This window comes from Pleuronectes platessa, chromosome 14 (genome assembly GCF_947347685.1).
Source record: "Pleuronectes platessa chromosome 14, fPlePla1.1, whole genome shotgun sequence".
In the NCBI taxonomy this organism is placed as follows: domain Eukaryota; kingdom Metazoa; phylum Chordata; class Actinopteri; order Pleuronectiformes; family Pleuronectidae; genus Pleuronectes; species Pleuronectes platessa.
The window spans coordinates 9,183,012-9,253,024 of NC_070639.1; the positions used below are offsets into that span (position 1 = coordinate 9,183,012).

At 41.2% G+C, this 70,013-nt stretch overlaps 5 protein-coding genes and 1 long non-coding RNA gene across 6 annotated transcripts; 5 read left to right on the plus strand and 1 right to left on the minus strand.

The window, feature by feature from the left end:
• Positions 1–12,988: 12,988 nt before the first annotated feature.
• pou3f3a (POU class 3 homeobox 3a) lies at positions 12,989–14,260 on the plus strand. The gene has a single exon (XM_053440165.1). It carries the CDS (start codon positions 12,989–12,991, stop codon positions 14,258–14,260), a length of 1,272 nt encoding a protein of 423 aa, XP_053296140.1.
• Positions 14,261–27,732: 13,472 nt separating this feature from the next.
• gpr45 (G protein-coupled receptor 45) lies at positions 27,733–28,881 on the plus strand. The gene has a single exon (XM_053440537.1). The coding sequence runs from the start codon at positions 27,739–27,741 to the stop codon at positions 28,879–28,881; it is 1,143 nt and encodes a 380-aa protein (XP_053296512.1). The 5' UTR covers positions 27,733–27,738.
• Positions 28,882–42,390: 13,509 nt separating this feature from the next.
• Positions 42,391–44,870, plus strand: LOC128456274 (uncharacterized). Its single transcript, XR_008341812.1, has 4 exons — positions 42,391–42,729; positions 43,497–43,557; positions 44,499–44,607; positions 44,764–44,870. It is a non-coding gene; the product is annotated as an uncharacterized LOC128456274 (long non-coding RNA).
• Positions 44,871–45,255: 385 nt separating this feature from the next.
• On the plus strand, positions 45,256–50,586 carry LOC128456233 (bromodomain adjacent to zinc finger domain protein 2B). The gene is made up of 13 exons (XM_053440325.1): positions 45,256–45,261; positions 45,532–45,576; positions 46,612–46,677; positions 46,919–46,984; positions 47,145–47,316; positions 47,786–47,830; positions 47,991–48,145; positions 48,300–48,436; positions 48,670–48,805; positions 49,283–49,429; positions 49,630–49,778; positions 50,141–50,284; positions 50,389–50,586. The coding sequence occupies exons 1-12, from the start codon at positions 45,256–45,258 to the stop codon at positions 50,154–50,156; spliced, it is 1,140 nt and encodes a 379-aa protein (XP_053296300.1). The 3' UTR covers positions 50,157–50,284; positions 50,389–50,586.
• A 534-nt stretch (positions 50,587–51,120) lies between these two features.
• On the plus strand, positions 51,121–54,255 carry c14h2orf49 (chromosome 14 C2orf49 homolog). Its single transcript, XM_053439852.1, has 4 exons — positions 51,121–51,257; positions 51,416–51,564; positions 52,030–52,276; positions 52,770–54,255. The coding sequence occupies exons 1-4, from the start codon at positions 51,147–51,149 to the stop codon at positions 52,824–52,826; spliced, it is 564 nt and encodes a 187-aa protein (XP_053295827.1). The 5' UTR covers positions 51,121–51,146; the 3' UTR covers positions 52,827–54,255.
• On the minus strand, positions 54,120–58,888 carry fhl2a (four and a half LIM domains 2a). Its single transcript, XM_053439851.1, has 6 exons — positions 58,677–58,888; positions 56,333–56,510; positions 56,069–56,243; positions 55,548–55,717; positions 55,260–55,446; positions 54,120–55,177 (listed from the first exon to the last, which is right to left on the minus strand). Exons 2-6 carry the CDS (start codon positions 56,486–56,488, stop codon positions 55,026–55,028), a joined length of 840 nt encoding a protein of 279 aa, XP_053295826.1. The 5' UTR covers positions 56,489–56,510; positions 58,677–58,888; the 3' UTR covers positions 54,120–55,025.
• Between the last annotated feature and the right edge of the window lie 11,125 nt (positions 58,889–70,013).

The window sequence follows — 70,013 nt, forward strand, 5'->3', positions numbered from 1 at the left end:
CGGGGGGCTCAATCACATGTTTTTTCCAGAGTAAATCAAGGAACAATTTCCATACTGCTAATTGTCTTGTTATGTGGTCCTGTCTTTTTACTGTAAGTGCACAGCCTCGTCCCATCTCCAGTCGCTCCGGCATCGTGTGCCTCTTGCCTTTATCAATCTAATGCAGCCTGGAACAAAGACCTTCGTGTTCAAACAGCAATTACTCTCTCATCTTCTGAGGCATCGGCGAAGGCCTAATTGGATTTAAATGAACCCCCGATTTCCCCTTTGTTTCAGCAAATAATATGCACAGCTTTTTAATTAAGATCCGATACAAGCCTGATGTGTGGAGGGTCCAGAGTTGCTTTCATGTCCTTCTCTGCAAGTACAGGTTTGGTCCTGTGTGGCGGACAGCAGAGTTGGCCTCAGTGGAACATTACACATTGGTAGTGTGTGTGTGTGTGTATGTGTGTGTGTGTGTTTGTGTGTTTGTGTGTGTGTGTGTGTGTGTGTGTGTATGTGTGCTTACGTGTGTGTGTGTGTGTGTACGTGTGTGGTGGGGGTTTGCCGACTAAGAGAGGTGAATCAGTTAACTAGAGCAGCTTAAATGTGATTGATCAACTTCTTTTAGAAATTTGAGGCCGCAAGAGGTTTTGGTCTTTTTTGCTTTTTGTGTTGCTTGACCTCCTCCCAAATATTTTTTTTTAAAGATATCAATCAACTTTTATAATTGTCATTTACTATTGTTACGTCTATTCTGTAGACTAAATGATGCATATGCTGCAGGACTTTTCAATCCCTGTAAGAGGGATCTGGCCTCTGTTGCTCTTTCTGAGGTTTATTCCTTTTTCCCATCTTAAAGGCTCTTTTTATGCTCTTTTATTACCTCCACCAAGGCTACACCAAGGTGGATTTGTTTTCGCAGTCTGTCCATTTCTTTTGTCGGTTGCTTGGCTTGTTTGTCAGCAGGATTACGCAAAAAGAGAACCCATCCAGTCAAATTGGCAGATACATAATTTTTGTACCTATGTGTTTTTGACATTATTTCCCAAATAATAATTCATGGATCTTGAAGAAAAAAAACGAATTACTGTGGTAACTGTATCTCTTCTTCCGTAGGAGTAGTTGGAGGAGTGTTCAGTCCCACCAGCCTGTGTAACATGTGTTAAACAGATGCTCGAGCATTGAAAAGAATGTTTTGCCTTTGGCATAGGACATAGGTGGTACAGACAGAGAGAAATGTGCTGAGTCTGGGAGCAGAGGTGTCAACCTATAAACTTGGACTCCACAATGACAGTCTGGATCGTTCGATTTCAGCTGGCCAACGTTCCCTCAATGGCTCAGTATTGTTTGATTGACTAATTGATTGATCTGCCGCTCACGTAGAGCACACAGGAAGTCATCAGTCAGCCGTGTGTCGTCACAAATCATTCAACCTTTGACTCCATTTCTTTGAGTCACCTTTTGCTGATCGCATTGAAAAATTCAGGAGCAGACAAATGATGCACCAATTTTCAAATTACATTTTGGGATTTTTCCTTTGTTATTATTATTGCATTCCCTCCCGTTTGTCTGTAAAAGTTAAATGCTGTTTATAAAACCACTATAGTATTAACTTTAAAGTATGTATCGAATTTTCCCATGCTTCAGGGAATTAGCCGAGGAAATAATGGAGGATGATTGAAGAGCAGGGAAATCATCTTTTCATTTGCTGATAGCAGAACCTTCTCTTTCTGTCACTTCGCTTGCAGTTTAGGTCATTTCCATTACTGCGCCTGAGACTTTGGAAGATAATTAGAAAGTGCCGAATGGAATATGTGTTCACACTCCTCTCTTCTAATATGTAATTTTCTTTTTTGAGAAAGGAGGAGGAAATATTAAGTTGTAGTAGGAAGATATTAGCCAGACTGCACATGGTGACCAGCGTCAAAATTAGCTGTTTTATATCATTGGAGTGTTTTTGTATTCAAAGGTCAAACCTCCACTAACATTATGGATTTAAAGAGCAAGTACAAAAACAAGTTCCATCATATACCATCCTCATGTGTATATAATTGCATGTGGTGAAGTGGAAGGAGCTTTTGGTTTGTTGTTGCAATGATGGTGTGTGGAGCTCCAGGTGAAACTGTGTATATCGAGAGACTGATGGAGAGTGAATGGAGCTGAGACTTTTCAATCCTCCTTGTTCCCTCTTCTTTTCAAGTCCACAGAATTTGGCTCTTATTCCATAAGGTAAAGTCAAACAGTTCCATGCGGTTTGTGAGTGAATTAATCATGATGATTAATTGGCTTTCAAGTTAAATATCCAGTGAGCGATGTCAGGCTGCCAGACATCAGGTCCAAATTGACAGGCCTTTAAGGAGAAGCAGATTGATTTACACAGCAGCTAATGAATCCCCCACTACTCAGAAGGGGAGGAAAGGTAAACAAGTCTTTTCTTTTTCTTCCCCCCATCTGCCTTGTTCTAGTACACTTTGCTCTTGGTAATGAACTCTAACCGGGTTTTCAGACTCCGAGACTATTGATACGTTTCTCTTCTAATGCTTTCCCCCCCGCAATAATAGCTGAGAGGAAATGCATCTGTAAAAGCTGCTCTAAGTGAAACTAATTTACATCAGTTGCATAGCTTTCAGAAAATACACTCACGCTGTACAGTTGGTCTGGGGACATGTGGTCTTTCACTTATATTTCAACAGTTATTGGAAACTTGGCAAACATCCATGATCCCAAGATGATGGACCTTCTTAAATGTGTGGATTTCTGACTTTTCCTTCCGTGCCACAATGAGCTTCATATCTGTGGTTTTGAGTGCAATACCTTCAGAGATATTGTTTGGAATATCTTGAGATCCGACACTACCAGGTCAAAGTTTTCCATTTGTCAGTTGAATATCTCCAGCATCTACTGGATGGAGAGCCACCAACGTTTGCACATTCTTGGTTGTCAGCGGATGAATCCTTCTTGAGGATGCGGTCGACTTGGTATAGATAAGATTGATCGCCATAAAGTTTCATACTGTCATTCACGTCCCTTATGATGATCAGTGATTCTCTGAAGTTTCATTCACCATCATCATTATTAGATCAACATTTGACTTATCCTAGTACCTGCAGAACAGCCAACAACCCTGTGTATTTATAATTAACAAATGATGCTTATCTAACTCAGATGTAGACCATGGTGACCATTACACCTGCTAATTATCACTATGAATATATCAGAACCTGAGAGACATTTCAAGCTGTTGGACACAAATATTTGTACTTTATTAGGCTTAAATAGAGTTCTGAAAATTACAAGCTTTGCATTTTGATATTGTTGCATCACAGATTATGATGCAGAATGTTTTGTGCACAGTATATTTCTATATAATAATACTTATCTATAATTAATCTGGAGATGATCCGCTTCCTATGTGCAGATTTCACGGTGGCAGCTGAAGACTTGCAGCAGCCTCTCAGGGTCAAAGTAGTTGACTTTAGCGTAACTTAATAGATTCTAATGTTTGCTGTCTTACTAGTAAGTAATCTGAATAAACCAGTAAAGCCTTTAAATGAACTGTTCATTAATGGCTTTTTTACATAATTATAGTACAAGAATAAAAACGTTGTGTAGAGGTTTGAGGGGTTTGCCATAAAGTCATTGTTTTAATCAATTGTTGTGAAAAGTCCTAATAAATGTTACTGGTCTGTATGTTACATTTTAATATTGAATTATTATTTGTCTCCTGATGAGGTTCATAAATCAGATTCAGAACTAACCAGCTCGGTCTTCAACTGTTAGACGTTAAATATAAACTCATCATCTTTACATTAAATACATGTCATCGAAGTTGTTTTAACAGATTCCTCTGTAAACCAATGCAGCCAGGTGTTGCAGCATCGATTCCTCACAATGAACTATTTTATGGAGATAGACAAGACAAAGGTTCCTTCTCAGCGCTGGTAGGTGTTTGTTTTTTATAATCTCATTATCGAAGCACTGAAGATGCTGAAAAACTTCCATCACAGCAGGAGCTCAGACAACAGGATCAGTCTGCAGCAGAGTGAGGGTCACGTCTGGCTGATGTAAGGACAGACTTACAGACAGTAATCTGATGTATATGTATGCTTCATATGACGACAACAGATAAGAGCTGGAGCATGCTGACAGAAGCATATTGTGTTTTGTATCTATAAGTAAATAATTGTTGGCTGAATCCAATTTATAAAGCAGCTGTCTGAAATAACAGTCAGTCTTTAAAAAACACAGGAACAATAAAATGTTCAGACGGTTCAGATTTACCTTTTGTTATTTCTTTCAAAGCTTTTTCCCATCGATCACGGTCTGTGCAGACAGTGTGAGTCAGGTCTGGTGTCTTATTGTCTAAGACTTTAGTAGAAGTTTTGTCTTAGTTTTTGCGATAACTTATGGATATTTCTGTTCTTGTGGGAGCAGCTTAATTCTTATGAGAGGGGTAAATGCTTCCTGTTTACTTTATATATGCCATTTAGGAATATACTTACATATATTACAGCGTAGGCCATGTTACACTGTGGTCAATGCAAGATTTGATTCTCAAACCCTGTCTCACAACTGCGCACGTTTTTGGAGCTCCATTTACTGACAGAAGGATAAAACATTGACTAAAAGCTCAAAACCTTCATTTCGGACTCTGTCTGTAACACTGCAGTCGCTAAAAGGTCTGAAAGGTTCAAAGTGACAATGCTGAGAAGTTGTGTTGATTTTGAACGTGACACATACGTTTCTGCAGATTTACTTTCTCTGTCTCTGTCATCTGTTCTTGGTGGGAACAGTTATCGATTGGATTAATGGTGGCAAAAGTAATGGATGTCCTCCCCTGTGTTGTTTTCTTTAATATTGTGTCGTTCAAATTCACAATATCCATGTTGCAGCTCCTCGCTGGTGTTGAAAGGTCATGGCTGGTGAAAAAGACAAGTACTAGATGTGTTTTGATGTTCAGTGCTACCTATTCCCTCTCTGTAACCCCCACGAGCCCCTCTGATCTACTCTTCGGCTCATTAAAACACCCTCTCCACCTCCACATTAGCATCAGAGTCATGGTCAGACTGCTTTGTGTTATAAGGGGGGAAACAATATCAATAACAACAACAAAAACAATAGTAGCCTTTGGTCCAGGGAGGAGAGGAGAGAAAAAAGGTCTTTGATAATGTACATCAAAGTGAGATGCTGAAGTGGGCTGTGTTTTCACTGCGTGCATGCCAAGGTCGTCTCTGATCCTGCTCACGCGGTGTTAGCGCTCAGGTCTGATGATGCAAGGTGAGTCGCTGGGTCTGCAGGACATTTCCTCAAGGATGAGAATTCAAACCTTGCAACCAACAAAGCCTTGTCATAGGTTAAAGATGCGCTCCTTTATTGACGTTGAATTCTTCTATCTGCCTCCATGTGCATAGTGTTTACGTGAGTTTAAAAGCCTTGGGAATGTAGACGGGTTTGCGGTTAGGTAATATAAACTTTGAGAGCTCAGATGCTATGAATGTCTGTACAATGTAAAACTAGCACCTGTGTACAAGTACAAGAGGCCCTAGAGACTTTGGTGGATTCATACAAACACAGATGCAAGATCACTGGTCTCCATCTGGCCTCGTGCGGGTCTGGGGGTGACACGTGCTTAGGGTTGACAGTTGTTTTCTACTCTCTTTGTACAAATTGGAGGGAATTTGGAAGTTAGAGACAAGCTTTTATTTTTAAATCCTCTGAGTAAAGTGTGGAGTAATTCCAATATAAACTGGAATCGAGATTATAATGCCTGGCTGTCATTTGGCCGTAGTGTTTGCACCTCCATTTGGCAACCCTGTCTCCTAGTAATGACATTGATGTAAAACAACTGTTTCCCGATTTTGTAATGGTAATGTAATCATTGTCTGGATTATGTTCAGAGGATTTGGTAGAATGAATGAATGAAACTCTATATTTATAAATGGCAGCAGTACAGAGAACATGAATGTCATACTCGAGACTGGGGTTCCCATCCAGAGGCCTGTCAGGGTGAGGCAACAAAAGCACTTTGGTTAGAGTCAGGGGAAGATTAATGGTTGTTTCTGGTTAAATGTGAATGAACCGTTGAGTCTGAAGTCACTGTGAACTTTTTAAGAAAACCATAATCCTTCCCTAACGATAAGCATAGCTTGCCAATGCCTAAACATGTCCGTCACAGGTTTAATATGGCTGTATTTGTAACAAGTGGACAGAGATTTGTGTGATTGTACATTTTTGGCAGATATACATTGTCCATAAAGAATTTATTCTTACATTCATAATCAAATTTTTGCAATTTAAGATACATGTAAATGATCAAATATGTTTACAATTTGGTTTCCCTCAAAACAAATTTGCCTTTACAAATTAGTTGCATATAAACAGAATTTGTAATAGTCAAGATTGTAAATGATAAAATAACTGCTCTCCTTTCTAATATGAATTCTTTATTTGGTAATTATAATTTATATCAGTATTGACTAATGTATATAAACATGTTATTAGTTCTCAATAACAATTGATTGGTTAAGACTCATTGTCGTGGGTTGCCAGGTTGGAAAAATCCATAACATAGTATTCATCAGTGGGTAATTTACTCAGTTTGTTTTCGCTGATTTAACGTAAAGAATGAATGTTCCTTCCTGTCCTTTGAACTAGCAGTTTGATCAAACGATCTCAAATCAACCTCCACTTTCTAGGATTTCCAGCTATTAGCCATATTTCACATATATTTAAACAACATTACCCTTTTCTCAATGATTTGAAATTGATCTGTCGACAAAAAATTTACGTTTAAAACATAACTTGTTAATGGTCTATGGAATCGTAATAACATATTTTGTATACATAAATAAAGACATAGGGCACTGCTTGCCCCTTTGTACAGATAAGCATGGCTCATAGAAAGTGGTGCTAAACTTAACTAAAGAAAAACAGTTAATAGCGCAAAGGGTTAATGGCACATTTGCTTCCATGCATTTGTGAACTTTGCAGTAACACATCCGGAAAACGATAAGTGATATTATCTTTCATCCAATATTCCATGGTTTCCTTCATTAAAAAGCAAAATGTGTAACTTTAACAAGAATTAGAAATGACTCAAACCATAAATATCCTTCTTTCTCTCCTCCCTCTGGGAGCGTGTGGTGGGAGTTGTAGCTCATGAAGTGTGCAGTGTCGATGTGAAACTCTTCTCACTGTGCAGTCAATAAGTGTTAATTTCCAAAGCTGCACGACATTATTAACCTGCTGTGCTTAAAGGTATTCACTGTATTTATTTAATTAGACGTCAGTGTAAGGTGTCTTGATTGACGTCTCGGTTGATCCACACAGTCCTACTCTGTGCCGAAACCTTTTTGGTAACAGCGACATGTTCTTTTGTTACGCTGTTCTCAAATTGCTCAAACAACTCATTATAAATTCCGGCACTTCTTATCACCCTGCTGAATAATCGCAGGTTTGTTTTTATTTATAACTGGAGTAAACACTGTGTGTACAAGGTCGTTAATGGAAATACAACAGACAAAAAATGTAATGATAACGTGATTATCCATGATTGGATATTTCTAATACATTCCAACGCTGTATTATACCTGCTATGCAATTATAATCCATGATCTCCAGGAACAACAGTGTAACGGGACCACAGGATCATGAATCAAAATGCCACAACCCATTCTGCCACTTGTATCAGGGGTCACTTAATATTTCAGTATCTGATACTTCCTTCTTTTCCTCCAAACCCACCTGAGAAATCATCGTAACTACAGAGAGCCTTTATGAGCATGTGGACCTCAGAGAAATCTGTCCATTCATGAAAGGCTCAGGGCCAGCCAGACCGAGCCAGACCAGCCCTTCAGGGACACCCGCTGTTTGACTTGGCTCGTGACTGCGCGCGGGTACAGGGCTACAGTTGTCCGTAGCCACAGGCTGCAGAGCTGCAGGTATTTCCTGACTAAATTTCTCTGTCATACTGTTTGCAGTCGTGGACTAAGGACGGCAGGGGAACTTGAGAGAGAGAACGTGGATGAAATGCCAGTGTGGGAGGACACAAATACAAAAACAAACCTAGTCACAATGTATTTTTCTTAAATTTCTCTTTCAGTTCATGAGCTTTGGTCGAAGCTAAGAGGAAATTAATAGCTCAAAGACTTCCTTTCCTTTAATCCAACATCCATATCTTTTTTTTTGCAGCTATAACAATGTTTTTTTGGTGGTATAGGCCTAGAGTTTATCTGAATGCACTGAAGCCCAAGAGTCTAATCTTTTCTGAATTTCCTCTGTTTTTCCAACATGATGACCCAGATGTTGCTCTCCCATGTTTGGTTTTGGAATAAATATTCATAATAGACTCTATGCCACCGTTTCAAGAACATCTTTCACCATTATGTAAATGCATATAGACACTCGGAAAATGTCTGTGGGTGCACACCTGCAAGCACCTGGACACAAACACACATGCACACACATGCACTGAAGAAGAGATGAGCGATGTCTTTGTAGAATTTCCCCGCTGTATTTTCTCTATGTGCTTTTCCTTGTCACTTTGGACCCTCTCAAATTATCCGTTGGGATTAATGAATGTAATTTTCACACATTAACTTCCCCAATCTTATACTGGGCCGGCCCACAGCAGTGTTTAACCAGTGCATCTGTCCATTAGGTACCATCGGTAAAGTCGCAGCAGGGGTTTGTAAATGACAGTTGTTCCAGTGCTGTAAACACAACGGCCCTCTTCCTCTCCACTCCTGGCTGCGAGCATCCTTCTGCTGAGTAATTCCACCACATCAAGTGCAGTTGAGAAATGGGCTGTTGTCTCGGAGAACTTCTCATGCGCGATGAATCATCTTTAAACTCAGTCACTGACAGAAATCTCACATCAAAGTGCAATAAGACACATGTTGGAACCTCAGCGATGTCGTCTGCCTTTAAATTTGAATAGAATTGGTCATGTTTGTCTCATACTTTTCAGTGCGTGTGAATGGGGGGATTTTGGGAGTGGATACATTTTGATCATTTCCCCTGCGTATCCTCTGTTTTCCCACTCTCTGTAGCCCGACTACCACCGCACTTTGTCTCTCCCCATTCTCTCGCTCTCATCTCTGTGGCCGCCTCTGCTTCTGATTTAAACACGCAGCGGGGGGTTGTGGGTAGAGGCTCACGCTGCGAAGGATCCCTCTGACTCAGGGAGAGCTGAAGGTCAAACACACTCATGATCAGAACCACGAGATGACACGGAAGAGGTGGAATAGATAGAGTGCGGGATGGAATCCGGGGAGATGTGTTCTGTTCTCTCAGCGGTGGGCAGTTCATTCTGTAAACACCACAACGTATGGCCTCACAGTGGAGGAAGCTTCTGCAGCACAACAGATCTATCGAACAATAAGCAAGTTTCAGATGTTCAGCCATCACCCAATAACAACTAAAACACATATAGACTAAGATCTTTTCTCGTCTCTGCAGAGAATATTGATAAAATACTTAGCTATGGCGATACCAGCAAGAACACTGTCATCTTTTCAAGTTAATTTAGTTTTGTCTGCCTGTTTTTTTTTTTTTCTCGCTTCTTAATTAGTGAGACCCTTGACTGACAAAGCAAACAGAGCTGCAACAAGAGAATGAACACGAGGAAAATCATCTGTTTCTTTGAATGGAAAAACTCCTGGAGCCCAGATGAAGCTTTTCCTTTTTCTCCTTTGCAATTTTTTTTTTTTTGGAAGCATTTGCATATTTCAAAAGTCTACCAAAGAAAATAGCCCAGGGGCAGAAATGGCCGATCTGCATATTGAAGACTCAACAGAGGGCGAGGAGTGGGATACGGAGAGAGAGAGAGGGAGGGAGGGAAAGAGGGAAAGAGTATAGAGTTGAGGACATCTAAATTACTTGAAAAAGATCTAAAAGAAATAATAATGTCAATCAGCCAATGGTGTCATTGTGCTGGATTAATTGCTGTGTTCACTACAACGAAAACAGCTTATTTGCTCAGTTGTAGAGCGTCGGTGTGCAGAGAGAGAGAGCGAGAGAGGGGGAGAGGGAGAGCAGAGAGAAAAAATGTGCATCATAAGAAGGCCTCTTCACCCAGCTTCCTTCATGAATAACAAATAGTGGACCCAGTGCTGTGACCAGCCAGCACAACACATGAAAAACATTACTGCATTCCCTGAGTCGTCTGGTTTTCTCTACATCGCGCTGGTCGGCTGGAAACATGAGAAACACGGCGTCGCTTTTGAACAGCTACGCTTCATGTTTTTTACTTTGTTTGACCGAATGCAGCTAAACAACATACAGGTTTGCACTAGCTGTGGAATTAATAATCACTTAATCAAATCATTGCATAATGTAAGAAGAGTGTTGAAGTACCCAAGTTGGATCAAGTTGTTATCTTGGCTTGATTATTGATTAATCAACATTAATACTTTAAAGGCCAATTCAATTTTGTTAAACAGAATAATAGTTGGGTTGCCAGGCATGAATAATCCCTCTGCCTGGTGAACCTCCTCCTCCCACTAAACACTTATATATATTATTACACTTTAATAAGGTTTTTTATTACAATCACATGTCTCCAGTTATAAATGTAGTGTTTGTAAATTAAATTTTAATAGTGATACCAGTTGATTAATTTGACTTATTCCTTACCCCTTTTATAAGCCAATTATAAAATGCTTTTATATTATGTATTCTATACAGTAATATGATGCAGATTCCTGGCTTAACTTTGTGTAAGGAATCTTATTTGTTATGTATTGACATATGTATGTGTAACTTTTTAATATTGTAATGTTAAAACCACAGAGTCAAGGAATACCTCAAAGAATGTGGATGAAAAAATATATATTTTGATGTTTCATCATTCAATAGTGCACTGGTTTGTGTGGTGTGTGTCCTTTGTGTTTTTATGTATCATCTGGAGCGAAATCAAAGCGATAACAAATTAATATGAAACATTACTGGACCTTTTATATTAAGATCGTATTCTCAAAACGTTTCCTTTAATTGCCCTTTAACATTTACAGCCAAGTGTCATGCTGGTGGAGGATAAACATTAGAAGAGATTTTTCAAAAACATCCAGTCCAAAGGTTTTTTCTTATAAATGGCTAACAAAAACTTTGTAAATTGAATGTTTTTAATTAATAATTTATAAAGTCAACAGCTTCAATTTATCAAACTTTTACAAATTGTTTTTTTATCAGAAAGTTTCACCTCTTTGTTTATTCTTGCTGATATGAAAGGTTTTTCGAATTTTCTGGACTCATACAGGTTAGAAGTTTATGCAGCTTTTTTCAAACACAACATATTATTTAAACATGGCCAATTATTCACTGTCCTGCAAACATTTAGTGGAGAATTGAATGTGTTTTAAACATCCTGTGCTTCTACCATTTACTGAGTGAGATTGACATTATGCTCTCAGGAGTTGAACCCCTGAGTGTCATTCTGCCTAAAACATTCTCTGGACTGGACACACGGACACGTTGAGTTATTAAGGAGACGAAAACAAACCAAATGTAAAAAGTACTTCACTTTAAAACTCCTGAATAGATCCTATAATATTTGTGCCTTACTATGATTTTTCCCCCCAATCTTTATAGTCAAACCAATTTATCAGTTATATAATTTAACATCGGGGGATAAAAGGGGATTTATGACAAAAGGGTTCAGCTTAAGCTGTAGATTTATGGGAAAACGTAATTCATGCGTATTTATCTTTGACCTTTTTGGCCACGAATCAACTCCGCTGAAAAGCATCAATTGGCACATTCACTGGGCTGCACCTGGCTCTTTCCTCCGCTCACAAAACTTCGGTCGAACATTCTCCTCTGCGTGTTTATTCAGCGCAAAGTAACGGAGCAAGGAAACATCATCCCAGCAGAACTGGATTTGTGTTTTGGTGTCGGGGACGGTATGTGTGAAAATAACGGTCCAGTTTGTTTGTGTGTGTGTGTGTGTGTGTGTGTGTGTGTGTGTGTGTGTGTGTGTGTGTGTGTGTGTGTGTGTGTGTACCTTCAGCGCGCACCAGAGCGGCGCGTCACGCCACTGTGGCCTTTTCTCCTTTACCATATGAAAAGGAGAGCGCATTAAGATGCAGGAGGCGTATGAACCCCCTGTTTACCCAAAGCTGACTGGAGTATCCTTGACACGGGCCTTGCTGCCTCTGTGCTGTTCCAAAGGAGATCATTCACCACTGTACAGAGTTATTCAGTCTGGTACACGCAGCTTTAGTGACTTCATAACCTCAGGGAGAAGCATAATAATTCTTTTTTATATATATATAATATAATCATAAACCTTGTTTTTATAGTTTGGAAGACTTTTTGTTGCCGGTATTTCTTCTTCAACGTTATTCGTGCACATGCTGCTCAAAAACACACAGTGTCTTTCCCCCCTTATTGCAATAGATCATTTTTCGTTTGCATTGTTGCGTTTTCCTGCTACAAGAACTTTGTGCACCCGAGGTTTGACTCTGAGATGCACCAACTCCTTTCTCTGGCTGCGCGTCCAATCAGCGGGAGCTCTGCAGACTCTTCCAGTTGTAATTGGACGGAGGTGGAAGAGGAATCCGCAGCCCTGGCCCAACGTAAACACATGCACGTCTCCCTCGCTGCGCAGAGGACGCACCGGTTAGAGCAGCTGGAGTGACCTGAGAGGACCACATCGCTTTAGAGGCTTTAAAGTTTCTTCTTTTTTTGTCGCTATCATTAGCTTGCATCCAGATTGTAAATATAGAGAGAATCGAACAGCTCTTCTGTTTGGCCGTAGAGAAGGTCTTCTGCCATATCGTCGGGTCTGTGGATTACGCACGGCGCAGCTCACGGGACAGAAAAGTTTTGTCGCACAGGACTGCGTAACGAAGCGCCTTTTCCACCAAGAAGTCATCAACTAAAATAACGATCTAAGCCTCAATGGAGTGATTTTAATTTGCGAGTTGCACAAAGATAACCAATGGTGATCTAGACTGAATTTATGGATTAGGAACAGTGGGACTTTGATCAACACATATCCAGATTTATGCTTTGTGGGATGGCAACAGCCACCTCCAGTCCCTATCTAGCCAGCAGCAGGATTTTATCCGGCCCGGTCCTTCACTCTGACCGGAGGGGTGGTGGCATGCAGCCGGGCAGCACCGCTGTGACCACGGTTTCCAGTGGCTACAGAGGGGACCCGTCAGTTAAGATGGTGCAGAGTGACTTCATGCAGGGAGCCATGGTGGCAAGCAACGGGGGCCACATGCTCAGCCACGCTCACCAGTGGGTCACGTCGTTGCCGCACGCCGCAGCCGCAGCAGCCGCAGCCGCGGTGGCAGCAGTCGAGGCCGGCTCCCCGTGGCCGCCCAGCTCCCAGCAGCAAGAGGTGAAGAGAAACGGCGGCAGGGAGGACCTCCACTCGGGCTCCGTTCTGCACCACAGGTCCCCACATCTGGGTCCTCATCAGACGCACCCGGGAAGTTGGGGAGGCTCCTCCGCGGCGCACATCGGCATCTCCGAGGGGCAGCAGCAGCAGCAGCAGTCCCTCATCTACTCCCAGCCAGGCGGGTTTACTGTCAACGGGATGCTCAGCTCACACGCCGGACAGAGCCTCATGCACCCGGGGCTGGTGCGCGGCCAGTCCCCGGAGCTGGACCACGGCAGCCAGCATCACCACCAGCATCACCACCACAATCACCACACACACCATCACCAGCATCACGGTGTGAACCATGAGCCGCACTCCGACGAGGACACGCCGACGTCTGACGACTTGGAGCATTTCGCCAAACAGTTCAAGCAGCGACGGATCAAGCTCGGTTTTACGCAGGCGGACGTGGGCTTGGCGTTGGGCACCCTGTACGGCAACGTGTTCTCACAGACCACCATCTGCAGGTTCGAGGCGCTGCAGCTGAGCTTTAAGAACATGTGCAAGCTGAAGCCTCTGCTCAACAAATGGCTGGAGGAGGCCGACTCCACGACCGGGAGCCCGACCAGCATCGATAAGATCGCCACACAGGGCAGGAAGAGGAAAAAGCGCACGTCCATCGAGGTGAGCGTAAAAGGCGCGCTGGAGAGCCACTTCCTCAAGTGTTCCAAACCCTCCGCGCAGGAGATCACCTCTCTGGCGGACACTCTGCAGCTGGAGAAGGAGGTGGTCCGGGTCTGGTTCTGCAACCGCAGGCAGAAAGAGAAGCGCATGACGCCACCCGGACTCCCGCGCACCCCGGAGGACGCGTACTCGCAGGTGGGCAGCATGGGTCCTGACACTCCGTCGCCCTCCATAGACTGCAAGAGGATGTACAGCGACACGTGAAAATAACTGTTTGATTAGATATTTAGAGAAACGTTTCCCCCGAAAGACTCAAGTATCTGCTTAACTTTTCGTACACTAAATATGTTCAGTTATTATCAAGTCTGCGTTCATTTCAGAGCCGGACAGATGTCCTTTAACCCTTCGTCGAGTATTTTCCTGCACAATGGATCATCCTTTGGGATAGAAAACCAAAAGTTAAACGGAAATCTGAGAAGAAAACTAGTTTTAAGTCTTTTACATTCAAGTTTCCAGAGACTTTAAGGCTCAAGTTCAGAAAAAAAAGCTCTTTGTGCAGTTAATAATAAAAAGAAGTTCCCTTGTAATGCTGCAGATTTCAATGCCCCACTCTTACCTATATGGTTTTTGAATTGAAAGGCATTTAATCAGCTTTTTGTTGTGTTTATGATAAGCAATAATTTATCAGGTGTTAAAAGGTGTTTCTCACTTTTGTGTTGTGTCAGTGGTTTTATGTTGTGCCACAGTTTAAAATGGACAAAAAGTAGAAATTATTCCAGTTTCTCCTTCATAGGAAACTTTTTTCTTTCTTTCTGGAAACATGCCCTTAAGTTAATGTACAAGTACGTCTGTTGTGCATTTCTTGTGATTATTTATTTCTTCCACTTGTGTTTACTTTCACTGAACAGACAAATAATTTAATAAATCTTACATTAGGGAAATTGTGTTAAAATACTTGAGGTGGCCCAAACGCACGCACACACACACACACACACACACACACACACACACACACACACACACACACACACACACACACACACACACACACACACAGGGTTAAATATTAAACATGCTTCAGCTTTTATAAGGTTTTATAAGTATATCTACCTGTCAAAAAGGTTAATTCATACTTATTGTGTCGTTCATGAGAGTCAAAGACAAACTCAAAGACAATATACAAACATTATCTCATGAATTGTATAAGTCATAACATATAAGTCTAATATTTATATTCATGTGAGCTGAAAGCAGTTTGAAATTCCTCTGTAAAAATTCCAATAATCGATCAATTATTGCATTAAAAATTTCAAACTTTTGCTTGTTGCATTTCCAGATTAGAAGTTTTTCTTTAACTCAACATTTTATAGGTTATCAAGAGAGCTGGAATAGAAAAATATAGTTTTTGTATCTCGGAAAATTCTGTAATTTCACAGTTTCTGTTATTTTATGGAGAAAACATCTCGTGGACAAAATAACTCTCCGATTTGTTGATGTTTAACATATTCACTGTAGTTGCAGCAGTGGGAGTTTCGTTATGTTGTCAGCTCCGTAAGATAAACCAAAAGTATTTGTCCTTAGCCTACACCATTTTGTATGATGCCATGTTGGCTCTATTGAAGCTGACTGGACACATCACGTAACCCCGTTCTGGAAATCAAATTATACCTTGTTGTGTGATACTGTATATCAGTGCAGCCACATATACGTCCTGTGGCAGCGCTGTGGACTGCAGCTCTGTGGAACGCAGCCAAGAGAGGTCGGCCATCCCAGCCGGCAGTTCACCTCGGCAGCGGTTGCCAAGGTGACGGCGAGCCGGAGTGACACAAGGCAGCAGATCTTTTGCCACAGATGATGGGTTTGGATAATAGAGGCAACGAGAAGCTCGGGAAGCCGGAAAAAAAAAAAGAATCAGCGTTTCTTCTTTCTGTTTCTAATTCATGCACACAAACACACAGCAACATACGATAAAAAAAAAACACATGCAGAAACATACACACACATGTGCTGATGGTACAGGTCAAAACTCTCATTGATAACAATGCCAGGTGTCAGAGAACGAGTCGAGGAGGAGTTGCTGTTAAATTGAAGGTGGGAGGGAGGTCAAAGGTCGGCTGGTCGGCTACAGTAGCCGCACAGCAAACCAGACGGAAAGTGAATAAACACAAACTCGGAAGTTAATACATAACTGGAAATGTAACTCTTTAAATCAGAATCTGCTTGTGTCTTTTTTTGCATCGGATCTAATGAAAATACATTGATGAGCGGCACACACACATTTTTTGGTTACTTTGAATGTGATTCAGGTTTCTTATGGTTTCATTAAAAAACAGGTACGCCTTCACGCAAACATGTCAAGATGTGTGTGAGGTGTGTATACGCCCCTGTGTGTGTTTTGTGTGCGTCTCTTAGCTGAACATTGGCAGGATTTAGGGGAAACTTGGGCCTGTGGTTATAAATAGCAGTCGTCCTGTATGAATGGGCAGTTTCAATTGGTCTTTTACACATAAGCCCGAACAGCCGTCGTCACTGCAGGTCAATTTTTAATCTGTGAAGAGGCTCCGAGGAAACCAGTATGATGTGGACATGTTGCTGTGTGAAGTTTCTGAGGATTCAGCTGTTGTCAGATGAAAAGTTTAGATTCATTTCGTGGCTTTGGAAAAATTTAGGTTTTTACAGAAACAATGTTTTAAACAAGACAACGATGAGATTGCAAAATAAAATAAAAAGAACTTGTACTAACTTTTGTTGACTTACTATTATTATTATGAACTGGTGCTGCCATAATTTAAAACATTTTATCTGTCTCTCTCTTACTCTCTCTTTCTCTCTCTCTCTCTCTCTCTCTCTCTTTCTCTCTCTCTCTCTCTCTTTCTCTCTCTCACGCTCTCTCTCTCTCCTCCCCCATGCTCGTGTTGGCTTGTTGTGGGAACTATAGGGTTGCTCTATAATATTGTTAGTTTGCGATCTTACCATGTAAAGTGGCTTGATATTATTTGTGTTGGGATTTGGGGCTTTACAAATAAAATTAATTGAATTATTTGACACAAGATAAAAGACCGACGCTGTATTATGTCATGAACTCGGAATCCCAATCTCAAACAAACAATGTTAATGAAGTCTTCTGCATGCTCTTGCAGTTGTATCACACAGAGATGGACAGGTAGCTCCACTGCTCACAGTCATCCATGGCTCTTAACATGATGTATTCCCATCGAGCTGCAGAAGTTGAAGCTCGCCGATAAAAAAAAAGAAAGGAGGACGACAAAATCTAAGCCTCTAGGATTGCACTGTGATCCCCTCAAAGCTTAGTGATGTAAAGATTGGAGATAAGGCTGGAATTGAGGGGAGATAAAAAGCCCTTAAAGGGGTTTTGTCCTCACATGATGCCGGAATTCGTGTCTGAATATCAATGCTGGGATCTGGAGGGTGTACCAGCCGGTGATGTCACAGTACTCAAAGTATCTGAATCTGAACCTCCACAGCACCCGGGCCAAAGTTTTATTATTTTTTCAGACAAATTCTTCACAAATGTAAAATCACAAGAGATGCATCAAATTGACCTGGAATAGTGAAGAACGAATAATAAGACCCAAACCTAGAAAAGGACAAACAAATAGCAGAAAAAAACATTAAAACATGTACATATAAATTTACACATCCATACATAGACAGAGAAAAGAAAATTTACATTTACATAAACACAGTGTTGCATCAAACGTTCAGAAGTTCACAGCCATACGACCAGACAAACAAAGTACATCTCATGAGTAGATGCATGTCAGATAATAATTGAATATGTAATAGGACAGTACAACTCCTCAACTCTGTGAACTTTCAAAACCAGGAGCCCTATAGTTTCTGTCCACACCAAAACTCTCTGATTACTCCTGCAATAACTGTGCATTTGGAACATCTTGTATTCATATTCATATGTGACTCAGTCCTTATATACATATATTTATGTATTTTAGTCATGTTCCTTCCTTTATCTTTGCAAACAACTGCTGCACTTTGGCCCGCTTGTCTCTTTTTTGTCATCGTTATTCTCTTGACATGTAGCTGTAGCACAATAATTTCCCAATTTGGTATCCATTAGGTTTATCTATCCGTCCATTTATCTATTAATTAAAGGTTACTCTTATGAGGTGAAGGTTCCATAATTGCCGGATATAGAAGAGTGATACAGCCCCTATGTCAAGTCACAGTCCTCCAGTCCTTATCAGGTAGCCTATATGATAATAGTTCTACGGCAGCCAGGTGACCAAGAGAGATCTGCAGCACTGATGCTGACTGTGTGAAGATTTCCAATCTTTGACCAGAAGCTCTCTCCCTAACATAAGGGCGGTCTGGGTCCATTCAGCAAGCGGCACCTCACGTGTCCATTATGCATCTGTTCTTGTCATGACATCAAATGTAGCCTCTGCTCGTGCATGTACAGTAAGAATGCACGATTCATTTTAGCGCTAATTGTTTCTTGCATCACTGGAACAGTGGCTGTTTGCAGCTTACACACTAAAGATGTCATTATACCTCCTCCCATAACAACTGCTAATATATTTGTTCGTAATTGCTCTTAAAGCCTTCTACATAAGTACTTTAAGCAAAGCAATTACTGCTCGATAATCCCTTCCTTAATGATTTCTGTTTGTGTCTCAAAGTTCAGACGCAGTGACGTGCACACACAGACTCACACCTGCACCTGTTCCACAAATTATTCAACAACGGCAAAGTTTTCACCTGCAACTCTTTTCATTGTGGTTTGGATATGGTCAGTTCCCAGTTTCTGGTGTTAATTATTTTCTATGTTGGTTAATGGCTAAAGTCTAACACTGATTAACACATCATGGCTTCCGCAGTGTGACTCAGTGTGACTCTTACCTGAAGACAGAAGCAGCGTAATGCACAAGGTTCAGTGCGTTTAAGTAGATTTTTATGTTTTATTTGCATGGGAGTGTATTAAGACAGTTGTATGCACATGGCTCAGTTATTATTCTTACACGTGTGGGTTCTCTCCTCTCCTCTCATCTGAATATTATGATTTAGTGGTTAACATGTTTCACTTTGCCAGTGTTTGCTCTTTTTTTCGGTGAAGGATGGAGTTCCAAAAGTCTCTCCATTAGGAGGAAATTAAAGCAAACATCTGTGGAATAATGGAGAGGGAAATGAATTCTCTCACCAGCGAGCCTTTTTTCGTGTGTGGGTGCCACTGAACGTGACGAGCATGCATGTGCCAGACCGGCGGAGTGGAACTGTTTTGATGGGCATGTTCAACACATGGGCATGATGCCAATTTAGACAAGCATGCCCACGAAAAGGAGCTCCGGCTGCATACTAAGTGTGAACGAGTTGTAAGGGTGTCAAGACTCAGTATATACAGGTGATAACAGATTTTCTTTACAAATTCATTACAATTGAATTAACTGAAGAAAAAAAATAGGTTGGCATGTTATTTTGATTTTGCCGACTTAGAATGTGATACTTTATTATATATTCCTGATTATCTCATCATTTAAAAAAGGAGCCATATCAACTTTAGAAAGTCTAACTTAAATTAGAAATAAATCTATATAAGAAAAAGAAAATACTTAAACATATATATAAAAACACAGAAATACCCAAACATAGAAATGTGGCTCACCAAATAGAGGCTAGGTGGATCTAAGGTATAATGCTGCCATCTCCTGGATACAATATTGAATGCATATTTGCCAACCATATGTCAATTCAAAAAGTTTTAGATTTTTTTTAAATAATATATATATATATATATATATATATATATATATATATATATATAATACACAAATGGGACTGTGAGACGAGGTTGTTATTTGTTTTGCTCCAAATATAGTAAATTGAGCTGTTGCTGGTGAAATATATCAGCATCCAAAACCTACGATTAACGACACGTACAGTAAGTTTCTTCTAAATGTGCATCCTCAATCAAAGTAATAGTAATAGTGCAGTTTGTATGTTAATGATCCTTTTCACTTAGATATATGGCAACTTTGAAATTACTACAAGATATTGCATAAGTCATCATTGTTAATATTTGTTATGTTGTCATTATTGAGTCACATAGTTTCCGTTTATTTTTTTTGGGGGGGGGGGGGGGGGGGGGGGGTTACGCAGAAGATATTTTGGCATATTTTTTTGCATCACATGAAGTATCTCATGACTTTTTATTTCTGAGTCACACTGCTCCTTTAAATCAGTGACCAACCTGCTGCTGTGGCGTCAGCATCTTCCGCAGGCGGCCCGATGGCGATTGATCCGCCAGTGAAACCTTTAAACTGGGATATTTTGGGTAAAGCTCGGCTGGGAGAAAGCGCTCCGACCGTCTCGACGGAAGACGCAGAACCTAAAACCCGCTCTCGGATGAAACCGTTCAGGTAGGCAGGCCTCCTCGTGTCTGGTGAATGCTCAGATGTGCATTGATTTATTCCTCTAATCCCCTCCTCGGTGCTTACAGAGAAATCTGGCTTTTTGCGTTTTTTTTGTGTTTCCGGTTTTTCGTGCAGAGCGCAGAGCAAACACAGGTGTGGGAGAGAAACAGGCTCATTTGATGCAGATGTGAGAACAGACCGTGTTCATCCTTTGTGCTGAGGCTGTGTCAAATTCCTCACTGAATTTAAACCCTCAATTATCCATACATGAGAACAGGTTATGGCATTATACATATGGATCACAGTGAAAAAGTAGGGACCTGCATTCAGGAGCTGTGAGGCTACAATTATAAATTTCTAAATCTCTAAAATGATACAGGCCTGTTTAAATGAATCCTATTTTGATATTGTATTTCCATATTTGTATTGTCACAGTTTCTTATCACCTGATCAGTCCCTCAGCCGAGCTGCAGCTAAGCCGCCTGAAGCCACTGGTTTCCGTTGAAAGAATCATCTAAGAACCAAACATTGTATTATCTAATTGTTTTATTAACACGTAGACTACATGAACCCTTGGATTTTGGATTTATGTCAAATTTATTTGTCTTCATTTTATTTTTGTTGATTTATTCTGACATTTACTCTTAGTTTTATTGTTTATTCCAGATTAAAATGACATGAAAGGAGAAACAGGCACTTCCCCATGTTTATCCCCTTATGTCCGACGAGTCATCTTCACTCTGATAAAAAACATTCTTAAGTCCTGTTCTAAATAAGTTTGATTCCTCTGTCGAGTCGTGCGTGTTAAAATCATACGATATGGGAAATATTTTGGTATAGACACTTCTTCAGGAGATGAGAGCGTATGATGCTTGTTACCATGGTGCTGGTGACCTTGTTACCTTGGCAACAACCAGCAATGCTATCCAGTGGCCTGGATTTTGTGCAAGAATTTAACAACGATCACCGGAGAGAAAAGCATTTAATGGCAGACATTTTGACTTCAGAGTAAGAAAACCTTGGGTGCCTGGATTTTTGTTTTCCCGTTACATTCTGAGGAACTTCATGTCGGCTCAGGCTCACTCTGTCATGGTCCATTGAAAAGAACTGAGCAATTTGTGATGTCTTTGCCTTGGCTGTTTATCTTCTTTCTGCAAAAAGTCAAAATGTCTGCCCACTACACCCAGCTGGCGACACGACGATCTGAGACCTCAACAACACAACCACCTCAACACATTGTCAACATTTGCACTGTCCCGCCGCATTGTAGGAGCCGCAGGTGGAAACCATAGCAACAGACGTGTCCTGTGTTTGTGTCCTGAAGATGCCGCTCCGCTTAATCCAGGTTGCATCAGAGTCTGAAGTGAAGAAAAGACAGGCAGCTGTACCATGGGTGTGTACTCATACTCCACTGTACGTGTGTTGTGCAAATGTGTGTGTGTCTGTTCATGTGTGAAACATCACAGCTCGGCTGTTAATTATTAATCTCATGCTGGTTGGTGAGCAGCACATCATTGTCCTTTGTTATTATATATATATAAATATATATATAACTAGGGCTACGTTGTAGCACTGACGGGCCCGAGCACCCTCACGTTGAAGCCTGTTGCGGTCGGTGGAGAGCGATCGATGAACAAGCGCACATCTCCGCGTTGCATGCATGTTGTGCACTGTGGCAAGGATAAACGCTTCACTTCCAGCCAGTTGGATAAGGCAGAGTGGATTAACAAAGTACTTTCTGTTTCATGGCGAATCAGTAGGTGGCGCTATGACTAATGAGGGAATATTGACACAAAGAGCTGTTCAGGCTTGGACTCTGATCAAGAGACAGAGTTTGGTAGTGAAAGGACAATGCAGAGTGAAGTAATGAAAACATCATGTCCTTTGGCAAAGGACTATCATTCGCCGCACATCAATGTTAACACGGTTTGAGGAAATGTTACAATTCTGACCATGATCCAATGATTTGCCTGAGTTCTTTTGAGCTGTATATCGTAAAGCAGCCAGGAGCAGTTCATCAAAATATAAAACAGGTCACTTCCTGTAGCCACCAGGGGGCGCTTTGTTTTCAAGTCATAATTTCTGTGTAAATGTCATCAAGTCAACTCTTGTGTTACATGTCTAGTTTGGACTCGATTGGACCATCTAGGTCTAAGATACAGAACCTCACGTTTTGATGGCGTGTAATCAAACTTTGACTCAACACCACGGAGCGACGACAAAGGATCTTTAAATCAGTTTTTATCTCCACCTTGTTGTGATGACACTCATCTCAATTTGAAGTTGATCAGATGAAAGCCCTGGGACAAGTATGTTAAAGTAAAAATGGTGAATATGGTCAAAATGGCCACTATATGAAAAATGGCCAGCTTCCTGTGGTGTTTTTCATAATGTCCCTTGAGACTTTTTTTTATGACTGGTCGCGATACACCTGTGTTCCGATTTTGGTGAAGATCGGTCATAGGGAAACCTAGGGGCTGGTTCCAGGGGGCGCTGCTGAGCCATTTAGCCACGCCCAATTTAAATTACTCATGAATACTAAACTATCCATAGACCTTGAATTTCCTGAAAAGTTTTATTACTTTTTGAGCATGTCTAAATCTTTAAATTTCAATAGAGCCTCCCACCATTCTGCGCTCGGTCCCTAATCATAATATTTCCGTTTATCATCCTCTGCTTTTATCACGGTGAGAATTGGTGTAGAAAGTGCTCGTCTTGATTTCCGTGCTGGCCCTTTTTGCGTGGAATCTGCTATCGGGGAAGTTAGGAGACAAGGATCAAAAGCAGCAAGGATGGACAGAAAATATGAGGATAGAGATAAGATGGAGATAAAAGTCCCGTCTCCCTTTAGTCGTCATGGGGTATGACTCAATAACAAGATGTACAAACAATAACTGTAGTTTTTTTATTTGTAGTTACTGTCACCTCCCCCAGTCTGTCCCCCACCACGCCCCAAACTACCCCCAAAAACTCAAGACCAGCCAGGTGAGATGACAGCTCACCAAAACCAGGATGAAAAAGCCTAGAGGTCCGGACAACATGGACCCCAAGGTCTTCAAGGTGTGTGTGGAGCAGCGGTCAGGTGTGTTTCTACATCTATACAACCTCTCGCTGAGACTGCCCAAGATCAGGAAGATATCCTGCATCGTCCCTGTGCCCAAGACGGAGCGTCCCAGTGCTGCAGACGACTTCGGACCGGTGTCCTTAATGTCACCTTTAAGAGGATCGTCCCACCGCACCTCGGGCCCATAGAGTGGAAAAACTCTGATCCCATCTCTATTTTTTTTTTTTTTTTAAATAGCCTTGTGTATAGATGTATTTATCCCTACTTTGAATACATTTCTATATTTACACATATTTTTTGTCATACTATATTTTTCACTTGAGCTGCTACTTTCTTTATTAACATCGACCTGCAGGGATGGAGCGCCCCTGTTCTCCATAATTTAAGACCTAAGCATGCACGAGTTTCAAACCCACTAACAGAAGTAAACTGAACATCTAGTATTCATTCTAACATCATCAGAGGCAGAATATTAATTCCAGCACTCTATAACAGACAAATAAATATACTGGTGGCATAGTGAACAGCTTTAAGGAGCACTCTATATCTTCACTCAGATTTCCATGGCTGTGCCCAAACAAAGGTCAACAAAGATTCTTCAAGTTTATGTTTCCTTGAAAAACCCCAAAATCTGTATGAATTAAAAAAAACACTATCGATACCAGTGTCTGTATATTTGTATTTGCATGTGTGCAGGCATACAGCTGATTAATGTATTGTATGTAGGGATATGGCTGTGTACACTTAATAAATGTTTAAATTGATAAAAAAATGTCTGTATCCACAAACATTTTATAGAAGAGAATAAATGTGATATATATAGAGTCTGACACATGCATACCTGGAAAACCATGAGAACCAAACTGGTGGTGCATGCACCGGCCTAAACTGTGGTTCCATGACTCTTGCATGTGTACATGAGGAACCGTTCTCCGGTTCTGCAGGAGGATGTATCTGATACACTTTCTTGTGCTGCTGTGTCATTTGTGAATTTCCTCCATGGAGGATAAATTAAGGTACATCTTATCTTACCTTATCTTAAGTACATCAACATGTGCAAGACATTTAGTTTTTTATCGTTTTATTTGGTGAAATACTATCATTGTGAGGACATTATTTTTTTTTAGGATGTTTTGAAATGAAATTGTAAATCCCTCCATTAACCTTGACAGTCCTCACAGCAGGTGAAGAAGGTAAAGTCAGCTCAGTTGCTGGGGGATGTTGGTGGCAGACTCTCTTACACAATGAAGCCTTCTTAGGTTTCTCTGTCTTCTCAGGCAGCCCTGTCTCCTTGGGTTTGGGATCAGGGAGAACATTGGAGAGAACCTCTTCCTCAGTGAGCTCAGTTGTGGAAGCATAAGGTTTATATCTTTGGAAAACCTCATCAGAAGTAACCCTGAACTTCTCCAGATTTTTTAGGAGAACATTCTTCTTCTTCTTCTCCTCCTGCAGCTCGGTTTTCAACTTCTCCTGGTTGGTTGCATGACTTTGCCAGACCTTGTGATAAGAAGCTTTGAGCTTCTCCAGCTGTTCTTGGAGATTCTTCTTCTTGTTCTTCTCGTCCTGGAGCTCGGTGTCTAACTTCTCCTTGGTGATTGTATGACTTTGGCAGACTTTGTGATGAGAAGCTTTGAGCTTTTCCACCTTCTCTTCGAGATCGTTCTTCATCCTCTTTTCCTCCTGGAGCTCGTTGTTGAACTTCTCCTGATTGGTTGCATGACTTTGGCAGACCTCGTGGTAAGAAGTTTTGAGCTTCTCCATCTCTTCTTGGAGATCGTTCTTCTTCTTTTTCTCCTCCTGGAGCTCAGTGTTTAATGTCTCCTGGTTGTTTGCAAAACTTTGCCAGACCTCGTGGTGAGAAGCTTTGAGATTCTCAAGCTCTTCTTGGAGATCGTTCTTCATCGTCTTCTCCTCCTGGAGCTCGGTGTTGAACTTCTCCTGGTTGGTTGCATGACTTTGCCAGACCTCGTGATGAGAAGCTTGGAGCTTCTCCAGCTCTTCTTGGAGATCACTCTTCTTCTTCTTCTCGTCCTGGAGCTCGGTGTCTAACTTCTCCAGGGTGGTTGTATGACTTTGGCAGACCTTGTGATGAGACGCTTTGAGCTTTTCCACCTCCTCTTGGAGAGAGTTCTTCATCTTCTTCTCCTCCTGGAGCTCACGTTTGAACTCCTCCTGGTCGGTTGTATGACTTTGGTAGACCTTGTGATGAGAAGTTGTTAGCTTATCCAGCTCTTCTTGGAGAACGTTCTTTTTAGTCTTCTCCTCCTGGATCTCTGTGTTCTTCTTGGCCAGCAGGTCTATGAGGTGCCTTATTTGTTGGGACATACAAATAGAGTTTTGCAGAATCGTTGCTGGGCCTTGAATAGTCCCCACGTTTTGTTGAAAAAAACCTTCCATCACTAGTTTATTCTATTAGTTTTAAATAGAAAGTTAGAATTATTATGGAGAGATTTCTGAGTAAGTTAAAGTTTATTCCCTTCATCTTATTTTGCTATAAAGGACCTATCAATGGAACCTTTAAGATAAAGAAGCATGAGCCTTCGATATATAGAACATTGAACGTGTCATTAATCTTTAACATTAAACATGTTTTCCTTTGCATGTATTTTTGGGTCGTTATAACCTTTATGTTGTTTTTATTTATAGGACATAGGCTTTATTGTGAAAGGGAAACAGAGAGAATGGGGGAGTACATGCATAAATGGCCGCCAATTATCTTCTTCCGGAACATTCCATTTATTCCTTGATTTCTTTATTTTTACATGTTTCCTTTCAATAGTCATATTTCATCACAAAATGCAAAAATCTAGATTAATAATCGTGGATTTCAGCACAATGTAAAATAAATCTTTTGACTCACATTGTTTAAGACAATGAAATAAAACTGTGAATCCACAATTACTGCTGGTTGGAAAAGTCTTAAATATGCAAAACTATTACATACAAAGTCTTAATTATGTTGAGCTATGTCTGAATTATTTTAATGTTCATATATATATATATTTGCCAATATATGGGTATATTGGATTTTTTACTCCCAACTATCAACATTAGCATCTGCACCACAAGTCCACATAGGACGGGCTCTCAGGTTTTAGTTTTTGCAGAAGGGGGCGCTGGGATTTTAAGTCACGATTTCTGTTTAGATGTCTTCAAGTCGCGACACTTGTCTTACATGTGTAGTTTGGAGCCGATTGGACCAAATATGTCTGAGATACATAAGCTCGTGTTTTGATGGCTTTTCATCAAACTTTGACGTCACGCCACGGTCACACGGTATGACAAAAAAATCGATCTTTCAATAACTTTGGATCTCCATTTTGTTGTGATGACACTCGTCTACATTTTAAGTTGATCTGATGAAAGCTCTACGACAAGTACATCAAAGTAAAAATATGGAATATGACCAAAATGGCCACTAAATCCAAAATGGCGGGCTTCCTGTTGTGTATTTCATAATGGTCCTCGAGGCTTTTTTGTGCATCTGGTCATGATACACAACTATCCTCATTTTCGTGAGGATCAGTGAATGCTAAATGAGGGACTTTTCCGTAGGTGGCGCTGTTGAGCCATTTTGCCACGCCCATTTCCATTTCTCCAGAATACGTGAATTTTCACCCCTTTCTAATTTACTGCAAAGTTTTACAACATTTTGAGCATGTTGAAAAATGCTCAGAATAATCCTTTCAATTTCAATAGGGCCTCCCACCGGAGGTGCTCGGGCCCTAATAATTTAGTTTTCCTCCTGATCCAGCAGAGGGCGATCACTGCCCTCTTGACCTATCAGTAAAATAGACCAGTTATGTTGTGTTGATCTTCTATGATAAGCCGTACCGACAGGAACCAAATCAGAGTATGTGAGGAGCCGCCTGTGGAAGTGTAATGGCTTCTACTCCCTAGATGGCAAAGTACCAATCACAGGTGTGGGTGCACTACAGACGAGCAGAGCAGCGTGAAGTGTTCAACATCGTCACTCTTTGTTCAAACTTGACACGTTGGCAAAACTGACAGCCCTAATATTCCATGATGTGCATGAATATTGGACATATAATTGGCTCTTGGCCCCTTTATGGCCCTCGATGTAGAAAAGTCTGAGATCCGCCACTAATATCGGCTCTTACCTTCCCCACAGTTAAGGTGTTTTGGCTGTTTCACTAAATATTCTCCTGTTCTTTTTCACAGGTATCTCCATGGAAGACCAGCGGCTCAAAAACAACTTAATGTGTATTTGACATACGATCAACCATGAAAACCTTCCTCTGGGTTGATAACTACTGATAATAGCTGCCATGGCTTTCTGTAACGAAAGCCTGCTGGAGAATTGTGACTTCATGGAGCCAGAGGAAGGTTTGCTGGAGGAAGCCGCGACCCCACTGATATCAGTCACTCTGCGTGTGACTCTGGCGGCCATAATGATCTTCATGATTACCATCGGTTTCCTCGGCAATGCCATCGTGTGTCTGATTGTTTACCAGAAACCCGCCATGCGCTCCGCCATCAACCTCCTCCTCGCTACTTTGGCCTTTTCCGACATTATGCTCTCTCTGCTCTGCATGCCCTTCACTGCAGTGACGGTCGCCACCGCCGACTGGAGCTTTGGGAACGGGTTCTGCCGAGCCTCCATCATGCTGTACTGGCTGTTTGTCCTGGAGGGAGTGTCCATCCTCCTCATCATCAGTGTGGACCGATTCCTCATCATTGTACAGCGGCAGGACAAACTGACTCCACACAGAGCTAAACTGCTGATCGCGGGTTCATGGGTGTTGAGCCTGTTTGTGTCCCTGCCGTCTGTGGTCGGGTGGAGGACAGGCGCAGCAGGTATTGGGGGTGCCTGGGCACCACAGTGTGTTCTGGGATACAGCGAGTCTGTGGCGGACCGTGGGTACACGGTGCTGTTGGCAGTCGCAGTATTCTTCGTGCCATTCACCGTCATGCTGTACTCTTACATGTGCATCCTCAACACGGTACGCCACAACACCCTGCGCATCCACAACCACACCGGTGAGCACTCCTGTCTGCCAGCCCTCAACCAAGTCAGCAAGATGAGACTCAGTGGGCTGCAGCGCCCCCCTCAGGTCAAAGTGGACATGAGCTTCAAGACCCGAGCCTTCACCACCATCCTCATCCTCTTTGTGGGCTTCTCAGTGTGCTGGTTGCCGCACACCGTGGTCAGCCTGCTGGCCGTGTTCAGCCGACAGTTTTACTACAGCCCGTTCTTCTACCCAATCAGCATCGGCGCTCTGTGGCTCAGCTACCTGAAGACGGTTTTTAACCCCGTCATCTACTGCTGGAGGATCAGGAAGTTCAGGGAGGCCTGTCAGGAGTTCATTCCCAAAAGCTGCAGACTGTGTCCCAAAGTGCCGGGCAGGAGCCGCAGGAGAGTGAGGCCCAGTAACATTTATGTGTGCAGCGAGACTCAGTCAGCTGTGTGAGACGAGGAGGACAAGTTTGATAGATGCTCAAACCAGAAGCTTTTCCTATCAACTGTTTTTAACTCGTAATTTTCCTCATTTTTAACAATGAGAGGCCACTAAAGTACATTAAAGAGAATTTACTGGCTGTTCACCAAATATTCTCACCTCAAAAATGGACTTATCGTCTCAGCTTCAATGCACTTTATGGAAAATACATGGTACACCTATTTTGTTGAACTCATGCTCAGAGTGGTGAGAAAAATGTAAATTTCAACTTATTTTTGATAAATTCTTTATTTTATCTCATTGTCCATATAAACAATGACAGGGATCCTACGGTACTTAAAGTGAAAGTTAAATCTCCTTGAGCCTTCTGTAAGACGTGTAGCAAAAAACAAATAAAAAAATAGATACACAAAAAAACTTATAATATAATGTAACTATAAATATATAAGAGTGGGCCTTCATACTCAAATTGTATTACAAAGAGAAAATGGATAAAAAAAATGTAATAAGTAAAACAAAAGAAAGAAAATTGCTTTATATGATTGATGGTACAGTTGTTATGTATCCAAACCAAAATTACAGTATTTTCAAAACCTTGCTTTGTTGCAGTCTGATACAAACAGTGATTCCATCATATATATATGTCATAAATAATGTCAATTCAGTCGACAGCTGTATGGAGAATCCAAAACAAATGTCCAACATGAGAGGAAATATATCCTGAAGGCAGACCACCCATGTAAAAGTTCATCAATTTAAAGTGAATATCTACTTGAAGCACTTTTTGCAAAAACCTTCCTGCCAAAAAGGTATTCATTGATTATTATTAACTTCTAATGTTAAATGGTAATGCATATAAAAGACCATGTGGTGGGATTAATTTGTGTTAAATATAAATATTGAAATTTCAGTACAATATACTGGTTGGCTTGAAATCATGGTCGTTATTCTTCTGAAGCTTACTGCTGTTAAAAATAATCCTCCTCTTTCCATTTATTTCCCTGTTTTCATCGTTGTTCTTCTTTTGCTTCAGACTAAGCTCAGTATTCAGTGTGTGACTAGTATTGGTGATAATGCTTCAGTTTTTGGATTATGTTATAAAAACATGTATGGTTTTATTTCTCAGAGAAAAGTATGAAGGCTTTTTTAATTGTGCAGAAACATAAACTTTTGTCATTTGAGAACTTATTTGGGATGATTGACTGAGCTCAGATTGTTTACTTGATGGAATTACCTCAATAAATGTAGTTTTCAAATTCATGGACTGAGGAGATGGATTGTTTGAATGCAGATCACATTCACACGTTACACTGGATCCGAAAGGAAATATACTGAGTTAATAAAGACCTCTATTCACTGCATGACATCTGCATATATATATAATACACACACTCACATACAATGCAAGATGTTGGAATGACAGGAGCTGTTGGCTATTGATTAGCAAGTGACCTATTCAACCTCTGCAGCCACAGCTGAGGTGCTGTTCAGAACAAAGCAGGAAGATGGCGCTCGTTGCAAATCAAGTTAGCTCCAGTGTCACTGACTTCAGATTGCAATTTGTTTCATTGGAGGGATTCATTCTATTTGAATTGATTAACAAATTAGAGATTAGACTAGGTTAAAGAAAACTATTAATTTGAAGGTCATACTGTTGTTTTAAACACCAAAGAAAAAACATTTTCAGTTGTTACCACTAAATTTACTGGTTTAATGAACATGAATCATTTGATTAAGTAGATTAGAGGGCAGTGCAGTAATTTCTCCAAGTTATGGACCGCAGAGAGGAAACCAATAGTATTAATCTAATATTCTATGAAGACTAACGTATTTCAGTTTGAACTGTCGATACTCTTCCTGTTCGGGGAAATATTCAGCAGACAACATGATTTTTGCCTATAAGAGAAGTTATCTGGACAAAAAAATAATTTCCACAAAATATGAAAGAGGCCAAAGATTTGAATTTAAATGAATTTGTGCCTTGTCCATTTACATGCATCAACAGCATGACAAGCAACCCATGGTCTGTTATCTTAATTTAATTCTCATGTTTGCTTCTATCACATTACTATGCTAACTCAATCCATTTACTTAGAACTGGATCAAACAAGTCACTTGATTGCAGATACGTCAGGCGAGGAGGTTTTTTCCGCCATCACAGTGATAGCTCTGTGATAACGACCTGGGTGTTCCCCGTCTCTCACCCAATGTCAGCTGGGGTCCAGGCCTCCCGTGACCCTTGAGGAGAAGTGATAGTGATGGATGTTTTCGAGAAGTTGGTGTCTTCAGATGCCTCAACAAACTGAACCCTGTGCTTTTCTGAGCACCAAGCACTTTTCAGATAATGCAAGAGATGTAAGTAAAATAACTGGTACCTCCCAACGATCACATGTTTACACGCAGACACACAACTACACTCACACAAAGCCGTCCACACCTCCTCCATAACCCATTCCACCTCCGTCATTCAGCCAGACCAGGACACATCTATTTTTCACACCACCTGCCACAAACAAGCAAGAATTTGTAAATATGCCCTCAAATCAAATATATTTATTTGAATCTGCTGAACCTGCAGTTTTACATTCTGTTGTGAGTGCATTTCTATTGAGCATGTCTTAATGAGTAAACAGTTTAAATAAATAAGGTTATACACTATGATACATTCAAGCATATATTTTCTTTGTCTGTGTATCATTGATGTAATTCAATATGAGCCTGATTTAGAGACTGTAGAGACATATCCGAATATAAAAATTCAATGTTTCTGTGTGTGAGGTCATCAACACTCACAAAAACTGAGGGGAAGTTGTATTATTTGATCATAGGAGAACTGTTAGGAGTTACATTCATGTCAGTAAGACTGATGAAGAAATTATTAGGGCCAGAGAACCGAATGGTGAGAGGCCCTATTGAAATTGTAAGGATTATTATTATTATTATTATTCTCTGCCAAATGAATTGGCTTTTTGAGCGCTTTAATGTGCTCAACTTCTTACCAAACTTTGCAGGAAATTCAAAAGTCTGAGAAATTTATGTAACCCGGTTAAAAATATTAAGTAATATAATTTCTTCCAAGCATATAAATAGTGTGATTAAAAAGGTTGAAATTCATTAAAATACTATAGAAGTGTTAAAACAGTTAAAAGTATATATTATGTGTTTATTGTTTTATTTGAAGTATAATGTATCTGTAAACGTAATATGTACCAGCATGTATGGGGTTAATTGAGATGGGCCGGAACCTAACCTCTGAGGTTGTTTCGGGACGGGAGGAAAAGGGCGGAGCGAGCAGAGAGAGGACACGCGGAGTATGTAGGAAGAACAGTAATGAAAAGAGACTGTTGTACAGACGTTGAGTGACCAAGTCGTGGAGGCGTTCAACCCGGACTCTCCAGAGGACTCAGTGGTGATTTTCCTGTGGGTGTGAGTGGATTACTCAAACCGTGAGGACGACGTGAAGCTAGAAGCTAACACAGCGGCTAGTTTAGCTCACAGTGACTGTACGAGTTAGCAGCAAGCTACCTATTGAGCAGTGACTGTGGGGAAAGGAGCGTGGAGCTGCAGACGACGAGCGAACACCGCGACATCGGCAGTGACGGGGTTTCGTTTCCTCCGGACGGATCTTCTCCTCAACTCACCTCTTCTCCAACCACCAGCCCATCCCAAGCGACATCCAGGCCTGCACCGATGCACTAAAGGGGTACCCAGGTTTATTTGAAGTAAAGTAATAAGTGCCGGCTTTAGTTATCAGGTGTGTGGGTCCACATATTGCATTTCAGTGAATTTGAGTGAATTGAAGGTTCTGCATTGATATTTTTGGGTTAAAAAGTCTATTGATATCTGTGAATATTTGTGATAGTGTTTCACTAAAACAGAACAAAGGATATTTTTATTTACTGTGTTTACCTGAAAAGAAGAAACAGGGTTATTTCAGTTATTACATTTTTTGCAAAAGAGGTATAATTCCTTTGTTGTGTTTCCTGTGAAAAAAGGGACAATTCAGAGTTTTTACCTTAAAAAAGGGGAATTTATTGTGAAGGTTTAACGACAAAAAGAACATTTATATTTTTATTTTATTGTTATATTGCATTAATCATTGCATAAGTAAATAATTGAGAACTTATTTTCTTAAAACCGTGTGTGGTGTATTTCATTTACTTACCTTTAATACACAGAGACCTGAGGGGTGAACATCTTTATGAAAAACAGGTTAAAGGTGAATTTATAAGTAAGTTAAAAACAGTTCATGTGTGTACTTTAAAACAAAAAAAGAGAGATTCAAAACTAACATTAAAACTGAGTTAATCAGGGTTAAAAATAGTTGATAAAGAACCCAAAAGCCCTGCCCTTATCACCATGACTACCAAGGGGAGCGCTACATAAAATGGAGGCACCGCTGGGAATATTTTGGATTTCTCATTAAAAAGAAAAAAGTTAAAGCGTTAAAGGCAAAGTAACTAATTAAAGTGCTAACCTAACTTACAAACAGCATTAACATGGAAAGAACAGAACTAGTGTCAGAGTTAAAACGCTGGTGCCGTGGTGAGGGTTTGGATGAGACACATGCGATTATGACCATCGTCCCAGAAGAAGTAGAGATCAGTGCAGTTGAAGCAACACTGGAAACTATCAAGTCTTTTGGACGAGTGCGTGTCCGTGGGAGAAACTTCAGTGCAAGACTAAACCAACGGATGGTTTTGTGTGAGAGTAAAGAGACTGTGAATGAAGAGAGTGTTCCTCCTGAGGTTAAACCAGATGATGGTGGAGAGGCGTGGCCTGTTATCATCATAGGAAAGGCTCAGGCAGCTGCCGAAGAGTTTAACAGTAAACTGAAAGGGTTGCTGCAGGCTGAAGGTAAAACAATGGAGGACCTCCAATCATTATTCCCCAGTACACCCCCGCCCACTAACTCCACTGAATCTATCCTTCGCGCTGTTGGAGATTTGTTGGACAAGACAACTAAGCCAGCTGATGGAGGGAGTTATGGTCGACTACGCATGTTCTCGGGAGCCCTACCAACGCTGCCAGGTGAGGAATCATTTGACCATTGGCTAGAGCAGGCATGGCTCATGGTGGAGGAGACTGAATGCTCTGACAGAGAAAAAAGACGCAGAATTATTGGAAGTTTAAAGGGACATGCACTAGAAATTGTGAAAGCAGTGCGACACACACATTCTGACGCCAGCCCAAAAGAGTACCTGGAAGCTCTTGAAAGTGCTTTTGGAAGTGCTGAGTCCGGTGATGATCTCTACTTTGCTTTCAGATTAATGCAACAGCAAAAAGGAGAGAAACTGTCAGATTTCCTTCGACGCTTAGAGAGGTCTCTAGCCAAAGTGATTCAACGAGGTGGTCTTCCTGCGAGCTGCATGGACCGAGCCCGACTGGAGCAACTGCTAAGAGGTGCTATCGATTCAGACCTGATGCTGATCCAGCTGCGCTTGAGAGAAAGGAAGGCTGTACCCCCAAGCTTTCTACAGCTTTTGACTGAGATTCGTGCTGAGGAAGAGTATGAAACTTCTAGGAAGAAGCTCAGCGCCTCAGTACACCAAGTGCATGTTAATCAAGAAGTGGATACAAGGCAAGCAGAGATCCAGAGTTTAAAGGCGGAAATAAAAGAACTGAAATCAATGGTTGCAACAGTGGTGACCCAATCCACTGCAGTCAAAGAGGATTACAGGGAGGCTACACCCATCCATTCACCGCCTGGCCCCGAGAACCGACAGGACGCCGAGCTGGCTGCATTGAAAAAACAACTGAAAAGACTAAAGCAGAAAACTAGCAACACGATGTCTGAACAGGACGCTGCAGTTTCGACCATGGAGGCTTCAAAACAATTCTCCAACTCACCCAAAGGAACACCGAAAAAGTCAGAGGAGAATTTCTGCTATAGGTGTGGTGAGAGCGGACATTTTGCCACCAAGTGTCACAACCCTGAAAATCAAGCCAAGGTTATCAGAAAGCTAATTCATGCTTTAAAGATGACAAAAGACAAACAGCAGTCTGGTGGTTCCACCGCCAGTGAAGTAAACTGTGGGGTCAAGAAAAGTGCAGTTACCGCATCGGAGCCGGCTGGCATCCCTGAAGGCTTGGTTGGTCCACCCAGCATCGTACCTGTGAAAGTAAATGGACACTGCTGTGACGCCTTGTTTGACAGTGGGTCACAGGTTACCATTATCTTCGAGTCTTGGTACCAAACCTACCTGTCTGATGTTCCCATACGCCCTGTGTCTGGTTTAGCTCTGTGGGGATTAAGTGAATCCGAGGGCAGTTATCCCTACCGTGGGTACGTAGTGGTCGACGTTGAATATCCAGCAAAGGTAGCAGGTGCCGACCAGACAGTGACCATCCTTGCTCTTATCTGCCCCCAGCCCAGAACTGCAGACCAGACTCCGGTCATTGTGGGGACCAATGCCAGTCACATTCGACGTCTTGTGCAGCAAAGTAAAGACAACGGCATCGACATCACACAGACACTGGGGATACAGTGTTACAGAGACAACACAACCACAGCCCTGGAAGAGGATGATGATATCGGCTGTGTGTTATGGCAAGGCCCTGGCCCACTGACTCTGCCCCCTGGTGGTGACTGCAGTGCAGTCTGTAAAGTCGAGTACAAACACCAAGTCGACAAACAGATCCTGATGGTGGACTCGTCTCCCCTAACGCCACTCCCTGCTGGTGTGCTACTTCAGCCAATGGTGGTGCCCAGCAAAGACGTGAACGTCAGCCATTTCAGAATCTTGGTCCAAAATGAGTCCATGACAGAGACAGTCATACCAGTGGGAACAGTTATCGGGCATATGTATCTGACAGATGCAGCTACTCACCTTTCTCCGTCCAAGACAGCTGACAACGAGTTTGACCCGAATCTGATCAACTTTGGAGACTCACCTGTCTCTGAGGAGTGGAAACAGAGACTCCGTCAGAAGCTATCCACAAGGTCTCAGGTGTTCTCGCTTCACGAATGGGATGTCGGATTGGCGAAGGAAGTAGAGCACACGATCCGGATGTCAGATCCACGGCCTTTCAGAGAGCGCTCTCGTCGCCTGGCCCCAGCTGACCTGGAAGACGTGAGAAAGCACATTCAGGAACTGTTGCGTGCGGGGATCATCAAAGAGTCTCGTAGTCCTTATGCATCCCCAATTGTGATTGTTCGCAAAAAGACTGGAGCTGTGAGAATGTGTATTGACTACCGATTGTTGAACAGCCGAACAATCCCCGATCAGTACACAACACCCTGTATCGATGATGTGTTGGATTCGATGACCGGAAGCAAGTGGTTCTCCGTTCTTGATCTGCGGAGCGGTTATTACCAAATTGCTATGGCTGAGGAAGATAAGGAAAAGACGGCATTCATCTGTCCGCTGGGGTTCTTCCAGTTCGAGAGGATGCCGCAGGGGATAACTGGAGCCCCAGCCACCTTCCAGAGATTAATGGAGAAGGCTGTGGGTGACATGAATCTGCTGGAAGTCCTTGTCTACCTCGATGACCTGATTGTATTTGGCCGAACTTTAGAAGAGCATGAAGAGAGACTTCTTAAAGTTCTTGATCGTCTGGCAGAGGTTGGATTAAAAATCTCGGTCGACAAATGTCAGTTCTGCCTCCCAAAGGTAAAGTACCTTGGACATATCGTGTCGGCAGATGGAGTATCGCCTGACTCATCCAAGATAGAGGCAGTTACCACTTGGCCACAGCCTACGCACCTGAAGACTCTTCAATCCTTCTTGGGATTTTGCGGATATTACCGCCGTTTCATCGCCAATTATGCAGCCATCGTCAGGCCTTTGTCTGAGCTCACAAAAGGCTACGCTCCAACCCAGAGGGGCAAGAAACCGGAGAAAGACAACACAAAGACTTACCGCAAAGAGTCCGAGCCTTTTGGTGAGCGATGGGACCTGTCCTGCACTGAAGCTTTCCACAAGATTATCCACTGCCTTACCCATGCACCTGTTTTGGCCTTCGCGGATCCCAACAAGCCATACGTCCTGCATGTAGACGCCAGCTTGAAAGGGCTTGGCGCCGTCCTATATCAGGAGCACAGTGAGGGTCTGAGGCCCGTTGCCTTCGCCAGTAGGAAGCTGAAGACATCTGAGAGGAACTACCCCGTTCACCAGCTGGAGTTCCTGGCCCTTAAGTGGGCGGTTGTGGATAAATTCCATGATTATTTGTACGGGGTCAGATTCACCGTACGTACGGACAACAACCCGCTCACGTACGTGCTGTCGACCGCCAAGCTCAGCGCTGTGGGGCACAGATGGCTCTCGGCCTTATCTACCTACGATTTCGATGTCCAGTACCGACCAGGCAGACAAAACATAGACGCAGACCTGCTCTCGAGGAACATGTCTGATGAGAGTTCCGAGGAATGGACAACCATACCACAGTCTGGTGTGAGATCCATCTGCAAACGAATCTGCATCCCTGGTACTGCGGGCAGTCCACCGAGGTACGTAGATCAGTTGGGAGTTTCTCCTGAATGCGTGCCTGATGTCTTTGCATTCCCGATTCACCTGGAGTTGAAATTCTTGGGACAGATGTCTAATCAGGAGCTGATAGAAGCTCAAGAGGATGATACAGCCATCCGACTTGCCATCCAAGCTGTTAAAAATGGAAAATGGCCGGAAGAAAATGGATCTAGCCCAGAGAGCTTTCGTCTTAAAAAAGAGATGGGGAAGCTAATGATGAAGGACGGGCTACTCCATCGCTTAAGCAAGCGGCCCTCCGGAAAAGAACAGACTCAACTTGTCCTACCAAGCGGGTTCAGAGAACTGGTGTTGAAAGCCACGCACGATGATCTAGGACACCTTGGTATTGAAAGAACTACAGACTTGTTGAGGAGCCGATTCTTTTGGCCGAAGCTTGCATGTGATGTTGAACAGTATATAAAGAACTGTGGAGCGTGTGTCACACGGAAGACCCCTTGTCATAGGGCAGCACCTTTGCATCACATTTCGAGCAGTGGACCAATGGACCTCGTGTGCATTGATTTTCTTTCAATGGAACCAGATTCTGCAGGCATCGGAAATGTTTTAGTGGTCACGGATCATTTCACCCGTTACGCTCAGGCGTTCCCTTCCCGAAATCAGAAGGCGCAAACTGTGGCGAAGATCCTGGTGGACAAGTACTTCCTGCATTATGGTCTGCCAACAAGAATCCACTCAGATCAAGGGAGAGACTTTGAAAGCCAGCTGATCAAAGAGCTTCTGCAGATGATGGGGATCCGGAAATCACGGACTACTCCTTATCACCCGCAAGGAGATCCGCAGCCCGAGAGATTCAACAGAACTCTTCTGTCCATGCTGGGAACCCTGGGGTGTGAGAAGAAAAAACAGTGGAGCAAACATGTTGGCTACCTGGTTCACGCCTACAACAGTACCAAATGTGATGCTACGGGGTATTCACCCTATTTCTTGATGTTTGGCCGAGAAGCAAGACTTCCCATAGACTTGTGCTTTGGAACCTCTCCTGATGGCGAAGCTGATGGTTGCCATTCTCGCTATGTAGCCAAGCTGAAAGACGACTTGCACAGGGCCTACAAGCTTGCTTCCGACACAGCCTACAAGACACATCAGAGGAACAAAAGATCCTATGACAAAAGAGTTGTATTTCAAACCCTGGATATCGGTGACAGAGTGTTACTGAGGAACTTGGGACTGAAAGGAAAACATAAACTAGAGAGTCGGTGGAGTTCTATCCCTTACGTGGTTATAGGAAAGATGCCCAACCTTCCAGTGTACAAAGTGAAACCGGAAGATGGAGGAGGAGGAGTCAAAACTCTCCATCGTGATCATCTCCTTCCAATTGGACAGTTGGTAAGAATGCCGACAGTGGATGTTGAGAACAAGTCACCAGCCAAAACAAAAGCAAGAACAAGAGCTGAGGCACAAAAGAAATCGAAGAAAGTCTTACCTGGAATACAGGAAGTTCTTCAAGAGATGCAAGAGAGCATGGATTCCTCTTCAGATGTGGAGTATTATGGACCTGAAAAATCCTACAGTACCTACCTGAAAGAAATCCTGGGAAAAGAAAGAGAAACTGCTGGACAGTCAAACCTCATCCAAAATGATGCTGATTCTTCTCAACAGTCAGATGGAAATCCTGCTGAGGACAGCTTGTCAGAGGAAGAAAGTGTGGAGGAGGAAAACTACAGTGTGAGAGAAGAGGAGGGAGATCAAGATTCTGAAGAAGAAAGTGATCCAGAGTCTGATAACCCTTGCCACGATAAGCACCCAGAGACAGTCACTAAGACAAAAGTGAGTAGCAAACCTGAAAACCGTCCAAAAAGAAAAGTGAAACCAGTCATCAGGTTAACTTATGATGAGCCTGGTAGAGCTAAAGATCAGCCTCTCACTATTATACATAGAGGAGTTGTCATTAAGATTGGCAAGAGTTAATTCAAACAAGGTCATGCACCCTTTCCACTAGTTAACGGTTAACTTAAATAAAAAAGTTCATTATGGTTTGATGAGGACATCAAAGACATTTAGAAGGGGGAGGGTGTAACCCGGTTAAAAATATTAAGTAATATAATTTCTTCCAAGCATATAAATAGTGTGATTAAAAAGGTTGAAATTCATTAAAATACTATAGAAGTGTTAAAACAGTTAAAAGTATATATTATGTGTTTATTGTTTTATTTGAAGTATAATGTATCTGTAAACGTAATATGTACCAGCATGTATGGGGTTAATTGAGATGGGCCGGAACCTAACCTCTGAGGTTGTTTCGGGACGGGAGGAAAAGGGCGGAGCGAGCAGAGAGAGGACACGCGGAGTATGTAGGAAGAACAGTAATGAAAAGAGACTGTTGTACAGACGTTGAGTGACCAAGTCGTGGAGGCGTTCAACCCGGACTCTCCAGAGGACTCAGTGGTGATTTTCCTGTGGGTGTGAGTGGATTACTCAAACCGTGAGGACGACGTGAAGCTAGAAGCTAACACAGCGGCTAGTTTAGCTCACAGTGACTGTACGAGTTAGCAGCAAGCTACCTATTGAGCAGTGACTGTGGGGAAAGGAGCGTGGAGCTGCAGACGACGAGCGAACACCGCGACATCGGCAGTGACGGGGTTTCGTTTCCTCCGGACGGATCTTCTCCTCAACTCACCTCTTCTCCAACCACCAGCCCATCCCAAGCGACATCCAGGCCTGCACCGATGCACTAAAGGGGTACCCAGGTTTATTTGAAGTAAAGTAATAAGTGCCGGCTTTAGTTATCAGGTGTGTGGGTCCACATATTGCATTTCAGTGAATTTGAGTGAATTGAAGGTTCTGCATTGATATTTTTGGGTTAAAAAGTCTATTGATATCTGTGAATATTTGTGATAGTGTTTCACTAAAACAGAACAAAGGATATTTTTATTTACTGTGTTTACCTGAAAAGAAGAAACAGGGTTATTTCAGTTATTACATTTTTTGCAAAAGAGGTATAATTCCTTTGTTGTGTTTCCTGTGAAAAAAGGGACAATTCAGAGTTTTTACCTTAAAAAAGGGGAATTTATTGTGAAGGTTTAACGACAAAAAGAACATTTATATTTTTATTTTATTGTTATATTGCATTAATCATTGCATAAGTAAATAATTGAGAACTTATTTTCTTAAAACCGTGTGTGGTGTATTTCATTTACTTACCTTTAATACACAGAGACCTGAGGGGTGAACATCTTTATGAAAAACAGGTTAAAGGTGAATTTATAAGTAAGTTAAAAACAGTTCATGTGTGTACTTTAAAACAAAAAAAGAGAGATTCAAAACTAACATTAAAACTGAGTTAATCAGGGTTAAAAATAGTTGATAAAGAACCCAAAAGCCCTGCCCTTATCACCATGACTACCAAGGGGAGCGCTACATTTATGTATTCTGGACTAATTTGAAATGGGTGTGGCAAAATGTCTCAACAGCGCCACCTATACACAGCCCCTGAGTTCACTTTGACCGATCTTCACGAGAATTTGAAACAGAGGTGTATCATGTTCACACGCACAAAAAAGTAAGGAAGCCCGCCATTTTGAATTTAGTGGCCGTTCTGGCCATATTCCACATTTTTACTTTGAAGTACTTGTCCCAGAGCTTTCAGCAGATCAACTTGAGATGAGTGTCATCAAAGATTTTTCGTCACACCATGTGGCCGTGGCGTGGCATCAATATTTGATTACACGCCATAAAACACAAGGTTCTGTATCTTGGACATATTTGGTCCAATCGAGTCCAAACTAGACATGTAAGACGAGAGTCCCGGCCTGATGACGTCTACACAGAAATCATGACTTAAAATCACTGGCCCCCTGGTGGCAACAGGAAATGTCTTGTTTTTTGCTTGTCTTACACTTGGATGTATTCCTCCTCATCCACTGACCTCAACCATGTCAAACTATATCAAATGGGTCTTTGATAATGAAGACATAAGATTACTGTGACTTTTCGTCAAACGCCATATTAATCGCGTGGCATCAAAGTTCATCAACTCGCCGTGAAACACGACATTTCTGTAACTTCAGTGTTCATGGTTCTATCTCGCTCAAACAACATTTGTGTATCAACAGCCCCCCCCCCCCCCCCCCCCCCCCCGAAGATGTTCATATGGTTTGAAGGCCGTGTGACCGTGGCGTGGCGTCAAAGTTTGATTAAACGCCATCAAAACACGACGTTCTGTATCTCGGACATACATTGTCCCATCGAGTCCAAAGTAAAGAGTCCCGGCCTGATGACATCTACACAGAAATTATGACTTGAAATCACAGCTCCCCCTGGTGGCAACAATAAGAGACATGTTTTATACTTTGATGAACTGCTCCTGGCTGCTTTACAATATACAGCTCAAAAGAGCTCAGTCAAGTCATTGGATCATCGTCAGAATTGTGACATTTCCTCAAACCATGTGAACATTGAGGTGCGGCGAAGGATCATCCTTCGCAAAATGACGCGATGTTGTCAGAACTCCACTGTGCATTGTCCTATCACTACCAAACTTCTGTCACATGATCAGAGACTAACGCCGGGTTCACACCGGACGCGGAAGCTCTCTCTCCACCGACAGCAACAAGCTTCAACGTGCGGGTGCTCGGGCCCGCCAGTGCTACAACGTCGCCCTAGTTTTATCCTGTATTTTCTTTGTGTGTATAAAAGAGAGAGGTTGAGCCACGAAATGACATTTTTTTTTCTTCTCTTTTAAATATTTATGACCATCTGTTAATAGTGTATCTTCACAGAGCAGGCTATGTTTTGTGATTTTGCCAGAATAGCAAAATGATAGCTGTGGCAGTGGCATTTCTACATTAGGGGCACGTGGGGCACTGCCCCACCAGATCCAGATGGCGCTGTTGTGCAGAGAGCTCAATAATACATCTGTACTTTTTGGAAACATATATTTTATTTTATTTTATATGCAAAGTAGTGTGAATGTGTGTGTGAATGAACTTGACTCACGAGCGTTATAGTCTTGTTTGGGAATCATTTGATTCGTGTGTGTTTTTCTGTCTGTGTGCTTGCTCTTTGAACTGAGCTTCTCTCTTGCCGTCCGTCTCTACTCCGGGGGCAACGGCCCAAGCTTAAGACGTTTACCATGGAACCACCAATGAGCGGGAACCACACAGGTCAAAGTTAACATTGTGTGATGGGAAACTTTCAGATGTGTCCCACGAAATCTGCCTAGCAACTCGACTTGAATAATGCGAAACGCGACTCCAGCTCCTAGTCTGTTGCCTGCTCGGCTTCACCTTAGCTAACAGGCTAACAGGCTAACAGGCTAACACGACCTGAGTCGTGAGAGGTTTCACTCACATATCGGATGAATAATACGGTTTGATCTTCGGTTTGTTCTCCTGACAGATAATCTAAAGACGTCTGCGCTCCCGTTTCTGTGGTAAGTCAAGTTTAGCATTGTGTCACTAGTGATGAGCAGGTACCTGTACATGGCTTGTTACTTTAGCTCCGCTAGCCTGCAGGCGATGCTAACGGGACAGTACGGAGTTATTGACCCGACATGACCCGACATGATCCGGTCCACCCAGCGGAGAATAAGCTCCACCACGTAAGACATCTAATGGTAATTAAAGTTGTTTCACTCGTCAACCCCCTTTGACTTGACTACTTTAAAGTAGCATAACTTCTCCTAAAGCACTTTATTCAGAGTATTGATGTTGACGTTGATGTGAAGCTATGTGTCTGTCTAATCTTTTTACTTTGTTGCAATCATTTTACTTTAATGCTGTATTGTAGGCAACATCTTTGTGTCGCGCTGAGCGCTAAAGCATGTGAAATGTATTTGAAATAGGATTTCTGCTCCCTGCTGGCACTCCAGGCAGATTTTTTGAATCTGATACTGGATGAGTCATGGAACATGTTTTGTTACTAACAGAGAACATTGTGACTTTCTAAAATGAGATGGTATATTTTCTGTTCCATTTAGTTGTTCTTTGTAGTAATAGTATCTATATGCAGTGGATCACATGGTCATTTAGGTGAAATTATGGGAGGTGAATTGTGCAATTCATGCATCAAAAAAACGATCCAAAACCGACTGGTCTGTCTATCAGTGTCTCCTTTTGAGGGATGTGTGTATCTTTTCTTTATTTTGTGTAGTGTAATTTGCTCAGGTTGAAGGTGCTGAGTCATGTCTCCTGTTTTTAGGATCAGGGAAGACGAGCGGAGAGACAGATGAGAGAGTTCTGAAGTCGCCTCTTGAGATTGGGTGAGCTGTTGTGCATGGAATTCTTTCCAAACAACTAACATTGTTTGGATTGTCTGACCGTGTTCTCTTTGTCCTTCCTGCTGTCATACTTGCTGCACTGTTTGTGTCTCTGCTTTTGGTCTTATAGTTAAATGTCAGCTCACTGAGGGCTGACTAGTGGCCTTTTATAAAAGGTCACCTATGGCCAACTTTTCTTTGTGGGGCTGCCTCCCTGTTTCTGTTTTTTATTTGACATGCCAAGTACAATTTTGACAAACACACAAATCTATAGGAAAGACTATATTCTCTAATCAAATGCTATCATTGCGCTCCTGGTTATTTTTCCACTCTCCAATGTAAATGTGGGTAAATATGAGACAGGGCACAAAAGTAGTAATCACGCTCAATATCCCAGGCTATTACGTAATGTTTAAAAAAAAAAATATTAGGATTCCAGATCTGATCACTGTGGAATTTCAGAGTTTTTCGAGTATGAGCAGACCACAAGAACCCTCCATACCTTCCTTTAAGGGGCCTTGCTAACCCAGTCTTGGGCTGAATGTCAAGAAACAGGCCACTGGACTGTATTTGAGCCCCTATTTCTGTCTGGGATAACAGATTACATGTGTTTTTTTCCTAAGTCATGGCTTCTCTCCAGTTGATCTCCTGGGGACTGAGGGGTTGCCCCTCTTGGCTCATGTCCATCCAGGAGTAGACAGCTGTACAGTCATCCATTACATAATTTCCCTCCTTGTTTCCCTGGTGGTTTGAATGAGAGAATATGTATCTGCCCCAGCTCTGACCCTGAACACCATTATTCAATTGCGGGAAATAACTATTGCAAGAAATCTTTCTCTTTGAATATATATATTAATGATGACTGATATGGCTGAAACAATATTTTAATGATATTGATTTCATGATTTATATGTTGTTCTTTGTTTGCAATTGTGTTTGCTCAGGTGGCAGAGAGTGACTCAGATCAGGAGGGTGGCAAGTCGATTTCAAGGAGAGGTCGCTTACTTTGCACCATGCGGGAAGATACTGTGTCGTTATCCTGATGTGACGAAGGTGAACCAACAATTTATGGAAAATATAAAACCTTAAACCATGGCATATAGTCACTGCAGCTTTATGTAATCAGACACCAGTGGAAATCCCAACATGTTATTTAGCTCAGAGTTCTTCTCATGCTTTAATTACAACGTATAATTCTTTTGTCTGCAGTACTTAGTGCAGAATGGAATAATGGAAATCGCACGGGATAACTTCAGCTTTAGTCCAAAAGTTAAAGTTGGTGCCGTCTATGAAGCCAGAGAAGGACCAGAGGTAAATGTTCCCTTTTATTTACTTTACACAACATTTATATATATATATATATATATATATATGAGATTCATACATTTTATGTAAATTGTGTTAGGTCTGATAGAAACAGTACTCCAATGAAAACCTTCTGTTTGAGAGAAATTGAGCCAATATACCCACATAGTCGCAGGTATGAAGCATAAGAATTCCCATATTTGTTGAGACATATCTATCAAAGTTAATTTATGATGAATCTTAAGCTTGAAAGCTTGCTTTCACTGTTGCTTCTTATTTTATTATTTATATTTCTTTATTGTTATGTTTTATTATGCTTTGTTGTGTCCTGTCTGTGTGGTCTGTAAGATGTCTGTCAAACGGATGCATCTTTCTTAGACTGCAAATCAAATCTAGATGCGGGTAAAACTAAAGTTACCTGAACGTGAACTTTTGTTATATTTGTTGGTGCAAAGCAGATTTTTCTTACCTTGGTTTATGACTATGATTAAAAGACCACCTCCTTTTATTGAGGGCGGTTTTATCTTCAGATTAGCTCAACCAGCAAAGCCAAGATACCTCAAACATTTTCAGGCTGTTGCTGGATGAAAAGCTTTTAAAATTATCTATATAATATAAGAATTAGTGTGAAACATATTTTGGTTTCTAAATAATCTGTTCTTTTCCCCAAAGGAAAAGGAGATGCAAAGACTCCAAGCTGTTATGCGGAAACAACTGGTGGGTGTTTCTACATCAAATGATTTGAATAACTTGAAGATTGTCTCTAACTAATTAACGCACAATACATCATTTAAAAATATTATTAATTAATTTGGGGATATTAGGTATATTTTTAACTATAGATTGGATTTTTCTTGCATTGATTTGCTCCTGTGATTTTTCTATCTCCTAATACTTTGCCAACTCTTCCTACCAGGAGTAGAAGAGGCATAGACTAGATATGGTGTGGGGATGTTAGTTAATGTACATTCAACAACATATTGTGAATGTGTTGTGGTAATTGGTTGCCATCCCAGCAGTATGTTGCGTGTAGTGTTTGGTTGCAGTCATACTACATCCCTCTGCATGGCTTTTCAAATCAGGGCACTGCATACAGCTATTTGTCACTCAGGGAAAACACATCCATTAAGTCCATGATATGATCGAAAAAGGCTGGACTGCACAGAATTTATACAAGGATGAGAAGATTAATGATACACCTAAAGAATACTGACTACTTGTTAAATTCTGTTTTGGATGAAATACCTTTTTCACGACAGCATGTGAGCACGACTTATCTATCGTCCCATTTGGAAAAGTCAATATACAGTGATGTATCTAGTTTGTTGGGAGAGTTTAGCAGCTATGAGTGAGGTAGTATTATTTATAAATCTGATATACAGTTTAATCCTTTAAATTTTATCATTGTTGATTTGACTTGGCCTGTACCAGCTTTCAGTCTGCTACTTGCCAGATTAATAATGGCTGTTTGTAACTTAGATTTTATGCTTTCTGTGTGCCTAACTATCCTTGTTTGGTTTTTATGAATCACTATGTTCCACTTGCTTTAAATGTCGTTTATGTCTTGCATTTAAACTACTGTGCAATATGCTGCATGTTGATTATGACATAATGTGTGACAGTGTGACCTATGCAGACGCTTCTTCTGTGCATGTCAAGTGTTCCATATTGTGTTCCATCTGTGACCCTTGTCTTCATAGTACAATAGAAACTGTGTTTAGGCAAGAAAATAATGTGTTTGTGCTCTGCTAGGAGAAAGAAAAACGCCGGCAGGACATGATCCTGATTAAGGCTGAGGAGAATCGTAAGAAGACATGGGTGCCTATCTGCTGATTCACACAGATGTTTCCTCACTAGTTTTAAGTAGTCCGTAAAGAATAGTGACTACTTGTTAAATTCTGTTTTGGATGAAATACCTTTTTCACGACAGCATGTGAGCACGACTTATCTATCGTCCTGTTTGGAAAAGTCCATATTGTGTTCCATCTGTGGCCCTTGTCCTCATAGAATAATAGAAACTGTGTTTAGGAAAGAAAATAATGTGTTTGTGCTCGGTTAGGAGGCGGAAAAACGCCAGCAGGACATCAAGCTGATTAAGGCTGAGGAGAATTGTAAGAAGGCAGAGGTGTGTAACTGCTGATTCACACAGATGTTTCCTCACTAGTTTTAAATCTCTGGGAAATGTTATTGTTTTGATGAGTTAACACTGTGGTCATTTAGTTCCTAGTTTGTGTTTTTATTCCAAAATTAATATCATCGGGAGTAATTCGATCTCTTGGCTGCAGGAAAAAGAGCGTGTGAAGCAAGAAAAGACGGAGGAGAAGAGGCTAAACAAGGAGAGGAGCCTCCAGCTCAAACGATTGGCGCTGGCAAAAGCAAAGGCGCTAAAGAAGCCAAACAAAGACATGTGTTTAGCAGATCTTAAGGTATTCACGCACAGAGAGTCCGTACATCAGAGTGCATACATATTACCACAGATAGTCTCCATCTGTGGAATATACATCATACATGTATGTGGAGAGATTAAGAATTCAACCAGGCATATGTTGTTGTTTTTTTTAGATGGGAAATAAATCAGTATAATCACTGTAGGGGCTATAGGCATGGAGATTAGATCTATTGACAAATTTATGGTTTCATTGTTTTACTGTCACATACAAAAATAGATGCTTAATATCACTGAAAGCATCTATGTTTGATTAAAGAGAGGAGGTATAAATCAGAGTACTGCCACCAAGTGGCTACTGAAAGCATAACAAGTTCTACTGACCATATACTTGAATCTATATACTGTATTGTGGACCGGTATTTATAACTCATTTTACTTTTATAGTCTGAAACAAGACATACTTGGGTCAGATGGAATTACAAATCATTTCAGAGTATAATATAACATTGAGCTTTATTTTTTATTTTTTTCTTCAAGTGCTCTCCCAAATCCCTGGTCTGCAAAGACACAACAGCAAAGATGGTGTGTCCACAACTCCTCTGCTCACTTTAATTCTCTTTAATACAAAACATACTGTTATTTTATATTTTTATGTCACCTGCTCCCAAATTAATATGTATAAATATGTTGCTTTTCATAGATAGTCATTTGCTGTATTGTTTGTATGTATCTATGGGGGCAGCGTTTGATGTGGTGAAGCTGGAGAAAAACCAAGTGAGGGAGAAAACCGTGGCGAGTTGGTGTGTGGAGGAGCAGGCAATGGAGGTGGACATCCACCAACTGCAGCAGGTGGAGGCTCTGGAGAGGAGAGTCGTCTCTGCCGGTCTGCAGATCAAGGTAAAAGTATCCTGAACGTTTTTCTACTTATAGCTCATACAAATACAAATATCCCAGATTAATTTCAAGACTATTTCTCCAGTATGTGCTCAGATAGGATTACAGGTCCTTACTTTGTCACCAAGCACCATATTTCCAACTCTGTGTCCCTCAGGGCTGGATGCACCCTGAGCCCGAGTCAGAGAGGGAGGATCTGGTCTATCAAGAGGACAATGCAGTGCGGCGGCCCAACAATCCTCTTGATATAGCTGTCATGAGGCTGGCAGAGCTGGAGAGGGGCATTGATCGAAGGTAGCTACAGAGAAATTAACCCTGAGATCAGACAGAATAATACCACTGTGCCTGTGTCTGTATGATAAGTAGTTTTTTTTACCTCTGCATGATGCATCCCAGTCGAAGAAGTAACGACATCCACAATGTGCAATGTACAGTTTATCTTTACTCAGTGACTTCCCTGAAGTCACTGCTTGTGTATGTGATGCTGTCCAGTAATACTGCCATCTCATTCTCTGTAACCTTCAAAGCAGTGAGGAGGAGGTGACTCCTGGGATGAGACTGTGGCACCAAGCCCTCGGAGAAGTCCGCAGCTCGGCTCAGCTGTCGCTCTGTATTCAGCAGCTGCAGAAATTCATCGACTGGGACCGCCCCGTCATGAAAGTGGTTAGTGATGCCTCTTTTCTCTCGTTATCAAATATTTGTTTTTATTATGTCCATGCGAGCGACAGCAATGAACTGCAGGCGTTATCATTGCGCACTATCCGTCCGTCCGTCCCATTCTCTTCTGCCATAAATCAAGAAGTTATGTGTTGTTTGTGACCCATTTTGAGAGTTTTATCCAAAAGGTCAAAGGTCAAGTTCACTGCGGTATCCTAATGTTCTTCTGGCCATTTTTCAGCACCGTAGCTCAGGAAGAGTAGCTGAAGCTGTGAGCTTATTTCAGTTAAATTAACTGGTTATATGGGACAATTAAGGGAAAAGCAATAAAAATACAAGTAAAAATACACTAGCATCAATTCATAATGCACCATCACCAGGAAACAACAATATCAGATAAAAACCCAATCTGCATCTTCCTTTATCAATGCTTGTTGTCTCTGGTTGAATTTGTAATGGCTGATGTTTTCTTTTGGTTTCCAGCACTGCCACCGTTGTCAAGAGGGGGATAATGAAGAACTGCTCTTACTTTGTCACGGCTGTGATAAAGGCTGCCACACCTACTGCCACAGGCCTAAGATCACCACAGTCCCTGAAGGCAAATGGTTCTGCTACATTTGTGTGGCTAAAGTAAACCTGAGCCTCATTTCTCTTGTCTTTCACATTATACAATCTCCTAGTCCACAAGCAGTGCAGATCAACGAGCCTCAATCTATTCAACTGTCCAATGATATCTTCATTGTTCCAAATGTCCACATCCATTTAATAAATCTGCACGGTATATGTTGCGCGTGACTCCTCAGCCGTCGTTTCTATGTCCCGTCTTTCAGGAGAACGCTGAATTACTCCGGAGTAGGAAGCTTCAGAACCGAGCATTGGGGGGAGGGAAGCGAGGCAAGGACAAGCTTGACAGCGGTGGGTCCTGTGCCAAAAAAGCCAAACTGGCCAAAGACGAAAGATATTGGCTGGAAATGTGCAGGTAGGTATGAACGCATTCTCACTGCATGGATAGAAAACCCCACTGGGACGTGACCCAAGGAGGAACCCATCAGATTAGATTTAGTTGTGGATTTTTTACTTTAACATTGCAAGAGAGGATGTTTCGCAACATTTTTGCTAATTTCTCAGAGAAGGATTTATGGATCTTCGTGAAAAAAACGGTACTGGTATGTACCGTGTGCAGATCCAAATAAAAATCCAGATGTAAAGAATCTAACTGTGGTTTTGTCAGGGGACATGTCCAATTATCCTTGTTCACTTAAAAATCTGTTACAAACTTTTTCACAAATATCTGAAACTATATTAAAAGCTCGGCTTTGTCGACTGCGCATTTCCCTCCAGAGTTCTGCTGGCTTAGCTGGAGGCTCATCAGGACGCGGGGCCCTTTCTCACTCCAGTCAACCTCAAAGCCAAACCCTGGTACAAGAGGATCATTAAGAAGCCTATGGACTTCGCTACCATCGGAAAAAAACTCAGCAACAACCAGTACGTTTGTGTTATACATACATTCATACATCCTTTATTGCAGTTACTTTTCTGATTTGAATGCTGCCTCTGAATTCAAATTAAACCATTTCAAATCTTTGCAGGTACCTTAATTTCGAGACATTCGTCATGGACCTCAACCTGGTATTTGACAACTCTTTGAAATACGATGAGGACGATTCAACAATCGGACGAGCAGGAATATCCATGAAAGAATTCTTTGCCAAACGATGGGCTGAGCTCCTGAAGCAAAATTAAAGCTAAAATATAGAAAATCACTTTTGCTACTTTCTACTCATCAAACGTCCTATTTGGTGTCTTGTGACACAAGAGTTGTATGAGCTGCAATAAAGCCGATTGTGCAATTTGAAATAACAAACACTCCATGAATCAGTATCTTCAAGTGCAATACTGTTTAGTTCATGAAAATACCTGTTTTATTCCCAAATATTTTGTTTGGGAATAAAACAGGTCATTTACTCTTTCTTATCATCAGCACTGCAGTACAGCTTTTTGTATATTAGTATTTATTTTTCATATTTATGTTTGAGTCTTTTCTAAGAAACGGTAGGAGATGGCACACAGCTTTAACTACTGAAGATTGTTTTATGGACTACTGATCAAGCCGATCAAGATTTTTTTTATTTGTGACTACGGGGTCCAGCTGTTCCCTGTTCTGTTTAAGTGTAATTATTATTATGATCCTAACCATTATTATTATGTTATTATCATTATAACCGTTATTATTATTATTACAAATAATAATATTATTAACATGATTTGTTGTAGAAGTTTGAGTCTCTCTCCGGATGTATTGTTGTTACTTGACGCGGTGCATGCTGGGAACACATGAGCATCCAATATGGCGGCCTCCATAGAACACGGCAGAAAGGCTGTTGGCAGCTCGGATGTGGATCTGTTATTACACCCTGAGCTGCTGTCTCAAGACTTCATGCAGCTCATTTTAACTGAGGTGAGTGAATGTTAGCAGTGAATCTTGGAAAGTGCAATTTCATTTGGATATAAATCAGAAATACTGTCGCGTTAGCATGCTGGCTAACAGGCTGTTGAGTCTGTGGTATCGGTGAATGTGAGTAGTAAGGTGATGGTGTTTTTCAATGTCTGAATCAGAAACGTGTCAGCACCAAAGACTGTGGGAGTCGGGACCGGCTCACGGAGCTCTACCTCCGGCATGTCATCCCGCTGCCGCAGCGGACTCTGCCCGACAGCCGCTGGGGCAGGAGGGTGCAGAGGAGCCGGGGACCACCGGACGCTAACAGGTCAGTCCCGTGACAGCCACCACGCAGACAAGGATTATTATCCCCGAGTAGGAATGGCTGGTAGTTTCCATGTGTTACAACTTACGAATTTAGAAAGATACTTATTGCCACGTGATGATAATGGATACACATACATCTGCCAATACAAGCACATTAAAGAAAGAAAGAAAAGTGGAAATCTTGGATATGTCTGTTTATTTCTATCTGCTCCCAAATTGAATAGGTTCTTCATTGGGTCATGACCCACCACAGCATTTCATGGAAATCTGTGCTGTAGCTTTTTAGAAATCCTGGTGACATACAAGCCACAAACAAGCAAGTGGCAATGAATCAGAACCTCCTTGTTGGAGCTAACAGCTGATATTGCTGCGTCCATCCTGTCTGTTAAAGACAAACTGTCAGGTCTGAAAATAGCTCGACAGGATTGGATCTGATTCTTGTCATTATTATCTGGTCATTTTCTAGCTCCAGTAATGACCACAAGAGGAAAAGGCCTCTGATCGTGTTCGACAGCCGCTCCTCTCAATCCGGCGCCCTGAAAGTGAGAAAACCAGAGGGAACCACCGCGTCAACAGGGATCACTGACAGGTTAAAACCTCCTCCAGCTGCAAACCCGTCCAACCCCATCCGCAACCTATCAGGCAACACCTCTTCCTCATCCATTCATTGCAGCACTGACACAGCAAACCTCAAACGAGAAGCGAACAGCTCGGTAGGAACTTTTGTTTCACACCTCAGTTAGAAACCACATGGAAATGTGCTATTCTTATTGTATACTTGTTTATATTCTTCTGTGTGGCTTATATTGATTGTATTGATATTAGAGCTGGAAATCACATAAGGCTAATGATAAAAGCATATTTTGACTATATCTGGGGATTCTCTGATATATGATATATAGACACATGTAGTGACAAACAATAGCAAAATGGTGGGCCACTGTAATAATGTACTGGATTTATAAGTTGTGGACAACACAAACTAAACAAGAAGCTTGAACTGCCAGAAAGAAAAAAAAGTGAATTTGCAACTTGTATCTTTTGACTTTGTTCAATATACAAATTTAAAAAATCAAATAATTACTCATAAGTCATTAAAATCAGAACCTCAATGGATCAAGAACCCATTGTGTAATCTGCTGCCTCAGTTATTTGTCTAACCACTATCTCTAACACCTGTTGATCTTTCATCTTCCATCACTTCAGGTTCCCCTCGAGTCTCCAGAGGTGAAGAAAAAGATCCATCATGTGACGTGGCCCTGACCTCTGACCCCTCTTCGCTCAGACTTGACGAGAGCTCGGGCTCTGGAGGACAGAATTGCTCCCCCCCGTCCCTGAACACCCAGCTGAGGTTGCTCACTCCCTATTTGTTCTCTCCATCACAGTCCTCTCACTAATTGCATCCGGGAAGGAGGCGAAAACCCTTTACCTGTGTGTCCAGGTTTCCTCCCAGCTCTCGGTCAGTCTGAGAGCTGATGCAATGGAGCAGTGTAGCTTTCCTCAACTTCAAGTGCCCTTACCCTCAACGGTCTGCGACTCCAGGATGCCTTTCAGGGGAAATGAAATGCTCACATTATGTTTCCCTGGATGATTCGGTTTTGGTTATAGGGCCATGAGTATTGGTTTGTACTGATTTAAAGGTGAGATTATTGGATTGTTTTTTTTGAAAAGAGTCAAACGGAGGCTAAACTCTTCTCAAAGTCTGAGACACAGAGCGGCAAAGTGTGCGATAGCCAGGAGGCATTGTGAAGATATTCTGTTTAAGTATTTAAAAAAAAATACTTCTGTTGTGTTTTATTTGGTTGGTGAATACATTAAATAAAACACTACATTCACATTGAACACGCAGGGCATTTTAGAAAGTGTTTGTGTGCTTTGAGTTACTTTTATTTTATATTAGTGTAGTCACAGAGAGAAATTGCTTTCCAAATTTTATTCGGAATCCTAGTCCTCGAGGTGTTCCAGTACCATTTTTCCCTTCCGGATTCCGATACCTGGACTGATACAAGTGCTGATCCGACAACACTGCAATAATACAAAAATAGAACTTATAATGAAATTTTACAGCTGGGTGCTACTAACCTTGTATGGAAGTTATGGTTTCTACCATTGTTTTATGGCCTGATTCAAGATGAACTCTTTGAAAAACAAACATATACCGAGAATAAATACCATAAAATGTATTTTATCATCTAGTTTGACAGTCACAATTGAAAAGGAAAAAAAAAATACATGTAGGATTACACAGCAGTTGCTTCCTTTAAATACTTCCAGCATGATATTGCTGACCATGTATGTGGCTCTGGTTGATGCCACACTGCTGAAAATCACTTCTTCTCTGCTCTAAGAAACAGCACCTGCTAGTGGCAGTAAAGCACATCTGCTGTTTCGAATTCAAGATTTTCGGCAGTATCAAGCATTGTCCATACTGGTATCGGAACGCTTCCACGTACTCCACTACTTCTCATTGTGACGCAAACGAAGCAGCGAACTTTGGTTTGTCAATTTCAGCTTTTAGTGATTCAGGAGAAAAAGGAAATATGAACGAAACAGAGAATAAAGCAGGTTTATTTGATATTGTGGATAATAATTGTAGCCAGAGTTGATCAAAAACACATGGTAACAAGATTACTGTCAGATCAAGTGTCATGTTTATAACAACGTTTTCAAATAAATTGTCCGATACAAGGAGTATATTTTGTTGATTTAATTATAGTAGTTAAGTCAGCAGTTTTATGACTTATGTTTTATAAGCTGGTATTTTTTGCATTATTTGAATTATTCAAATACTGAATGAATCTTGAGGTAATAAATTAATAAAATCTAAATATCTTTTAAGTGACTTAGACACAGCATTCTGTATATATATATATATTCATTCATAAATTGTATATATTAAATATGTGTTCTGTTTTAAAGTTTACTAACAGAAACGTTTTGACCGATCGGGATGTACATTTTTGTATGAAAAAAGATTTCATACACAGCAGCAATTAGCATTTATAAGAGCAAAGAAATAAATTTTATTTGTAATAGCAGAACTCAATCAAAAAAACCTCAGACTAATTACAGCATCAAGCTAATCCATGCACAAAGCAGTATTTATTATGAAAGAAAGTCAAAGTCTGCATTCATATTATAGATATATTTCACAATGCTTCATACAGTGTGTGCAGACATGTTGCTGTTGCATGAGCAGATGTATTTACATCCATGCCAACAGCTGCTTTGTTAGTAATGACTTATTCTCGCAGAGGGAACATTTAACTTAAATAAACTCCCCAAATACCGCTGTTAGTAGTTTTTATCTAATGTCATAGAGCAATGAACATTCAGTAAGGCTAAGTGGTAAAGATGCTATGCTCTGTGCTCAGATACTATTCATTGCATGTTTCTCATTCCTGCAGCGTCAAATTCGCATCCAATCAGGTGACTCAAGTTCCCGTCATCCCTCGGGTTGTGTTAGATGTCCTTGCCGCACTCTGGGCACAGGATGTCATCGCGTTCGGTGAGGAAGCCGCGTCCCACCAGGGACACAGAGCACTTCTTGCAGTTGAAGCAGTCGTTGTGCCACTGGCGCTCCTCAAAGGAAATGTACTTGCTGCCTCCAAGACCTGAAAGAGTGGATCAAGTCTGAGTCAAGATGTCAGAGGAACACGAGAAGGGGTTTTAAGAATCAAGGGGATAAGTTATTACCGCTGATGGGTGTGGTGCAGGAGGCACACTTCTTGGCATAGAGGTTGCAGAAGCAGTTGAGACAATAGGCGAAGTCGTCTCTGGAGGTGAACCTCTGGCCAGACAGCTGCTGCTTGCAGCTGGTGCACAGGAAGCAGTCCTTGTGCCAGGGCTGGTCATGGTAGGTCACCCCGCCGGTGGTGATGGGCTGGTAAGAGATTCAGAAGTAAGCATGATTTCTTCGAGTGACTTCGGAGCTTCGTAAAAATCATTAACACTGAACAGTACAATGTGTGTGATTAGACGTACCTTCTTGCAGTGCACACACTGCATTGCAAACTGCTTCTCGTAGCAGGGCACACAGAAGTTGTTGGTGTCCTTTGGGATGAAGCTCTTGGTGCCGATGGGCTGCTGGCATCTCTGGCAGGTGAAGCAGGTCTCGTGCCAGCTGTTGCCCTTGTGCTCCATTTTCCTGGAGCCTTCAGAACATAAGGCATTGCGTTAAAAGACTCATTTTTATAATATGGCTTTTACCTTAATTTCTTATGTCTTTGTAATTTTTATGTTTCTATGTTTGTGAAGCACTTTGTAAACTTCTCTTCAAAAAAAAAGGGTATAAAAATATAGGTATATTATTATTATTATTATTTATCATAAGATCTGATGTTCTTGTAACATTTAAATATTTTATAGCTCTTCAAAGATTCCATATAACAGTATTTCCACTGCAGTTTACCCGGACACTTTTTTTCACAATGTGTGATTATTTGCATTACTTTGTGTTACTATAGGCAATCTTGAGCTGGTATCTGTCTTTGTGTCCTCCTCACCTGGCATGATGGTCTTCTTGCACTCGTGGCACTTGGAGGAGTACTCATTGGAGTAGCACTCAGTGCAGAGAAGCTGATCATCCTTGGTGGAGAAGGGCTTGTCCACCAGCGAGCGTTTGCACTGAAAGCACTTAAAACAGTCCTCGTGCCAGTGGCGGTCCTTGTAGGACAGATCCTAGGAGACCCCAAAATAATGCAGATTAGATTTCAAAACAGAGAGAGAGAGAGAGATATTGTCACAGTATATCTGGTGAATTCTCCCACCCTGGTGTTGCAGCCGATGGGCTTCTTGCACTCCTCACAGGTGTTGGAGTACAGGCTCTCGTAACATTTCACACAGTAGGGATTCTCCTCCCTCAGAACGTACTTCTTCCCAAACAGGGACTCCTTGCAGTAGTGGCAGTCGTAGCGCTCAGTCATTTTGATGCAGGGTCGCTAAAACCTGAGAGAGAGCGAGGGAAGAACATAGAGACAGTAGATGGTGAGGAGATAATACTCTGTCAAAATATGTGACTTTATGGAAATGGCAGATAAGAAGCCAGGAGAGACTATTTCAAATGATGATTACACATCATATTACCTAAATTTGTTTTTGTTTTTTTTCTCTCTGAGCAAAAAAGAAAACTCTGTAGTGTCACTGACACACTTTCATAGAGATTCTAAATTCCTTGCAATAACTATTTTCCAGGAAACCGGATCACTTTCCACGATGCATTTTCCCCTTTCATCTCCCTGTCCCATCTCTCAGCGGCCCCCTTCATCTTGTTCTCCTGTGAGAAGCAGAAGGTGACAGATGACGAGGATATAAATAACCGCTATCAGTTCTGCTTAGAGGCGATCAACTTTTGACCCGACGCATTCCAACACCCACCATGCCACTGTACGCTGACCCATCCGTCACCTCACCTCCAGTTGTCAGCACCAGATCACCGTGTCCCTTGTCATCATGCAGGCAGGCAGAGCGAGTGTGTGTGTGTGTCTATGCATAAGTATAGGTTTGAATGGCACTTGTTATAATGACCACTCACAATCTGCAGCTGTCTGTGGTCTGGCTGTTAAGCCCCTGGGTTATCCCACCTGTGTTAAAATACTCTTACTCTCCGTTGACCAAGTAGAGTGTCGGGTACCAGTTTTCCTGTGTGCGTCTTTGTCGTGATATAGATGAGGGGAAAAAGCTGCAGTTGTCAATTGTTCCCATGCACTAATCCTTTTATAGCACCCAAGGCTCTTTTTCTTCCTCACTAACTCACTTACTCTACTATTCATGTGATACGGCCACTGAATCCTAAGCAAAGGGGCCAGGAGAATGATTCCCATTTGTAAATTCCTTCCTGCGTTCTTCTTTTATCACAGCTTTTCTTCATTTCGATGATTTCTGGTTTGAATTCTGGTTTGTTTTATTGTGTTTAATCTGTCAGAAGCTCTTCACCTGTCTGGGATCACTGTGTCGCCCCCTTTCACTGGTTCAGCATGAGATCTGTGAGTGATTTGTGATGTTGCTCACATTCAAAAGGATAGTTTAGTTCAAAAGTTCTAATCTGTGCATGTCTTCTCTGCTCTGAGCGTGGTCAACCCCTCCCACATTCCCTCATTGTCTGTTGCCCCCCACAATGACTCACCTCACTTATATAAGGATTTATCTGACTCCTAAAAATAAAAAAGGATAATCTGTATGGCCACAAATAAAACCTCTTGCCACGCAGCTGTCTCCCCTGCTCCTGGGGTCTTTGATGCTTTCCATCCACGAGTTTCTCATAACAGAGCATAAGTGAATAACATGGTAAGTGTAGAGCCCTGTGCACCCTGTCCCAAGAAAAAAAACGTTCTCACATGGAAAACCAACTCTTTGTGAATTTGAGTTTTAATTATTTTTAGCAAAGTTTTGGTGACAATTTGAAAGGAATTCTACTATTTCAAAAATGTAAGTTTCTTAAACAATAAAATATTGAAAAACGACAAGATTATCTTTAGAATGTGACACATCAATATCCAGAACTTAAAATTCTTAGTACTTTCTAACACAGATCCACTACTTTACTCCACAATGGCAAAAATTCTGGAGGAAATCCTCAACACAAAAAGTTAAACTACTCAACATCCATTCCCTTTGTGCCAGCTGGATTAACAGGCCCCTTTTTGTGCACTTGGAATACAATTTACCACTATGTAATACATGACCTAATAATGAGCTGACACCTTCATAAACACAGTTTTGCTAAAGGGAAGTGTGAGGGTGATGAAGAGAGATGAGAGGAGGCTGGAATGTTCTCTGCTAACAGGGGGTCGACAAGAGGGGGCTGTGCATTTTTTCTGGACAGAAATAGATTAAAATGAAAAGGGTGGCCGTCTCCGAGACAGACGGGAGAAGAGAAAGTGAGAGGAGGTGGTAAAATAGTGAGGAGACTGTGCAGGTGGAAGGAGGGAGAACATGAGCAGGTGGGTGGGGAGGCAGGGAACAGGAGGATGCCAGGTACACAGTGAGCAGCTGTGTCCCATGCAGGAAATGGACGACATGGTGGATGAAGACCAGTGGAAAGGATGGATGGGGAAGAAGATGGATGGGTGAATGGATGGAGAGCCGAGCAGCTGAACAGAGGTTGGGTCTTACCTTCCTGTCTGAGGAGTGTGTGCCCTGTGCGGAGTCTGTGGCAGACTGAGGGAGGGCACTCCGTCGGCACTGTAGTTACTCCTGATTGCATTACTCCACCCATCGGGGGCTAATTGAAAACGGGGGAGGCGCCATGGAGGGAGTGGTACAAAGATATCTTTTTTCAGCCGATCTATAAATACAACCGTGCCTCACAGAGATAACCCCAAGGCCCCATGGCTTTCACCCACTCATTCAGTCACCAGTCTGACCGTGTGGCCTTTTAAGGTCACTCAGTTGTTGTTCATTTGCTCACATACTTCCTCCGTGATTCCTTTTCTACACCTACTTTCTCAGATTGTACTTCTTGTTTCCATTTCTTTTTTTTTATCCCCCTCACTGCCATATCTCCTGGAAAGTGAGCATCCAGTCCTCTCATCTGGTGTCTTTCTTTCATCATTTGTGATCATCATCAAAATACTGCATGCACACACAAACACAGACACACACACAGACAAACTTCGTTACATAATACACAATATTCCTATAGCCTTTGATACAGCTGGAAAGGATGCCAAGGGTCAATTGGCAAAGATCTGCCCCCCTGTGACGTTGGTCCCCTACTCATGTGTCTCTTCTGTCTCTACCTCCCTATATTCCCCTTCACAGGGGAAAACAGAATCACTCCCGAACGTCCAAAGTGTTGGATATGGTATCTGGGTCTAGTAGAGACAGGCACGCACATGGTTTCTAAGAAAATTTGAAGCATTCTTTTTTGCAACCCCACTCTCACTTGTTCACGCTGGAACACCACCCTCCATCACCCCCACTGCTCCTCTCATATCTCTCTCTCTCCTCCTCCCACTTCTCTCACTCTACTCATCCCACACTCTCTCTGTCTCTCTCTCTGAGGCAGGTTTTCCTGACCTGGTGGTCCCTGGACTCTCTCCAAAGAGAAAATGCGTCAGCAGTGTTCCATTAAGACTGAAGTGTGCTATTTGTAACAGGCCATAAAGGCATTAGTGCTTTGTTAAATGTTGAATTAGTAAGTCTGTGTGTGTAAACAGTAGCTATACAGTATGTATCTATGGCTCTTTATTGGCCTTGTATGTGTATACATGTATATATGAACTACATAGAGGCATGGCTATCAGTTGGTCGTTTTAGTTTGGCATAATATAAAACTGCAAGTACAGATACTTGATTGCCATGAAATACTCTGTTTAACTGTAGATAATAGCTCACCAATGTTTTCATGAATACCACTCTAAACAGATTTAAAATGGTCAGCTGGGACAAACAGGAAGCTTTGGGCCAAATTGATGTCAGGTGACAGTTTGCAGTAAGAGGACAGAAGAAGATGTTGTACTCGTTCCAGAGGACGAGACTGGAAATATATTAGATTAGTTTGCCTGTAACAAACATGTGGCATCTTCCCCTTCATGCATCCCATGTGCTTTTGCTAAAAGACCTTTACCACATGAAACTGGAGCCCATATATAAATCACATGCGTTCACCAGGTTCCTCATTTATTGCCATTACGATTAATTACATTAATATGATAGTATATAACAGAAGCTTGGGTAGGGTGAGATGCAATTACTGAGTTAGTAAGTTATTGAAATAAATTACATGAAAAATGTGTAATTAGTAAAGCAGTTTATTTGATTGCATTCAATTTAATGTAATCTGAAAACTTTTGGGAAATATTGCACTTTATAAAAAAAAGGCCACAAAAAGAGGGTAAAAAAACTAGTCCACATATATTCTTTTATTTCTATTTCAAAGTCTCAATATATTTTCAATGCAGATATAATTCATTTATTATATTCAGCTAAGCCATTGTTTAAAGTATCGACCATACTACTGTGGCAGACTCAAATGAGCTGATAAGGACTGTGGTGATAACGGTTAAACTAAATTCAAGCTAAAAGAAAAAAACTTAACCCAGGACACTTTTGCAGCATTATATTGCAAGTATTTTCTTTAAATCTGAAGTAGAGGTGTTCACAGCAAATTTATCTTCATCTCGCACGAATAGAATTGCACTTAGACGTGCATGTGTTACACATTTTTGAAGTTGAAGTGATGGAAATTATGCCTGGAACAGAAAGTTATTTTGACTGTTGCTGTTGTAACCTCGCAAACAAAGTGGAGCATTTATGCCACGTTCCATTAAATCTTGGAATTTCCGACCCCCAGAGTCGGAAGTGGCAACCGGAACGCCCCCTCAAGTCAGAATTTCGACTCGGAAGATCGGAGGAACCTCACAACCCCCGACTTCAAAATCCAAGATGGCCCCTCCGTTTATCATCAGTAGTGAAAGTTGTTGTTTTTGCTGTTTAATCTTACATTAAATGTGTTGTACACATAGTACTGTGCAATAACCGGCTGAGTGTGAGCGTGCGTGAAATGCAGCGTAATGCGCTAGTATGAACAGTTTTTTGCTAACAATGGCTAACTGCCTAATGTCAACATTGTTCTTGTACTACTGAAGCAGATTAACTTGGGTTATTGGGATGTGACGTCATTCAGAGAGCCTAGATAATTATTTCTAAAATCGTTATGTCAGAAGCATGTTCCCATCGGTTAAGAACAGATGTATTAAACTCTGAATAAATGTTTGTAATCTGATTATAATCATAATAACATGTTATCTATAACTTCCCAGCCCTGAGTCTGGGAAATTAACTATTCAGCTCAGTTCCCTTAATTTCAGTCAACTGCCTCAATTTATACCTCAAGGGACAAATCTGTTTTGCGACCAATTGAAAGACTGCACAAGACATTCCCTCAGTCTCGGCCCCCCCCCAGCCTCCGGTTTCTTTCCGCCTTCAGCTGGCACTCAGTCCTCCCTCCCCCATCCCACCCTCTGGATCCAGGCCTCCGACTCAGCTGCTAAAGCCAGCGGATAAAGCTGCAGCTGTCTGGGCACCGCACGACTATCGTGATGCTAAAGCCTGGCGCTTACTTCTGTTGCAAATACAGCCGTGTGTAAAGGTCAAGCCAGGCAGACCCCATCATCACCAGTAAACCGTTAATCATTAGAACCACAGCAACCACTTGAACTTGAATTTCTCTGAGTCATCCAAGATCCATGTGATCCTCTGGAAGAACTTCACTGCACTGCCGGTCAAACGGATTGAAATGGATCCCAGCCGCTGATTTTAAGGAATGTGCAGTGTCATAATGAAGATCTCAAATTGGCAATTAACCGATGAAGAGGGACAGAATCGTTTTGGGCTCCCTCAGCGAGTATAGGATGAACTGCAGCTTAACAAGTGGACGACCGGAGAGACTTTGAGACTTCCATCGAGCTTTCATCAGATGTTTGATACCCACTTGACTAGATTACCTTCTGGAGGGGAAATTTGTGGAGAATATTTGCTGTCCTGCTGGGATTAAGAGGAGAGGATCATTATTACATCCCTTCACACATACGTTCAATATAGCCAGCTAGTTTAGCTTTGGAACTGCAGAACAGAGGAAACTCCTCACCGGATGCCTAAACCAGACTGTACGGAGAAAGGAGACTCTTCAGGAGGTTTCTGCTCCCAGCCCAAAAAAATCCCTCATAAATCCCGATAAAATTTTTTTCCTTCAGTTTTTAATAAAAACACATTATATTACATAATTAATAATTGATGTTCAATGGCAGATTTGTGTCCTCGGACAGAGTCAGACTCGCTGTTATAATCACATTAGACATGCTACACCTCTTATCAACCATCAAACCAATCTGAAAACTGTAATTTTCCGCTGCAGCTTTCAGTCGTCTGGTGAACAGTTTTTTTTTTTAATTGCTTCTATTGGTTTTAAGTACCTTTTTATTTGATTAGTGTTATTCCTATATTATTTAATCATATTTGATTTAAAAAATGTAATTGGTCTGTTATTCATCGGTGTTTAATGCTTATCTTAATAAAGTTTCGACATAGTTTTGTGGTCACAACTTCTTTGAGCAGCATACTGTGGCTCCACCAGGAATGAAATTTGCTATATAGCCTTGCTTGCTTACTTGTTTCCTCTAGTATCAGTGCTAAACCAACTGTCTGCTATCTCTAGCCTTACATTTAATAAACAGAATGAATTGAATAACACTATGTTCTGTAATTATCAGTACCAGACATAATTTACAGCTGTGATAATGGCATTACTTGTCTTGAGTAATCCAATTCTGGTGTCAGGACACTGTTGACACCAGCTAGTCATATAGATTTAACGGTGCATTTTGTACCTTGTGAGTGTCCTGAGACACGGGGGGAATGCAGGAGCTGCAAAAGCACTTCAATTGCTGGGAGAAGAGAGCACTACGTTCCAACTATTCATATCGAAGCCAGACACAGATGAGTGTGGTCACTTTGCATGATATTTCACCACTGTGCGGTGACAGGATGATTTTAAATCCAAACCCAATTATCCTTATAAATAGATACGTGTGAAAAAATCCAGAAGTAGAAGAAGCACTCACTTATTTTACTTTAGTAAAATAACTAACGTCAGAGTCTGAAACTGGTACTTTACAAATTTGTAAGTATTTAAAATATTACGTATAATAATAATAATAATAATAATAAACAAATTTATAATAATAATACATTCTTGAATGCTGAATGTTTAATTTATACAAAGCTTTAAATATAGACTTTTTCTTAAAAGAGTTGAAACGTGCTTAGCAAGAGGGTAAAACAACAATAAAAGAAAATAGAAATCAGACAAATTAAATAAACAAAAATTCCCTTTAAAGCTTTAACAAACATTTCGAAGCATTATCAAATGAGGCAACAGTACCATTTCTGATCTCTGGTTAAGTCATTCCAGGGATTGGGGGCCAGAACGGCAAAAGGAAGATGGTCTTCAGTAACCAAACAGTCACTGAGAACTACCAGGAGACTATCGGCTGATCTAAGATGGTGTGCCGTTATCGATAAACTGTTTAAATCAATGCGAAAACAAACAGGAAGCCAATGCATCAGGGCTAAAACAGGTATGTGGCCACGTTTTTTTGAATTTTGTACAAATTGACTGTAATGTAGGGATGTCTGAGTAGGACCTGGACTTTACAGTAGGGGTCAGAATTGTCAATAAAATGCACTTTGAGTACCAAAGTAAATATAATTCTTCTAGATATAAAACTCGCAAAGTGTCTGCTGTATTACTGCATAAAGTATTATTAGAGGGTTACCGATGCATCAGTTCATAAGTAAGGTTTTACTATTAAAGCTGCCGGAGCTGGAGCTACTTTTAACTGCTCTGTATATGGTGAGCATACCTGAGTCCTGCAGGCGCCTCTGAAGGGTCACCACATAAAGATGAGATGTTGTGAGGTTGTGAGATGATTGAAGGATGAGGAGTGTGGAAAAAACACGAAGATGTGCAGAATTTTTTTTTATTCTTTTTCAACTTTTTGTCAAATATTTTGTGAAATAATGAATCAGTCCAAGATGTTGGCTCTTCGAATCTTTGTGAATCTATCTGACAAGCTCAGAGGAGAAGTGTGTCCTTGTTGGTGTGGCTAATAGAGAGAGAGGAAAAGGGTAATAAGCCTAAAAAACAGATGGTTTGATTTTTAACAATAGGCTGCTTAAAAGCATATGTAATTATTATCAAAACAACAATATTTTCCATTAAGATGAAACAAACCTCGTAAAACGAAACCAAAAGTATTCATGCAGTTTCGTCACCTAACATTGAATTTCTGATGACGATTAAAAGTGTCCTGTGCTCATTCTCGCTCTTTCTTTGCTTGGTGCCGTGGCACTGATGTGGGTCTATATATGACCCGGCAAAGCCTCGGCCATTTAGGCTGGTGTTGTGTTCCCAGGCTGTTAAATCCCTGCAGAGATTGGTGGGATGTTTCGACCCAATGCAGTCGCTGGGCACTTTATTTAGACACTGGGGTTTTTTTCTCTCCTCTTTGTTCTTTCTGAATTGACGGACACGGTCAACTTGACACTGACTTAGAGCTGCAACAACTCACCTGCCTCCAGAAATAGTTTGACATGCATCAGGTCGAGGCAGGCATTTACAAAGATTCTGTGAATAAGTAGAAAGGAAGGGATCCTCGTCGTGTTAATAATTTATGTGGAATTTTTTCCCCCCCAAGACTAGGATCTGACGTTATTTTGTTACCCTTTGTACAAATCAGGGAGATAAGGTGATTTAAGGTGGTTTTCATTGCCACCTGATGTATGGACTGGATTGGCATGGATTTGTTTGACTTCCTCCATAAAGTCAACTACCACCTCCTCCTTCCTTCTGATGCTGCCTCAGTATAAAATCAGTTTATTTCTAAATACCTTTCACTGAACCTGATGTTAATAAGTTGGTTATTCCTCTTATGCTCTGATTCACTAGAGGCTAAAAGGCTGCAGCAGTCTTATCTGATCTCACTTATCTGGACAACAACTGGGCCCCTCTGTCTCTGGCTCTGTTTATCTTGCTAATTCTGTCTGCTGCAAAACAACGACAGCTGTCATGGTGGCGCTCTGGCAGCAAGCACCCCATATATCAGAATACAGATCCCAAAAGATCTTGGGGGGCGAGAGGAAAGATCGAGGCTGCATGGAGGTGTGGTGGCAGCTGTGCACACCGATCCCCACTTTGTAATGCTGTTAGGTGTCCAGTTATTTGACTGTCTGGTTTGGTGAAAAGTTGAAACTGAAAGGCCTGTTGACAATTTGTAAAGACGAAAAGGACGAGTGCGTAGGTGTTCATACCCAGTGGTTAAAGGTTAAGTGGGTAGAATTTAGCGGCACCTAGTGGTGAAGTTGCATCTTGCATCCGCCTTCAGGTCACCTATAAAGAGAGGCCCTCTTTAGAGCTAAACTTTGCTTTTTCCGGTCTGGGCTACTGTAAAAACATGGTGGTTCAATATGGTGGACTCCATGGAAGAGGGTCTACTCTTGATTTAAATATTTAAACTGCAACAATTCTTAGTTTCAGGAAATTTGACACAAATATAAAAACACTATTATGAGCATTATAATACATTTATGTCAATAGATCCTTCAATCCTTCACACTGGATCTTTCAAATCAGCTATTTATCCTCCTCCATTTAGTTGATGTGTCCGAGTTAGCTTTGTTGACATAGGAAATATTCATACGTCGAGAAATCTGCCAGTTGGATACGAGCGCTGCCATATTGCACCAATGACGTCAAGGACAGCGCTGTGGTAACGATGTCCTGCGGATACATCCAGTCTACCAATCATGAGTCAGTCTCAGCTGTCAATCAGAATGTTTGTCCCCATTTTTGAAGCGTCATTAAGACAAAACTTGCTAGACCCATGCACTTAAATCAACACCAGTTTTATGAGAACCACAGAAAATGGCAGAAACCATCTTTCAGGAAATTTATTTTTATGTGTATTTTGACTTTTTAGTTCGGATCAATGACCCATTCACCAACACTGGGGAGGCTAGGTTCATGACCTTTACTGCAGCAGGATGCTCTGACTTCACATTTGGGGAGCAGTCATGTCGTCCATCTTTATCTACAGTCAATAGTCAACACTTATAATTCACAGTCTGTTTGTCTAACAAACAGTCGGAATCTGAAACTAGAGCTACAATACACAACTCGTGTTTCAATCTGCTTTACTCATGTGCTTCCCCTTTTTTCTACTGGTTAGGTATAATATGATGCAACCCTGCAGTTCCTTAAAGAACAACACTGATATAATTTGCGTTGGTATTTGCCAGTGGGACCAAACAGTATTTGTATTTAACTGGTTTGCCGATTTGTTTGTGATTTGGTTCATATGCTTAAGTGCAAATACATGAAACGATCGACGTCCCTGAAACCTTGAAATGACATCTTAGAGCTGCTTATTATACAAAGTAAACACTAGGTTTTCACACAGGGCATGTTTGAATGCTTTAAAAGAAGTTTACTGTGCTCGTGGTCATGTGAGGCTGCTCTGTGTGATTTTCATTAAGAGTCTGAAAGGATATCTCTGAACAGTGCATTTACTGTACATGCCTCTCAAAGTACACACAGAGTGAACTACACAAAGCACACAAACATCGTTTAAGATTCTCTGAACTGATAAAGTCCCCTCCCCCCCCCCCCCCGTGTCATACAGCTCCACCAGTGGCTAACTGGAAATTAAAATTGTATTGACTGATTGTACCAGAAAAGCGGTGAAAAAAAAACCTAACTAGATTAACTCCTCTTTTCCATTAGAAATTAAATAATCAAATAAGAATTTGTTTATCTTAACATCTTTAATGTTTTAATTGAATGCATGAATATGATGTGAATCACTTGTTATTATGGTTCTATTATTTGTATTAATGTACAAAGTAAAGTCTTTCTCTTTCTGCCACATCAGAAACACACAAAACCACTGTTTCCCTGGGCCTGCAGGCCGCAGAATGGCAGGCATAGCAAAGGAGCCACTGCCTTATCACGTACATCATCACTTCCAGTCGTGGGACAAAAAGACCGGCGCCTTTCTGCCAAAATAACCACCCAGTCTCATCAGGGCTATAACTGTAGCTTGGCTCTCAGCGGTCACTCAGCGAGATGATGTGGAGCGGCTGGTGAGAATTTGAAGGCGCGTGGATCTGAGATGGAAGACATCCCGGTTGCAACAGCAGGAGGTTTAGTGTTGAGAAGTGTTCAAAAAATCAAGATGGAGTGTAATTCCTGTCATTCTGCAATTTAACAGGAGCTTTGAATTCCCTGCCCGGATGAAATATCTCCTCCTATAATATTATCTCAGTCACAGACCACCAGCATTCTACTTTGTCATGTCAAATCAAATCCGACCATGAAATCTAGTAAAACCAGCGCCACGTCTTGTTGTGTCAACGTGCACCTCAGCTCTTTCCAATTATGCTGGAGCTGGCTGTGTCAAAAGGGCCTATTGTCAAAAGTGCATCTCAAACAAATAAGCGTGTGCTTGTACTTACTCGTCTAATTGCGTTCTAATCAAACTGTTTTGTTGGGGTATGAATGTCATTGTGTGCACTGAATGAGAGGCACCAGTGGGTTGGTTACTGGGACATCCTGACTTCGTGGTAACGAGCTGTTGGTATGTGTGACGTGTACATTTGTTTAGCTTTTCTGTCAGGGAGGCTCTGCCCCCTTGTGACAGAAAACCCAACACTTCAACAGCCAACCGTCCGCAGGGTGGGATACGTGGATTACCCACAAACCATTTTCATTTGCTTTAGTAAGACTCTAGGATTAGTATGAAGAGACTTATACTTTTACTTCCCTTTCCAGTTTTAGAAAAAAATCAATAGATCAATTAATAAAAAAACACACGTGGAATAAAGGAACAAGTGAGTTAAACGCAATTGTTCTAGGAAAACTGTTTAAACAACCATTTTGTAAGAATCCACTTACATTTGTCAATTGTCTATAAACAGGAGACTACGACGCCACGGCAACAAGGCCCCATGCACCAAACTTTCTAGCAACAGCTTCAGCATCTCAGAGGTTTGGTTGAGAGTGAAATGTCTAAATGAGACGGTTTGGTGTGTCATCTTGGATCTTGTTGGATGGATGGAAGGTTGGATGATGGAGGGATGTATGGAAGGATGCATGGATGGATGAATAGATGGATGGACTATGGAGGGGAGGATTCTGCCACGATAGAGGGAGTTTCTACTGTTTTTGTTGATTTTAGGATTCAACTTTTGTCATTTTAAATGACTTTTTAAACTTGTATCTATTTGCTTTGATGGACAAAATGAATTAAAAGTGAATGCCAAAGCCATGAATACTTATAAATCTATGAAATCCACGCACTTATTTACAACTAACAATAAACTGATCATCTCATTTCTGATGACCTTTAACAAATCTTTTGAGTTGTGCATTTGTCTTTTTGTCTTTTTGTCATCCCCCTATGATTAATAAAATGTAAACTGTCGCTAGATGAACGAGGTTTATCCATCGCTGTATTACTCATGTCTGCTTTTCATTGAACTCACGAATGGGACTAAATGACTCAGGTTTAACAAACGATCACCTTGCTTAAACAAAGTTAAAGTAAATCATTTAGGGTGTAATTCTCATTATGGTCAGCAAGAGGCGCCATACTCCCCTGAATGTGTCTTTCTCCTCTGGAGCTTTCCTGGTCCCGGCGTTAGTGACGTCACCAACCAGACAGGCGATCAAGGTGGATGAAGAGAGCAGGATCAAACCGGAAATGATATGATCCTACAAATTTTAAGTATTTTCTTCTCAGTGGCTCATTGTTAAGTGAAATGACACATGATCCTGATCCTGAGTAATGACAAAAATAGCCCCCGCATAACCATAATACTAATCATAGGGGGGTCTGATAGATATGGATAGGAAAGTGAAATACAGTTAATTATAAATAACATTTCGTTAAATAAATATTTCATAACCAAGGCTTTACCATATGGCCTCACAGCTTCCCTATTAGTTTAAAATTTAATTATTTTCAAGTGTTGCTTTTATTTTTTAATGAAAAATTTAACAAAGAGAGATTTTGTTCATGGTTTTTAAATGTTTGCGTGTACGACGTAGTTATAGTAAATTAAATATTGATGATACTAAGTTTAGAATTTGATCTGTTATAGTTTGAGAGCCACATGTGTACATATTCCTAACATGAATACTTTACCAAATAAAATCCGACCATGAAATCTAGCGAAACCAGCTCTACGTCTTGTTGTGTCAACGTGCACCTCAGCTCTTTCCAATTATGCTGGACACAATAAAACCCAGTATATTGGTATTGCATATACTAGTAAGAAATATATTCAAGTCAGCTCAACTTCAAACAGCTGAAAGAATTAAGCGTTAAATGCGTTTGTAAATAAAATCAGATAAGACAATAAATATTGATAGTAGTATAAAAACCGGAGGAATCCTTCATGCAGAATATAAAACCTCTTTTAAAATTGCTTCTTAAAAATAATGTTACTAATGTCAGCTTGAAAATTGCCTCCAATAAATGTTCTGTTATTTGATGAATGAAGTTATTGTTTAAATTCTGCTCTTAAGGACTCAAAGGTTCCTGGCAGAAAACCACCACGTATAGTGGAGGCCCAGTAACATATTTTTATTTTGGGTTGTTGAAAATCGTATATATAGCCGGTGTATTAGAAATAAATGTATTACATAATTAAGGTAAAATACTTTTGAAATTCTTTGCTTATTATAATTATTACTCAATTATAAATACTTGATGTCATGAATTGTAATTAGAATGCTAATTTTGGAAGCAGATAATCTGCATGTATGAATTTCTTTTTTTACAAAAAACTTTATATATATATATATATATATATATATGTTGGAAGCCAGTATAACTTTAATACCTACACCAAGGTTATATTTACAAATGTTTTTTTATTTGTTTGTTT

Coding starts and splice junctions, on each gene's coding strand:
- pou3f3a (XM_053440165.1), top strand. CDS start 12,989: ATGCTTTGTGGGATGGCAACAGCCACCTCCAGTCCCTATCTAGCCAGC.
- gpr45 (XM_053440537.1), top strand. CDS start 27,739: ATGGCTTTCTGTAACGAAAGCCTGCTGGAGAATTGTGACTTCATGGAG.
- LOC128456233 (XM_053440325.1), top strand. Junction 46,678..46,918: donor AGAATCGTAAGAAGACATGG/GTGCCTATCTGC, acceptor GTGCTCGGTTAG/GAGGCGGAAAAACGCCAGCA. Junction 48,146..48,299: donor CTGCCGGTCTGCAGATCAAG/GTAAAAGTATCC, acceptor TGTGTCCCTCAG/GGCTGGATGCACCCTGAGCC.
- c14h2orf49 (XM_053439852.1), top strand. CDS start 51,147: ATGGCGGCCTCCATAGAACACGGCAGAAAGGCTGTTGGCAGCTCGGAT. Junction 51,258..51,415: donor TGCAGCTCATTTTAACTGAG/GTGAGTGAATGT, acceptor TGTCTGAATCAG/AAACGTGTCAGCACCAAAGA. Junction 52,277..52,769: donor AACGAGAAGCGAACAGCTCG/GTAGGAACTTTT, acceptor CCATCACTTCAG/GTTCCCCTCGAGTCTCCAGA.
- fhl2a (XM_053439851.1), bottom strand. CDS start 56,488: ATGACTGAGCGCTACGACTGCCACTACTGCAAGGAGTCCCTGTTTGGG. Junction 56,244..56,332: donor CCATCGGCTGCAACACCAGG/GTGGGAGAATTC, acceptor GGGGTCTCCTAG/GATCTGTCCTACAAGGACCG. Junction 55,447..55,547: donor AGTGTGTGCACTGCAAGAAG/GTACGTCTAATC, acceptor ATCTCTTACCAG/CCCATCACCACCGGCGGGGT.